Source organism: Humulus lupulus, chromosome 9 (genome assembly GCF_963169125.1).
Source record: "Humulus lupulus chromosome 9, drHumLupu1.1, whole genome shotgun sequence".
Classification (NCBI taxonomy): Eukaryota; Viridiplantae; Streptophyta; class Magnoliopsida; order Rosales; family Cannabaceae; genus Humulus; species Humulus lupulus.
In genome coordinates, this window is record NC_084801.1 from 176402859 (window position 1) to 176474947 (window position 72089).

A 72089-nucleotide genomic window follows, 5' to 3' on the forward strand; every position below is an offset into this window, starting at 1 on the left:
CAAAGTTCAACGGGGATGGAGACCCATCTGACCACTTAGGGATGTTCAACACCCTAATGATGGCTCATAACATCGGGCCAGAGCTTCGTTGCTTGATCTTTCCTTCCACCCTAACTGGACCTGCCAGGCAGTGGTTCAAACAAAGTAAAAGGCAGTCAATCAGCTCCTGGAAGACCTTTTCGGCTGACTTCAAGAGGGCATTCCGCGCCTCTCAGGCCGCCAGGGTCCAGGCCGACTCCCTAGCTAACGTGAGACAGCAACCTGGAGAAACGCTAAAAGCCTACTTGAGCAGATTTGCAAATGTCGCTGCTCGAGCCAGAGACGCCGACGACAGCTCCAAACTCATGGCTATGAGGACCGGGATCCTAGATGGCGGAGATCTGTGGAAGGATATTCAAAGGAGGGGGGTCAGCTCAGTTAGTGAATTCCTTAACAGAGCCCAAGAATGGATAAACTTGGAGGAAGCTGAAGCTTCAGCCACGGGGACCAGCCAGGCCCTCGAGAAGCCCGCTGGGGCGGGAACAGAGATCGTAGTAGCGACTCCCGACGTCACGCAGAGCAACCAGCCCGGTGGCGGCAAAAGAAAAGGAAATGGTGAAAACGTCTAGCACGGGCAAAAGAAGAATAAATCCGTGGATAAATTCAAGCCCGTGTTCACAACGTATACCGAGCTCACCCAAACCAGAGAGAATTTTTTCTTGGCCAACGCTACGCAAGTCCCCTGGAAAACACCGGAGCCAATAAAGCACCCTAAGGGAAAGAGAGACGCTTCCAAATTCTGCCGTTTTCATAACGACGTCGGGCACAATACCGACGACTGCAGGCACCTCAAAGATGAAATCGAGACTCTCATCCGAGCAGGTCCGTTGGTGCAATACTCGCGGAACAGGGTCCCGACAGGTCGACCCGCTCCGGAGATCCCAGCCAGTCAACCTGGACCTCGAGTAGATCAGGACGTCCCTCCCCCCGTGGTCGAGGGAGAGATTTCCACCATCTCTGGAGGGCCACACATGGCTGGCACGAGCAGAGGCGCCCAGAAGAGGTACATAAATGAGTTGAAGGCCCACAATGGAGGGGAGTTCGTCCCGGAACAGCGTCAATCAAAACAACAAAGATTAGAGAAACAACCAGTCACTTTCACGGAGGAGGACGCGGGCCATGTCCAATTCCCTCATAACGATCCCTTGGTCATAGCAGTCCAGCTCGCCAACCGGAGAGTAAGGAGGGTGTTAGTGGACAATGGGAGCTCGGTGAATCTCCTATTCCGTTCAACCTTAGAAAAAATGGGTCTGGCCGTCTCCGAGCTAAAGGCAACCTCGATGATGCTATATGGTTTTTCAGGCGAAGGGTCAGCAGCGATAGGAACGATCGAGCTGGTGATCACCCTAGGCGACGAGTCCCGAACAGTGTCCAAACTGCTCGAATTCGTATTCATTGACTGCTCCGCTGCCTACAATGCAATTTTGGGCCGACCAACGCTCGTTGCTTTCGAAGCTATCACATCCGTCCGGCACCTCGCCATGAAGTTCCCTACTTCGACAGGGGTCTGCACTATCAAGGGCGATCAGCTCGCTGCCAGGGAATGCTACAGCATTTCCATGAAGGGAAAATCTAAACCCGGGCAGGTGGCGATGGCCATTCAGGATGAAGAGGAATCGCAGGGACCCAAGGCGGCCCCTGAGATTGAAAAACCTCGGGTTTCCGAAGACGAAAAGCTCGCCTTAAGCGAGGACATTGACCCCCGAGTAGGCGAGGACAGGTCCGAGCTCCAAGCTATTGAAGATCTCGAGGAGGTAGGCATCGATGAACAAAATCCTTCACGGACGGTGAAGCTCGGAAAGAACCTCTGCGATAGAAGAAAGGCGGATCTGACTGCGTTTCTGAAAAAGAACCTAGACGTATTCGCATGGTCGCACGAGGACATGATAGGGATCAGTCCGAGCGTAATCATGCACACGCTCCACCTAGACAAAAGCGTCCCTGCAAAGTCTCAAAAGCAGAGGCGTTTAGGGACAACCCGAGCCGAGGCCCTTGAAGAAGAAGTGGCCCGGCTCAAAAAATATGGCTTTATCCGCGAAGCCAGATTTCCCATTTGGGTTGCCAATCCCGTGTTGGTTCCAAAGCCCAATGGCAAGTGGCGGACCTGTATCGATTTTTCCGACCTGAATAAAGCCTGCCCCAAGGATTGCTTTCCGTTGCCGAGGATCGATCAACTGGTGGATGCCACGGCGGGGCACGAGCTCATGTCCTTCATGGACGCGTACTCGGGCTACAATCAGATCGCGATGAATCCAGCAGACCAGGATCATACCAGCTTTATGACCCCGACTAATGTCTATTGTTATAAAGTCATGCCGTTCGATCTTAAGAATGCCGGGGCAACCTACCAAAGGCTGGTAAATAGAATGTTCGCGGATCAGATCGGGAAAAACATGGAAGTGTACGTCGATGATATGCTTGTCAAGTCAAAGACTGCCACCAACCACGTCGCCGACCTGGAAGAATGTTTTAACATACTGCGAGAATATGGCATGAGGCTCAATCCTCAGAAATGCACTTTCGGTGTCGCATCGGGGAAGTTCTTGGGTTTCATAGTCAATACCCGAGGAATCGAGGCAAATCCCGACAAGATCAGGTCACTGCTCGAGCTTCCATCCCCCAGGTCGCGGAAAGATGTCCAAGGCCTCACAGGAAGGGTGGCAGCACTGAACCGGTTCATTTCCAAATCAACCGACAAGTGCCTGCCTTTCTACAACCTGCTCCGCGGAAACAAGAAGTTCGAATGGACAGTGGAATGCGAGGGCGCATTCCTCGACCTCAAAACGCACCTAGCTGAGCCACCTGTGCTATCAAAGCCCAGGGTAGGAGAACCTCTTTTCCTCTACATGGCCGTGACTGAGGACGTAGCTAGTGCCGTTCTGGTGCGAGAAGAGGACCAGGCTCAAAAACCAGTTTATTACATCAGCAAGAGACTCCTCGGAGCTGAGTCAAGGTACCCGTTGATGGAAAAGCTGGCGTTCTGCCTAATCACGGCCTCGCGAAAACTCAGGCCATACTTCCAGTCCCACTCTGTACACGTCATGACCGATCAGCCTCTAAGGCAGGTTTTGCAAAAGCCTGAAGCCTCGGGACGCTTGCTAAAGTGGGCGGTCGAACTCAGTCAGTTCGAGATTTTCTATACTCCCCGAACTACCATCAAAAGTCAAGCCTTGGCCGACTTCGTGGCAGAATGCGCGGGATTCCATGAGATCCCATCGGAAGACTCACATCAGCTCACCTCCTCAGGTTCATCGTGGAGGATCTTCGTTGATGGCTCATCTAACGAGAACGGCTCCGGGGCCGGAATCATTCTGATATCCCCAGAGGGACATAGATTCCATTCGGCGCTGAGGTTCGGGTTCAAGGCGTCCAACAACGAGGCAGAGTACGAGGCCTTGTTAGCCGGACTTAGGATAGCTAGCGAGCTAAAGGCAAGCTCTGTCCAATGCTTCAGCGACTCCCAGCTCGTGGTGAATCAGGTCTTAGGCGAGTATCAGGCGCGGGGTCCCAAGATGGCCTCTTATTTGGCTAAGGTAAAATCCGAATTGTCTACGTTTGGGCAAGGGTCGATCGAGCAGATACCTCGGGAGCAGAACGCCAATGCAGATGCTCTCGCCAAGCTCGCCACCTCGGGGGAGGCAGAAACCCTGGGGTTGGTGCCAATTGAGTTCTTGGACAAACCAAGCATAGACGGAGATCGAGCAGATATTGAGATGATTGACATCATGCCGACCTGGATGACTCCCATTGTTGAGTACCTCGTCGAGGGCAAGTTACCCGAAGGGCGCAACGACGTACGGCGAGTCCTTTATCAAGCTCCGAGATATACGCTAGTCGAGGGGGTGTTGTACCGACGTGGGCATTCATTACCTCTCCTCCGATGTGTTCTTCCAAGTGAAGCGAAGGCCATCCTGCAGGAAGTTCATGACGGATTCTGCGGAGATCACACTGGGGGGCAAAGCCTGGCCTTGAAGATCCTTCGGCATGGTTTTTACTGGCCGACTCTGTCCAAAGACTCGATCTCATATGTAAAAAAGTGTGACAAATGTCAGCGGTTCGCCGCGGTTGCACGAGCACCCCCGACCGAGCTAAAAATGATATCGTCTCCCTGGCCCTTCGCCATTTGGGGCATAGATCTAATAGGCGCCCTGCCCACCGGAAAGGGCGGGGTCCGTTACGCCGTGGTAGCCATTGACTACTTCACAAAATGGGCCGAAGCAGAGCCGTTGGCGACAATAACATCGAAAAAGGTGCTAGACTTCGTGGTTAAAAGCATCGTTTGTCGATTCGGCCTACCCAAAAAGATCGTTTCCGACAATGGCACTCAATTTGACAGCGACCTGTTCACCGAATTTTGCGAAAAGAACGGAATTGTGAAAAGTTTCTCATCCGTGGCCTATCCCCAGGCGAACGGCCAGGTCGAAGCTGTCAATAAAACTCTGAAGGCAAGCCTCAAGAAGAGGTTAGATGAGGCAAAGGGGATCTGGCCAGAACAGCTCCCCCAAGTTCTGTGGGCCTATAGGACCTCACATCGGACTCCCACGGGTCACACTCCTTTCTCCCTAACCTTTGGAAGTGAAGCGGTCCTCCCCGTGGAGGTGAGGGTCCTGTCGCACAGGGTCTGGTCCTACGAACAAGACAAGAACCACGAGCTCCTATGCCACTCCTTAGACTTGATGGATGAGAGGCGAGAGGATTCACAACTCCAGCTCGCCCATTATCAACAGAAAATCACTCGCTACTTCAACACTAAGGTCAAAAGACGTGCCTTTAGCATCGGCGATTTGGTCTTGAGGAGAGTTTTCCTGGCCGGGAAAGATCCCAAAGATGGGGTTTTGGGACCAAGCTGGGAAGGACCATACCAGGTCATCGAAGTCATCAAAGAAGGGACGTATAAATTAGCTCGACTTGGTGGAGGGGCGGTCCCGCGGACTTGGAATATAATCCACCTAAAGAAATATTATCAATAAACATTTGTAAGACCTAGAAGGTCACCTTCCATGTATAAATAAAAATCAAATGTTTCTCGTTATTTGCAAGTGTAATTTTAAAGTAACAACGAAAGGCCCTTTCCCAGTTACTTGGGGGGCATATGGTACCTGGATATATCCAGGTCTCCTTAACGACTTAGGTGTTAATTTTTATCTACGGATAAGAGTCATCACAAACTAAGTCCTATCCTGGTCTTAACCGGGTCATCAAACTTAGAAGTTAACAAAAATTTGTTGACCGTGGTTCTTCTTTAAAGAGCCCGGGATACGGATAAAAGTTAACGCGATCTAAGTTTTTTCGAAATAAGTTCCTGGTCTTAACCGGGTCATAAAACTTAGAAGTTAACAAAAATTTGTTGATCGTGGTTCTTCTTTAAAGAGCCCGGGATACGGATAAAAGTTAACGCGATCTAAGTTTTTTCGAAATAAGTTCCTGGTCTTAACCGGGTCATAAAACTTAGAAGTTAACAAAAATTTGTTGACCGTGGTTCTTCTTTAAAGAGCCCGGGATACGGATAAAAGTTAACGCGATCTAAGTTTTTTCGAAATAAGTTCCTGGTCTTAACCGGGTCATAAAACTTAGAAGTTAACAAAAATTTGTTGACCGTGGTTCTTCTTTAAAGAGCCCGGGATACGGATAAAAGTTAACGCGATCTAAGTTTTTTCGAAATAAGTTCCTGGTCTTAACCGGGTCATAAAACTTAGAAGTTAACAAAAATTTGTTGACCGTGGTTCTTCTTTAAAGAGCCCGGGATACGGATAAAAGTTAACGCGATCTAAGTTTTTTCAAAATAAGTTCCTGGTCTTAACCAGGTCATAAAACTTAGAAGTTAGCTAAAATTTGTTGACCGTGGTTCTTCTTTTAAGAGCCCGGGATACGGATAAAAGTTAACGCGATCTAAGTTTTTTCAAAATAAGTTCCTGGTCTTAACCAGGTCGGAAAACTTAGAAGTTAGCTAAAATTTGTTGAACGCGGATCTTCTTTAGAGAGCCCGGGACACAAATAATGTTAACTTGAACTAAGTCATAAAAATAAAAAGATAAATTGTGACCAAATGCATACAAGTATATATATAAAACTGGCTGAGCAAGATGTCTCGAGGCGGAAACGCCCCACACAAAAAGAGAATTACAATAAAAAAAAAATGCTCAAAGTGCGTAAACGAGGAGCATCCTAAGCCCCATCAGCTGGCCCTTTGGAGGTCGCGGTCTCGCCCTGTTCCGCCGCGGCAGAAGCCTGTCCAGTCTCCGAAGGAGGAGCCTCCTTATTCAGGCGGGCTTGAAGCCGCGGCAACAGGAATGCCCAGAGGTCCGGCGGCATGAAGGAGAAGTCCGCGTCCGGATTGTGGGACCAGCAGTGATAGAATAGGTCCTGTAAGGACTGCTCCGACACGACCCGCTCGTCTTTCAGGGCGGCCTGGGAGGTCTGGACTTCGGCCTTTGCCACCTCAAGGTCTGCCCGCGATGCGGCCATGGAGTTTTTAAGCTTTAGGTTCTCGGAGCGAAGCTTCTCTAGCTCGGATGCGGCCAGGGAGCGTTTAAGCTCTTGGTTCTCCGAGCGGACCTTCTCTAGCTCAGCTTTGGAGGCCGCCAGGGCGTCTCTCGCCTCCTGAGACTCCTGGAGGGCAATCTGGTGATCTGCTTCCAAACCCTCGAGCTGGGCCTTGGTCCTAACGATGCCTCTATAGGCGGCAGCCATGCCCTGCAAGAAAAGAATGATAAATTAGCAAACTGGAAGGAGAAAGGCGGCGTGTGAGTGTCAAAGCCTTAGAAGAAGGGGGCACTTTACCGTTAAAGTCATGTCCATAGCAGATTCTATAACTCGGACCGGGCTCGTTGTTTCGATGGCCCGGAGCTCCTTCTCCCTGATATTGTAATAGTGGCTGACGGCGTAGCTGGCCGACTCGTACACCGTACCCCGGAATGCTTCGGGCATCTTCTCCAGAGCCCGGGGGTCGACCGGGATACGCACGTCCGGGGCTGCCGCGGCCAGATTCCCGACCTCTATTACCCCGTCCTGGGCGGCCAGTGGAGATCGTTGGGGTGGCGGATGCATGAGTCCTGTCCTGGCGACAGAGAGGTTCGCCCCCGCGACCTGGGATGGCGGGTCTCCCTCCTTCTCCGTAGCTGGGGATTTGGTGGAGACCCCGGTCAAGCTCTTGGACTCGCGAAGCCTCTTTAACCTCGGCCCCGCTGGGGGATTCCCACCGAACACAACGCCCCGCAGACTATTCCCGGGCTGAGACATCTCTTCTGCCAAAGAGCAAAAAACACGGTTATCAGCAATCATACAGAAATAAAGGCAATAAGAAAGCAAATAATAAGGGAGCCCTACCCCCCGAGCTGGAAGAGCCTAGGACGATTATCTCACGAACTGGCGAAGGTTCTAGGTCCGGTTCTGAATCGGGGCTGGACTCTTCTACGTACTGCCTAATCCCCGGAGCGTAGACGCCCCTCTGAAGCGCAGGCCACGTGCGTAAATTGGTCCCGTACTCCTCAAAAATGGCTGACCTAAAGGCTAGGGTATTATCTACTACTACGGTACCCTTGGGCCGACTCTCTTGGTTGTCCAGCACGAGCTGGTCAACGCAGTGGAGCAGAAGCGTGTCCAGGTTCGGATTCCTTGGGTGACGATGGACGAGCTGCCTAGGGTTGAACCTAACCAACCGGGGGTCTGCAGTGGCCCTATCTACGTTCTTAAATAAGTAAGAGTTACCTTGACCGGAAGGACCCGCGGCTGCTCCGGATTGGGCCCTCTCCTCGCTCATCCCCTAGGCGACCTCCAAGCTCCTCTTCCTGTTCCTCACCAGAGGAACTTCCTCATCTTCTTCCTCGCCTTCGTCATCTGCGACCTCCTCCGCGACGATCGGCCTGTTGTCGCGGCTGGGGGAGGACCCCGGGGCCTTTTCAAATTCAAAGTCTGATTTGGGAAAATCAGCTTGCAGAATACCATCGCCTCGTCCGTCACGAGCACGCGGTAGTCTTTCTCACTGGGGGGCAGGTTCGCCAGTGTATCGTATTGACCCCCGAGGGTCACGGACTTTTCGGTCCTCGAGTAGATGGCTGCAAGGTTGGTTGAAATCAGAATTGGAATAAGGGACGAGCTAAAATAAGATAACCGTTAAAAGGCGAGCTAAATGAAGGATTACTTACGAGGGCGGTTGAAATAATGATGATCGCAGTTTCGGAACCCAGTAGACATAAAAAACTGGTCTTTGAAGTCGTTTGGATGGCTCGGCAGCTCGATCACTGCTGCTGTGTTAGGGAAGCGGGTTAAGTAATAGAACCCGTCGCCTCGCCCCCGCTGGTCCGGGCTGGCTTTGAGGCAGAAGAAATATAAGATATCAGCAGGAGTGGGGACCTCCCACTCATGCTTTTGGAACAAATACCTCAGTCCCGCCAGCAGATGGTAGGAATTGGGGGGGAGCTGAAATGGGGCCAACCCCACATAGTTCAGAAAATCAGCAAAATACTGATCCAGGGGGAGGAAGGCCCCTGCCTTGAAGTGTTCCCCGCTCCAGGCCGCGAACGACTCGTCGAGCGGCGTGCAGCTCCTCTCCCCATCCGCAGTAGGTCGAGCGATCACGGAGGTCTTCCCCAGAGGAATGTTGTGGTTAAGGAAGATTTTGGTGATCTTTGCCTGGCTGGTTATCTTCGAGATGATTCTCTCCGCCTCGAAAAACGCGTCAGGAGCCACCTCGGCCTGCTTCTCCACCGCCGGCCCAAAGTGAGGAATTGGCGAGCTGGTCACCACCGCCTTTCCTTAATCCTTCTGGGAGGCCGAACTTCCCACATTCTTCTGTGGCAGATTTCTCTTTGGAGCCATCTGGTCGCCTATCGAACAAAAGAAAACACTTTAGAAAAGGCGACCCAAGCAGGAGAGTGAAGCAAGTATTAAGTACACGAGCTGGGGTAAGCCCAGCCCGTGGAGAGTGGTGCCACGCGTTCCAAGGAACACGCGCCTATGCCCTCAACAGATCCCAGATTACTCAGAATTCGTGTGTCAGATGGCTCAGAGTAAAAAAATTTCCTTGGGGGGGAAGTTTCAACAGGCAAGGCGTGGAAAAACCGCTTTTAAGGCGTATTCCCTAAGCTACCCGGTTTTTGCACCCAAAGTTCCTAAGGATCCTACCCAGAAATTGTTCCTAAGAGAGAATCATGGAACCCATGTTCTAAGGCGATGTCCCATGGCAAGTGTGCCCTAATCTAAGAAGGGCCATCACCCTCCATATCCGCGCGACCCAGAAAACCTCTGCATGTGGCTACAGTAAAAAATTTTACCTAGGCTACAGTGGCATGCTTTCAAAAATAAACAGGGACAGAAGACTTACAGTATAGGGTTGGATGGTGAGCGAGGTTGCTGCGCTGGTAGGAGCTTCGTTGGCACAGTAGTCTCCAAGGCCTTGAAGGAACTCGCACCCTTAAGCTTCGTGAACGGAGAAGATGAGAGCAATGGAAATGAGGGTTTTGTTCTTCGGAAGGTCAGAGAGAAAAGAAGGAAATTTGAGAGGTTCTGAATGGTAAGGTGGCCCGTGCGTGGGATGACCACCCCCTTTTTATAAAAGGGAGGATCACGTGTAAAAGGCTCCTGGGAGACCCTCCACTCGAAATGTGAAACGACGGCTGGACAGTAGGCTAGGCCATTTAATGCGGTTCTCGTAGAGTGTACCGTCGCCACCCACGGCGTTCCACGTATCAGACGCATGCGAAAAGCATGGAATGCGAAGGGTTGTGGGAGAAGTCTAAAAGCTCCTACTGTGGTCTCCCATATCTGACGTCATGGACCACGAGCAGGAGCTTGGGGGGCAGATGTACGCCCTGGCTTTCCCACGGGCTGTTTAGCAGGACGATCCTCAGACTAAACATGATTTAGCCCGAGGCTCCCACAGGCCAGAGGCTTTATCTTCAGGACGGGCCCTTTCTAGCTCGAGGGGATGGAGTTTCCTGCTCCCTCTTGTTGTTCCAGGAGCTGGGAACAACATCCGGCGACCACTGACGGATCAGCTCGGGTTATGGATTGTTCCGGCAGCGAGCTTCTCAGGAAGCTCTGACCCTATGGGAAGTCAACACGCAAGTTAAACGTGCATAATCCTGCCATCACGTGTCCGATATCCCCCTGACTTCTCGGACACGCAGCAGGAACGTGCGTATTCAGACACCCACGGACGGGTTGGGCCGTGCGGCCCATTGTTTCCTTCCATACTGATTAGACCGCACTTGTGTGTCAGGTTTAGGAATTAATCATGAATATCACAGACTTGATATGACAAATGGAAAGGTCACGGGATGACCTCCCTACCAATTTCCAGGTGCCTTCTCTTATAAATATGGAGACCCTGGGAATTGATAGGGGTTGGAAAAAATAGTCTCGTAAGAACTATATATTTTGTAAACCAATTACCCAGAAAAGATCAATAATATTGACTAGTGGAGTAGAAGGATTTTAACCTTCGAACCACTTAAAAACGTGTTTAAGGTCACCTAGTTCTTTTTCACAAAGATTTCATATCTGCGGCGGTTCTACTTTTAAGTACTAATCTCTTTCTCTTCTTCTCTTAATTACCTGTTGCCGAAGAACCGCGTCAACAGGTTTGCATGGGATGAGAATTCGTGGTGGATACAGAATTTGGTGCTGTAAGTGTGGTTATTTGCGGTTGCGGAGGTTGAATGTGTGATTAAGTGGAGGGTAATATAGATTGTTGGGGATTTGTGGGACATATGGGCAATACTGGAAAGGAAGTGGTGTGAGGCACAAACCTGGAACATGAGCCAACATCTGAGATGCTTAGATTAGAAGAGGCAGTGGCAACTGACACAATACGTGAAGCATCTGATATTGGTGGTTCTGGAGCAACAGTCATTGAGAGAGTGGCAGCTCCTGTGTGGTCTTGATTTAAGATCTCTGGTACAAGTTGGGCCGCACCAATAGATGTATTTGGTACCTCAGTAGCACGTGGCTCAACATTAGTATATATTGGTGGAGTAACAAAGGTAGTTGAAGGAATTGGGAAGAAGTCAGATTTAGGTACCTGCGTAGGAGATTCTGAGGAAAGAGCAGGGAATTCTTCTTCATTAAAAGCCACATTCCTTGCAATGTACACCCTGCCTTCTTTATTTTCACATAAGTAGCCTTTGTGACTCATAGAGTATCCAACAAAGAGGCATTTTTGAGACCTGAAAGTGAGCTTGTGAGTATTGTAAGGCCTGAGATGAGGGAAGCAGGCACACCCAAATGGCTTGAGAAAGTCATATTCTGCAACTTTATGAAACAGACATTCATATGGAGAAATGTCCCCAATGACAGGTGTAGGCAATCTGTTAATGAGATATACTGCATTTTGAAATGCAAGCCACCAATAAGACATATCCAGTCTAGCTTGAGCAAGTAAGGTTAACCCAGTCTCAGTTATATGTCTGTGCTTCCTCTCTGCACGACCATTTTGCTCATGATCATGTGGACAAGGATGCTGAAAGTGAATCCCATGTTGGTTTAAAAATGGAGCCAGAGACCTATACTCCCCTCCCCAATCCAACTGGACACTCTTAATAGGAAAATTGAATTGTTTTTCAGCAAGTAATTTAAATTGCAGAAATGTAGGATAAGCTTGAGATTTGAGTGTGAGAGGAAAAATCCAAGTATACCTGCTAAAATCATCTAAGAAATGAATGTAATATCTATATCCTTCCTTAGAGGGGGTGTGAGAGGGACCCCACAGATCAGTGTGAACCAATTGAAGAGGCTGAAAAGCTCTAGACTCAGAAAGAGAATAAGGTAATTTATGACTTTTTCCCTGTTTACATGCCTCACAGAATTTCAAAGCCTTTAAATTGGTTGGAATATTCAGATGTGATAAAATATTTGCAAGGATGTTGGGAGCTGGATGACCGAGTTTAACATGCCACAAGTTAACATCAGATTTTTGAACAGTGAAAACTTCAGGGGAAACAAGAAAATCAGACTCAGAAATAGATTCTTTATTTATTGAAAAATCATTACAATGATTAATAGCTGAAGTATCAGCAACAGAATTACAATCAATGTTTATTGCTGAACTAGAGTCAGATAAAGAAGCTATGGCTGAACTAGGAACTGATGTGGCAACATGACACTGAAGTTGAACATTTGGAGTGGAAAAAGAACGATGAGACAGTGTATACAATCCATTTTTAACTCTCCCCTTGAGCAAAACAGTCCCTGTGGCCTTGTCCTTGACAAAACAACAAGTGGAATGAAATTCCAAAAAGACATTATTATCATTTGTGAGCTGTAAGACACTAACAAGATTCTTAGTTATACCAGGGACTTTTAAGATTGTATTTAATTTTAAAGGAGTTGGAGAGGAGGGTAGAGAGGCATTACCAACATGGGTGATTGGGAGCTTCTTGCCATTGCCAACTGCTAGAGATTCAAAGCCAGAATAAGGAATCTCATATTCAAGATGTTCCATCCCTTGAGCAGCGTGGTTTGTAGCCCCTGTGTCTGCATAACAGTCATGGTCATCTGAAAATTCTGGAATCGAACTGGATGAGTATAGCTGAGGGGAATCTTGGTCATGGACTTCAGTGAGAAAGGCTTTCGAATCACCAACGCTGGGGGTGACAAAGGTTTTATCAAACCTGTAATGACACACAGCAGCAGTATGACCAGATTTATGACAAACTTGGCATAACAACCGAGGAATGGAGGGAGGACCACGATTAGGAAATCTGCCAGAAGATCGATTATTGTAACCATAAGAACCTCTATTCTGTTGTCCATAGAATCTGTTGGGAACACCAGAACCAATTCTTGATGTATTGATGCTGAGATTGGCAGAGATCTTGGAGCCAAGATCATTAACATTGTAATGTCGTTCGATCCTGCTTTCATGAGTTAGTAACAACAATTGAATAGATTCTAAAGAGAGATCATCAACAAGACTAGTTACATGAACAACAACAGGATCATATTCAGGACCCAATCCATTCAGTAAATGCATGATCAAGTCACTTTCTTCCATCGGATGACCAGCAGTGGAAAGAGAGTCAGCTAACATCTTTACCTTATCATAGTAATCAGAAATTGAGAGATTACCCTTCTGAATGGTTGAAAGCTGTGATTTGATTTGAAGTAGGCGAGCTTTGGACTGACTGGAAAATCTTTGTTCAAGAGCGCGCTAAGCATCAAAGGATGAATTGTGATGAGCCAGTGAACCAAGAACAGTCTCTGTCATTGACGAGCGGAGCCAACTGAGGAGCAATTGGTCTTTCCTTTTCCATGTAGTGAATTCAGGGTTGAGTTCTCCAGTGACAAGTCGCTGAACAGGGGCAATACCAGTGAGAAGAATATCATCAAGGCCATGACCAATGACAGTGGGAATCACTTGGGATTTCCACGCAAGATAGTTCGTGCGATCAAGACGAACTGTGAGAGAAGAATTCAGAGAATTTTGAAACGGATTCCATTGCTGCATCGGAGCAATCGGAGCAAGCGGTGGTGTGTGAGTAGCCGTGGTGTGTTCTGGGTGTCTAGGATCCATAGTCGACGTGAGTCAGAGGCTCGGATACCATAAAAAAAAAGCTTATCAATACAAATCTTATCTGGATCAATTTCTTGAACTGAATCTCAAAGAACTGTAAAAGCATTACAGATTCTTGAGCTGAGCTTTTATTTATATATGAAGGAGATACAAAGAGGAGCTGTTGAAAAAACAGCTTGAACAAACTAACTAACTCTGTCAAAGCAGAGGAGACGTGGCAAGAAAACTAACAGTAAAACAAAAACTAACTAAACTGAATTAGCTACAGTATATTGTTTATCAGAGAGGGAAGTATTCTTATATCGCAAATGACATTAGTATTATTATTATTATTATTTGCGAGTTTTAGTTAATCAAGTTATTGAAAGTAAAAATTACTATTGCAAGAAATAGTCATTAATTTTTATATTAATAAATGACATTCTATACTGTTTTCTTTTTTCTTTTTACTAACAATGGTCTCTCAACGAGCCAATCAAAGTTTTAAATACAATTTTTTCATTCCATTGCACAAATTAATCAAGCAACAACTCCAAAAATTACTTGGTGGTATTCTTCTAATACTACCGAGGTATTCTCCTGATTATGATCGTTGTCACCCTTTTCTTATCTTCTTCTTTACTTTATTATTATTATAACATCATTTAGTCTATATCTTTTCTTTTTATGTTTTTTATTGGTCTCATTTTTTCAATATTCAAACAAGAGTAGCAACTACCAAGTAGGTAGTGTTATATATTATTTATGTTGAAGAAAAAGGAAAAATAAAATAAACAGAAATGTACTTGACGTTGTTCTCTACGTAATGCATGACATTTATTCATTCCATTGCACATATCAATCGAGTGACAAATCCAAAAATGACTTGGTATATCCATCTTCTTCACTATCACAAGGGTAGCAAGTAGGAAGAATCACTACTCAAAAAGAGGGCCAGTAAGCTGAATGATTTTTATTCATTGGATTTTGCAAATAAAAATTTGGTTAATTTAATATCAATCACAAATGAAAAAATGCCTTTAATTAAAAACACTAAAACAAGTGAAAAAAATGCCACATTAGAGTATCTCTAATATAAAAAAAGTGATACACTTTAATGGTATTCTAAAAAATGTGTCAAATTTGAAACATTTAGGTATACTTTTTAAGTAGATAAAAAAAATTATTTAAATGGAATACTTTTTTTTTCCTTGATGGACTACATTATGATTCATTTCAATAAATTTTTTGTTGCTACAAAAAAAAAAGTACATTCGTCACGATGGTTACAGATCAATCACCAAGAATTGCAGAAAATTATTTAGTGGCTCACAATTATTGAAAAATGTTTGTCTACAAGTGAAATTCTCAATAATCGTTCGGAAACCACTAAGAAAAATCACAAAATCTGACTCGTTCAAAACTATGACTAATGTATCTTAAATAGACTTTGATTTTTCTTGTCGTCCACTGTCTCCTCATAAATTTGTGACATTTTTGTTTTCGTCTTTGATTTTAGATCTCAGAATTTTGTGAAGTTTTTCATGTGTTAAGTATTAGTGTATTACCATACTTAATTATTATTTTTCCCCTTTGTCTCACTCTCAAGTTTTTTTGTTTTTATTGATTTATCATTTTATATGTTTTTCTTTTGAGTTGCTAAAGATTGATATATGATCCATTCTCATATGTGTTTTTAGTTTGGCAAACAAAATCAATAAAAGACAAAAGATACACTAACTTATTTCATAATTGGGTACTTTTAATACAATTAGTTAATAACAAAAACAATAAAAGAGTTTAACACAATAAAATTTCATATTTTTTTAATCTCTAATTGGATATAATATATTTTCACACAATTTGAAAAAAAGAAAGCTCAACTAGAGTTTGACTTCATTTGTTATTAAGTGTGGGATAAGAATCAACACATGCATTAATTAACAATACTAAGATTTTTATTTGGTTGGGAGTAATATGAATATTTTTTTTTATCTTATATTGGAATAGTCTTTCTTTTTATTTTAAAATGGAATAGTCATTCTACTAATATAGTAAAAAACAACATCATTCCAATGCTCTAATATATAACCAAACAAAAGAATAAAATAAAAATTGATTCTTTTCAATTTCATTCTATTACTTCCAACCAAATATCCTAAACAATATCACTGCAAGTTGATTGCACTAATAAAAGAATGGTTTTTTTTTTTTCAGCTGTTGTCTCCATTCTTTACACTTTGTAATACTTAGCTCCTAAAAGTTGATTTTGTATCAGTTGAGTTGCCAATATTTTCAAATCATATAATTTCGGTCCCTAAATGCTATTTTTATTTCTTTTTTCTTTTAAAATATATGAAAAAATATAAAATAAATGGTTAATCATTATTAAATTATTTTGACATTTAATTTATGTCAATAACAAACGTGACATGAAAAAAATATATTTTCACGACATTTTTTAAAATTTTAAAAATTAAATTAATGTTTCATTAAAAATATATTATTACCTACATTATTATTTTATAGTTAATATAAATAACTATGTTATCTCGATTATCTTGATATTATCAATTTTTATAGTGTTTATTTTATATATTATTTTTTAAATTAATAGTGTATATAAAGTTATTTATGTGCATTTATATATATGATTAGTTATAGATTGTATTATAGAAAAAAATTATAAAGTAAAAATAAATATATACATGATAAATATTGATAATTTCTTGATATTTCACTTACAAATATTTTAAAATTATATAGCTACGAATTTTTTTTCAATGAATAAATAATTTATTTTGTAAAACTATTATAATTTTTTTAAAATATCGTAAAAATATATATTTTTCAATGTCTTGTTAGGTATTGACATAAATTTTGTGGTCTAATTTTTTTAAGATTCATTCATCATTTTTTATATTTTATTTATGTATTTTGAAAGAAAAAAAGAAATACAAATAGCATTTAGAGACCTAAATGATACTATTTAAAAAAGTTAAGACCTAACTTATATAAAATCAATTTTGAGGAACTAATAGTGTTACAAAATGTAAAGATGGAGAGTGTATCTTAATAAAACCCAAAAAAAAAAAAAAAAAAAAAACGTTTTATTTACTGTTATTTTAAAAAAATTATCTTTCAACAATTTCATATTTAGACTAATAATCATCCTATTGATAATTGAAAATTTTATTTATCTTATCAAAAGTAGAAATTTGGAATACATTGACTGTTTAATCATAAAAAAACTAGAAATTTTTTAGTTCGTTTCATCAAAATTATAAATATAAAATCTACAATAACATCAATATATATTATTCTAACAAAATTTATTCATTATTTATTATGTTATAACCAAACTAAATCATTTTCACTTGGTGATGTTAAAACGAGGCTTGAAGATTGCAATGAGTTCTTCTTTAGAGGGAGATACTTCCTTGACCACAGGATGAGTAGCAAAATCATGGCTCCATTTACAGAGCTTGGGAAACTTAGAGGGTGTTTGGTACCTTAACTAAAAAATTATTTTTTGTTTTTAAAAGCTAAAAACTATTTTTTGAAAACAAGTTAGGGTGTTTGACGTTGTTTTCAGAAAACAATTTTTAAAAACAAAGTTACAAAAAATAGAAAATTTTGAGAACAACAAAAAATTGTTTTATGTTGTTCTCAAATTTTTTTTGTCTATCTTTTTTTTTCTCAGATCATTTATTTATTTATTATTATCTAACATCATTTATTGTCACATAATTTTCCCTCTCATTAGTTTCTCTCTCTTCAGTTTCTCTCACATCACTTTCTCTCTCATCACTTAATATATCTTCATTTTCTCTCTCATTATTTTTTCTCTCTCGTCATTTCTTCTCTCATCACTTTTTCTCTACTCACTTCTCTCTCTTCACTTTCTTTCTTATTACATTCTCTCTCATTTTTTCTTGGATCAATTTCTCTCTTCTTAATTTCTATTTCTTCAAATTTTCTCTCCTTACTTTCTTACTTCTTATTTTTCATCATTTTTTTTCAAATTATTTTATCTCATTATTTATTACAAACTTTTAAAATATTTTTCTCTTTATAAATATATTTGTTAATATTTTATTTAAGATTTGAAAAAAATAAAACTAAAAAATTGTTCTTAGAAAACATTAACCAAACACTTCTTGTTTTTTGAAAACTACAAAAACAGTTTTCTGTTCTCATTTCTGAGAACACAACTTTGAAAACAAAAAATAGAAAACAATGCCAAACAAGCTCTTAGCCTCCGTCAATATCTCTACTCCCTTGAGCTCTTCATAAATTGGTAACCATAGTGCTAAAGTATTTCCTGCTATGTCCGCTGCTCCAATGATTTCTCCTCCAAAGTACTTTCCTTTGAGCTCTTTCTCTAGAAATTCTAAATACCCATTTGCTTCTTCTGCTTCCTTTTTCTTATATTCATTGATCCAGGCTTCCCTCAACGTTGGCATGAGCTGAGAAAATCATATTCACCACCCAATTATGACATTGAAATATGCACAAAAGGTGTTCGATGAAAGTTCTAGACACACACGAGAATCATCCAAAGTAGATTTATCTTACAAATTTGTGATGATTGGAAAAAAAAAACTAAGATAATGAGAAAATCATATTTACCATCAACATCATTACTTTACAAACAATACTCGAATAAGTTCTAGCTCAAAAATAGAGGGATTATTTTGAAAGAAATGTTACCTTCTCATCAATGAAACGAGCCAAAAAACGGGCTTGAGCTCTTTCGTAGGGGTCTTGAGGGAAGATGGGATTAGCCTTCCATGTCTCATCGATGTATTCAAGGATGACAAGTGACTCAGCTAAGGGTTTTTCATTGTGAACAAAGGCAGGGACCTTCTTGTGAATTGGGTTGTATTTGAGAAGTGAATCACTCTTGTTGCTCAAATCTTCTTCATAGTATTTATATTCAACACCTTTAAGTTTCACAGCTATGCTTAGTCTGCAACTAAAAGGGCTTCCTCTAACACCATAAAGCTTCACTTCTTCTCCCATAATCCTAATTTGTTACTACCTAAAAATACTTATTTTGAGTCTCTAGTTATATTTGATTAGACTCTATATATGTTTGAGTCTCTATATTTGCAAAAAAAAAAAAAAAATCTAATGAAGATAAAGAAAAATTCAAGGAGAGTGCCAAGCTCAATTACCAATAATCCGAACAACTTGAGCTCGATCTGATTGCGAGCAAACAGGAGACAGAGGAGTTGGAAAGACGCGTGAAGGAGCTCGAGGAAACTAAAGCCAAAAACTTGGAGAAGTACAAGGAAGCCACCCACATTTGCTTCTACGAGTTTTTGAAGCGTAACTGGAAGGCCAACTTCAGCTACCTGTCTGAGCGCTTGAGACGGACTCTAATGTCTCAGTGCGCCATTCGCCTGGAGGAAGAAGAAAGAGCTAGAATTCCTTCTTCCCCAGAGATTTCCCTGGCAACAGGGATAGATGGCGCAGACAATGAAGCTGGCGCTGCTGTCGACCAAGACGCTCCTCATGACCCTCCAACCTCGTAGTCTTTTTCTTTTTTTCTTTCAATCTTTTGACTACACGACCTACGGGTCGTGATGTAAAGACAATTACTTTTTTAATTCTAAAATTTGATTGCTGCATGGGAAGCTTTTACTTTTAACAAACAATTACATCCGAGCAGCGACTGCTCACGACGTAAAGGAATTCCTCTAGATATTATAATATTTGCATTTTATCATAACATCTGTTCATATGACCGAACCTAGCATAGTACTTTGGTTTGATTTAACAAAATACAAAATTTTGAAAAATACTCTAAGTACCTTTGCATGCTTTCCCTTATTTTGCTCATGTGTTTACATACCTTTCGATATGCTTTGCCTTATATGCCCCCAAGTGATTAAGGAGCTTTAGGTCCTTGGTCACTTGCCTTGACCATAACCTGTTTGAACAATACTGTTCGGATCAAAGGAATTTAAACGATAATATAGCAAAACAGCACACGTAATGAGCAAATACTTGTAATAAATACAATAATTGGCAAGAATGACTAGCTGCGCACATTCTCTTATATTTCTCGTAACAAATGGACAAAACGTGTCTGAACGAGTGATCAATAAAATCTTACACTTATAAGCGATTAGTCACATAAAATGACCAGCCCTTTTTCACAACTTGTAAAAAATAAAATTAATACAAGCCAATTCTTTAAGAAGAATTGTTTATTGATAGTACTTGCGCAGGTGTTCTCCATTCCAATAGCGAGGAATGAGATCTCCATTTAAGCGAGCAAGTTTGTAGGTGCATGGATGGAGGATTTCTTCAATCTGGTACAGTCCTTCCCAATCAGGTCCAAGTACTCCAGTAGCCTGGTCGCGGGTGTTTAAGAAAAATCTTCACAGTACTAGATCTCCGACATTGAATTTCCTGTCACGCATTTTAGAATTGAAATACTGTGCGACTTTTTGCTGGTAAGCAGCTACTCGAAGTTGGGCTTACTCACGCTTCTCATCGATTAAGTCCAGGGATTCCATCAATAGTTGGCTATTAGAGCCTTGATCGTACGTTATTCTGCGATGCGAAGGAAAATCTAGCTCAATAGGCAACATAGCCTGATACCCATAAGCCAAGGAAAATGGGGTATTGCCTTTTGCTGTTCGGTGGGAAGTTCTGTACGGCCAAAGGACTTCAGGAAATTGTTCTGGACATGCCCCCTTAGCTTCTTCAACTATTTTCTTCAGAGTATCCTTTAGCGTTTTATTGATTGCTTCAACTTATCCATTTGCTTGGGGATGTGCGACTGAGGAAAAGCTCTTGATAATTCCATGTCGTTTGCAAAAATTCGTGAATAGATCACTATCAAACTGCGTGCCGTTATCTGAGACGATTTTCCTCGGCAATCCATAGCAACATATGATGTTTTTTATCACAAAATCCAGCACTTTCTTGGTCGTTATGGTTGCGAGTGGCTCGATTTCGGCCCATTTAGTGAAGTAATCGATAGCAACCACAGCATACTTGATGCCGCCCTTTCCTGTGGGTAGAGATCCAATCAAGTCTATACCCCAGATTGCAAACGGCCATAGACTTTGCATCTTTTTCAGCTCATTAGGGAGGATTTTGGAGAACCTTTGGCACTTGTCGCACCTCCGCACAAATTCCATCGAGTCTTCATTCATTGTTGGCCAGAAGTACCCTTGCCTCAGGATATTTTTGATAAGCTTTGCCCCCCAGCGTGGTCCCCACAAAAGCCTTCGTGTACCTCTTTCATCAATTCTCTGGCCTTCATTTTCGAAATACATCTGAGGAGTGACATTGAGTATCTATTTCGGTACAAGATTCCATCGACCAGGATATACCTAGCAGCCTGCCGTTGAAGGGTCCTGACTTTGTTTTTGTCCGTTGGTAACACGCCCTGTGTCAGATACTCTATGTACGATGCCATCCATGTATCCGCCATCTGGATCACCAAATTAGTCTTCTCTGTTTGGATGCTTGGCATAGACTGCCGTTCAACTGGCACTATGTTTAGAGTATCAACATCCTTTGCACTTGCTACTTTGGCCAAAGCATCAACATTTGAATTTTGGTCGCGAGATACTCGCTGAAGGGTGCACTTGTCAAACTGTGCTAATAGATCCTTTGTTTTGTTTAAGTAAGCAACCATCTTTAAACCTCGGGCCCGATATTCTCCCATGATCTGATTTACTACCAGCTGAGAGTCACTGTAGATGTCAAGTGCCTTTATGTTCATTTCCCTGGCAAATCGTAACCCAGCAAGCAATGCTTCATACTGAGCTTCGTTGTTAGCAACAGTAAAGTCAAACCTGATTGCGCAGTGAAATCGATGCCCTTCAGGCATTATCAAAATCACTCCTGCTCCTGCGTGGCACTCGTTAGAAGAACCATCTGTAAATAAATTCCACGAGGGAGCTCGATTTTGAGGCTCAGACTCTTCAGGTGTTTCTGACTGCTCGTTATCTGGGAGCCCAATGAACTCTGCGATGAAGTCAGCTAGGGCTTGCCCTTTTATTGCTGCTCGTGGAAAGTAAGAGATATCGAACTGCCCAAGTTCGACCGCCCATTATAATAATCTTCCTGCGACTTCTGGCTTTTGAAGAACTTGCTGTAGAGGCTGGTCGGTCAGAACCGTGATTGGGTGAGCTTGAAAGTAAGGCTGCAACTTCCTAGAGGCTAAAATTAAGCAATAGGCTAACTTTTCAATAGGTGGATACCGCAGCTCTGCTCCAATTAGCCGTTTTCTTACATAATAAACAGCTTTCTGCATGCCTTCTTCTTCTCTTACTAAGACAGCACTAGCAGCGTATTCTGTGATCGCCAAGTAGACGAACAAAGTTTCCTTTTCGACCGACTTCGATAGAATGGGTGGTTGCGCCATGTGAGTCTTCAATGCTTGGAAAGCGTGCTCGCACTCCTCCGTCCATTCGAATTTCTTGTTGCCTCTAAGTAGATTAAAAAATGGGACAAACTTGTCCGTTGATTTGGAAATAAATCTACTCAGAGTAGTAATTCTTCCGGTCAAACTTTGCACATCCTTGATCTTTGCTGGCAATTTCATATCGACCAGGGCTTTGATCTTCTCGGGATTGGCCTCAATTCCTATTAATCCCAAGAACTTCCCTGATCCTACCCCGAAGAAGCACTTGAGGGGATTCAACTCCATCTGATATTTGTTCAAGACGTTGAAGCACTCTTCCAAATCCTCTATATTCCCTTCTTCCTTCTTCAACTTAACTAGCATGTCGTCGACATAGACCTCCATGTTTGTGCCGATTAGCCCCCTAAACATGTGGTTGACCAGTCACTGGTAAGTCGCACCAACGTTTTTCAAACCGAAGGGCATTACTTTGTAATAGTAAAGCCCTGTGTCAGTCTGAAAGCTAGTGTGATCCTCATTAGGAGGATGCATACTAATTTGATTATACTCGGAGTATGCATCCATGAATGAGAGAATCTCGTGCCTTGCAGTGGCATCGACCACTTAGTTGATCCTGGGGAGTGGGAAACAATCCTTAGAGCAGGCTTTATTAAGGTCTGTGAAATCCACGCATGTTCGCCATTTGCCATTTGGCTTGGGAACTAGCACGAGATTAGAGACCCATGATGGATAAAATGCTACCTTGATGAATCCTTTCTCCTTAAGCTTCTCGACTTCTTCTTTCAAGACCTTTGATCTATCTTTGTCGAGCAGCCTCCTTTTTTGTTGTACCGGTGGAAAACTTTTGTCTATATTAAGGACATGGCTAATGACTGTAGGGTCTATTCCAACCATGTCTTTATGCGACCAGGCAAAGACCTCCTGGTTTTCCTTCAAAAATTCCACCAGTGCTTGTTTTGTTGTTGTCTCTAAGTTTTTACCGACTTTCACAACCCTAGTCGGATTTTCTTCATCGAGTTTGACCTTTTCAAGGTCCTCAATGGGTCCTATCTCTTCCTCAAAATCCCCAAAGCGAGGATCTAAGTCTCTGTCCTCACTTTGGGCAACGCCATATTTGGTGACATTATCACCTGATTGGGGTTGTACATCAATTTCCATTTGCAACTCTTTTCTGGGAACCTCCCTCGATACACCTTTCTTTGCCTTAGTTATCAAGGTGTTATAGTACTCCCTTGCTTCCCGCTGATTTCCCAACACGCATCCTACCCCTGCTTCTGTTGGGAATTTCATGGCAAGGTTCCATATTGAAGTGACGGCTCGCAGGTCGACCAGAATTAGCCTCCCAATTACAACATTATATGCTGAAGGACAATCAACTACTATGAAAGTAGTGAGTAACGTCCTGTTAGCAGGCGCAGTTCCTGCGATAAATGGAAGCCTAATCGACCTAGTTGGGATGAGCCCTTCGCCGGAAAACCATAGATGGTTTGGTTGCATGGCTCAAGGTCCTTAACGGACAGTTTCATTCTCTCCAGTGAAGACTTGTATAGGATGTTGACCGAGCTTCCTGTGTCAACCAACACCCTCTTCACCATCATGTTGGCAATTTGCACGTCCACGACCAGCTGATCGGAGTGTGGGAATCGTACGTGCTGGGCATCGTCTTCAGAGAAGGTTATTAATTCCTCCTCTGTTTGAGCCTTCTTTGGTGCTCAATCCTCCACACTCATCATCTCAATGTCCTAGTCGTGGCGTAGGGTTCGAGCGTATCGTTCCCTTGCCTTCCCACTGACCTCTGCAAGGTGTCGGTCGCCGTAGATGGTGAATAAAGTGCCTGCCACAGGAGCTGGCTATAAAGGTGGCGAGTGCTGGTATGCAGGCGCCTCCTCGGTGCCACTTTGAGCCTATCGCTGAGACCCTCTTATGGCTCGCACATATATCCTTAGATGTCTCTGCCTAATCAGGAACTCAATTTCGTCTTTCAACTAGTTGCATTCGTTAGTGTCGTGCCCGTAGTCGTTGTGAAAATGACAGAATTTCGTCGTATCTCTCTTAGAGATATCCTTCCTTATAGGCGCGGGTCGCTTATAAGGCACGTTAGAGCTGGTCGCCTGGTAGACTTCTGCTCAACTTTCGACAAGGGCCGTGTAGTTGGTGAATCTCAGCTCATATCAATTGCCTTTGGGACGCTTATTGTCAGAGGTCGACAGCTCATTGTTCGTCCATCTCCCACCATTCCTACGATTGCCATTCCCGTTGCCCTTGCCGTTGCCATTGAGTTTCTCTAACTCATTGGCGGCCTTGGTGGGTTCTTCCTTTGTCCCCTTGTCCTTCGTTGGTGATTTCCCCTCATTGGTAATCACATCCTCGAGCTTGATATATCGATAAGCTCGATCCAAAAACTCCTGGGTACTTCTTACCCCATTCTTTCTTAGGCTACTCCAGAGGGGGGAGTGGCGCCTAATCCCACCAGTTAGGGCCATCATCTTGCCTTCGTCACCCACTTTCTTGGCTCCAGCCACTGCTCGCATAAAGCGCTGGACATACTCCTTCAAAGGCTCTCCCTCCTTCTGGCGTATCTTGACCAGCTGGTTGGCCTCTGTGGGGAGTATGCAACCCGCATAGAATTGTCCGTAAAATTTCTTCACAAACATCTCCTATGATACTATACTAGTAGGAGAGAACTTAGAGAACCACTCCTAGGCAGTGTTAGATAGTGTCGCGGGGAAGATCCTGCAGCGTGCATCTTCTGACACTTTCTGTATATCCATTTGTATCTCAAATTTGTTGACGTGAGATACTGGTTCTCCATACCCATCAAAGTTTGGCAATGTCGGTATCTTAAATATACTGGGGGTTTCAGCCACAACAATCCTTTGCACAAACGGAGTGCCCCTCCTCCGATTGTACTCTATGTGGGATGTTCGTCCCCCGACCAGCTGTTGTACTGCCTGGTTCAGAGCATCAATCTGAGCTTGAACCACTTCCGGGATCGCTGGGGTGACCGATGCCGGGGGAGTGTACTCATCGTGCCTCTCACGACGGTAGTTGAGTACGTCTCTTAAATCATCATCCCTGCATCTCTGCTTGCTAACCCCTAGCTGATCAAAGACGTTATGCTGCCTGGGTTGCCCCCCAGCATTATGGATAGCTGGCCTATTCTCTCTAGGTGGGGGGCTTCTGCCTCCACCTCTTTCCTCATTCCCCCGACCAGCATTCCCTATGCCAGAATCAGCTTCATTATAATCGTAGTCATCTCAAAACTGGGGTCGACTACGATGTGGCTGGTTGTTCATGTTATTTCCTCCTTGGGCTAGAATTTCCCGAGCGTCAGGGGGAGGCCAGCGTTGGTCGTTGGGTCCCCGTGCATTATTATTCCATGGGGGGCCCCTAACTGCAGAGCCTGATTCATTGTTCCTTCTGTTGGCAGAAGGACGCTGTCTCCTGCTCGGTGGATTTTTCTCTTCGTCCCCTGGGCGTCTAGGGCTGTGGGGTGGTTGCCCGGCCCTATTCTGTCTTTGGCGCTGGGGATTGCCTCGACTAGCTTGAGATGGAGGTTGCTGCTCAGGATTCCGAATTGGGACATCATCTTGAGCCACAGGTGGCTGCTCCGGCCTTTGGGGGTTTACTGGTTGCAGCGGAGGACATGAATTGGAAGCTCGCTGCAGTGGCGCGCTCGGTGGCTAATTCGGCTGAGAGGCCGGCGTAGCTTGTCCTCGAGCCAATTGAATGGCTGCTTTGAGAGCGGCCATGGCATCCCTCTGCTGACGGTCCATGTCTGCTTGTCGCTCACTCAGCTCCTGGCGCTGACGTTCAATTTCTCTTTGTTGTAGCGCCATTGTCTTCGCTGCGTTCTCCTAATTGGCCCTCAGATTGGCCAACTCATCCTACAATACCCTTAGTGTTGCTCTCAGTGTTCCCGTATCCAACTCTTCCTCTTCAAACTCTAAATGTGGTTCATTCTCCGCCACATTTGGAGGAGGAGGTTGAGATGATGCAGCGCCAGCGGCCGGTCCACCTTTCTTAGATGTCTTTGCCATTAGATTTTCTTACAGCTTCTTGATCAATCTCTCAATGAAAGTACCAGAATGTTGACCCTCAATTTGGCCAACGACACAGAGTCAAGAATACGACAAGAAATGAGATAATAACCAAGAGTTTAATATAATGGTAAAGAATAGACACAAGCAATTTATAGTGGTTCGGCCCCAATTAATGGTAATGACCTACGTCCACTTAGTGCTATTATTAATATTGAACCCCAATGCCATGATCAAAGAACTAGGATTCTTGAGTTTCACAAACCTTGGGAGAATTCCAACAAGACGATGGATAATCGCACTATATGCTCTCTCTCTCAATATTCAGGAAAAAGAATAAAAGGTCAAAAGTCCCTTCCTTGAGCTCTTTCATCCATATTTATAGGCTCAAGGGGGGTTATATGGGCCAATGGGCCTTAACTATCATTAATATCCGTGTATCAAGGAAATAAAGAGGAAATAATCAAAGTAGTTATTACAAGATTACAATCTTTTAAGGAAATAAACCAAATCATACGACCAGACTAGTCATATCTAATCGTGAGGTTTGACGAAGCAATGTGTAGCTTGTCGATAATCGAATAGCATCTCCATATTTCAACTCTGCCACGTGTCAACCACGTGTGAGAAATCCTTGCCACGTCATCAGCAGCCATTTTTGGGTAAACAGGTAGTATTGCTTCTGGCAGGGTTAGTAATTTCTTTCTCACCTGCATTTTGATTAGTAGAAGAGAGACATGGAAAAATATCTTCTAATGAAAGTCTTAAAACCACCTTTTTCTTTAACCCATAACCTATAAGCTTTGGCTCCTTCGGGATAACCTAGAAACACACACTTTAAAGCTCTAGGTTCTAGTTTTCCCACACTTTGGTGTGCATAAGCTGCACAACCAAAGACTCCCAAGTTTGACAGATCTGGTGGTTTAGCAGTCCACCTCTCCTCAGGTGTTTTAAACTCAGTAGTACTAGAGGGACACCTATTAATAAGATAGGCAGCTATTAGTACAACCTCTCCCCAAAACCCATGAGCTAATCCAGCATTAAACAACCTGCATCTTGCCTTATTCAACAATGTTCTATTCATTCTCTTGGCTACCCCATTTTGTTGGGGTGTCAATCTCACGGTTCTATGCCTTTGGATACCATTATCTTTGCAGTACGTGTCAAACTCATTACTACAAAACTCTAGGTCATTATCGGTTCTAAGGGTTTTTATCCTCTTATTAGTTAGGTTTTCTATCAAAGTCTCCATTGTATAACTTTTTTGAAAGCCTCATTCTTATGTTTAAGCAAGAAAACCCAAACCTTCCTAGAATAGTCATCCACTATAGACAAAAAATAGAAATTCCCATCATGGGTGCTTACTTTTTCTGGACCCCATAAATCTGAATGAATATATTCTATTATGTGTCTAGTTTTAAACTTAAGCCTATGGTGTTTGCCAAGAACACAATATTCACAAAAATCAACTTTGCTTATTTTATCCTTACCAAATTATTTCTAATCACTCATTATCTGAAGCCTTTTCTCTTTTATGTGTCCAAACCTCATGTGCCATAAGATTGCCTTTGTATCTTTAGGGGCAGCAGCTACTGTGTTGTTACATTTTGCTATTGGCTCTTCAATTAAGTAGTATAAGCCATCTTTCTTTGTTCCTTTCATGATCACCATACACCCTTTGCATAGCTTCATTTACCCTCATTTTATCTTACTTTCTACATTCAAATCATCCAAAATACTTAGTGAAATTAAGTTTCTGGATAGGTTAGGCACATACTTTACCCATGTTAGGGTTCTAGTAATGCCATCAAACATGTTAAAGCTGACTGTTCCACAACCTTCTATTGCGCAACTTTGATAATTTCCAAGTATCAATTTGCCTCCCTTTGATTCCCTAAAATCAGACAACAAATCACAATTATTAGTTATATGAAATGTACATCCCGAGTCTAGAATCCAGTCACCCTTAAAGAATGTAGCAGCTACAAACACTTCTCCACTATCATTACCATCAGTTAGGTTTGCATTTTGATAGTCTCCCTTGTGTTTGTTTGATTGGTGATCTGAATTGCTTGAGGCTTCTTGTCCATCTGTCTTGTTCTTTCCTATTTTCCAAAAATAACAATCTCTTCTGTAGTGCCCAAGTTTTCCACAATATAAACAACCTTTTTGATCATTTGGCCTTTTTGACTGAGATCTTCCTCTGTCATAATGATTGCCTTTGTAATGGCCTCGACTCTTGCTTCTTCCTTTGTTGTGCCATGTTTTTTTATGAGTAGGTCTTCCTCTGCTGAGATTCAGCTCTCCATTTCCTAGCTTTTTATTCTTCATCTCAAGATCCTTTAATCTTAAAGTTGAAATGACTTCTTCTATAGTGATTTCAGTTCTACCATACTTAATGGCAATCTTGACTTCCCCATAAGATTCTGGCAGTGAGTTAAGTATGATTATGGTTTGGTTTTCATCACTTAATGTCTCATTCTCTCCTGAATTAGCCAATTCTATATGCATTCTTAAGAACTCATCTATAATATATTAAAGTGTTTTAGCATGATTCTTCTTGAAACCAAATATTCTTTCTTTCAAGAATATTTTATTTGTAAGAGACTTTTGCTAGAATTGTTCTTTAAGCTTTCTCCATATTTTGGCAGGTGTCTCTTCTTTATCCACTAATCTGATTATTGAATCAGATAGATTGAATATGATGATTCCTGTTGCCGGTTCAAGCAGTTCCTCTTGTTGAAATTTTGTAGTATTTTCTGGCCATTCAATAGGTTCTTTAAGAACCCTTAACAATTTATGTTGAGCCAACAAAGCTCTAATATTTTTCCTCCAAATATTGTAATTACGAGTCCCATCAAGTTTGTTAATATCTACTTTAAACTTACTCATGTTAGGAATGAAAGTAAATAGATCAGATAAAGTTTGAAGTTCTTCACTAGGGATATCCAATAAAGGTATATCCATGAATTCTTCATGTGCTTCTAGTTCTTGAGGGAAATCTTCCTCTATTCTTGCTGATTGTTCTCTTCAATGTGTTTTCCAGATTTGAGTTGAATCTTCCAGCTTTCAACCTGGTTTTGATACCACTGTTGGGATTTTACTAACCTATCCCTACACTAACTCAACTTAAACACATTAATTCACAAGGTCAATCTTGACCTTTACACCAATACGTGTATAGCTAACAAATTGCCACGAACTAATTCAATCAAATACAATAAATCAACTTTAATTGATTAACCCTATTACTTTACTTTTCTTGCAGAGATGAACACGGTCTTCGAGAGCTCTGCCAAGAAATTCAATCCAAGGCTACCAAACAATCACAACACATTATCAAGCACATAACAATGAATAAAAACAAGGAAATCAATAGCAGAAATTAAGAGAGTAAGGGAAAGAGGTACTAGACACGCAAAAATTATAGAGGTTCACCCCAAATTGGGGCTAATCATCTTCGAGCTCGCCTCAAAGTTCAAAAGGGCTTGTTCATGCACTATACAATCAGATCCAATTACAGCCTTAAAGATCAGAGATTCCTGTCACACCTTGAAAGATAATCTCCTTCACTTGATCATCTCATTCTCTTAAATTTCTCTCTCGAGCAGATGCACTTCTCTCCTCCTCACAACTTCTCTCTTATTTTCTCTCATATTATAGGACTCTCAAAAGTTCTCTCTCTAAGCTCTGGCTTTTTTCTAATACATATAAGTCTTATATACTAAGAACATTAGCCTTTTTTATTTTACAACTAAAAGACAAGAATGTAACTAAAAGTTTGTTAGAGATTTTGTTGACTTGTAGTATTTCTGAACTGTAAATGCTGGTAGATACGATCTTGAATCTTGGTCTGTTGTAACTGATTTTAGGTGCAATTATTTGTATAACTCTATTTGGGGACTTGTATTTTAACACTTCTTGAGACAGAAAGAAGGAGAATACTTTAGTTTTATTCAAACACACATTATAGGATAATCTATAAAATATATAATAATATTTCAGTGTAAATTTGTGAAAATACACTTTTTCTTTAAATACATTAATTATACACTCTTATATATAGTGGTAACTAAACCACCAGTTTTTTTCATGGTGTCCAAACGAGGGATAAAGAAAGCAATAATGTCTTCTTTAGGAGGAAGAATTTTTATCACAACATCATGAGTCACAAAGTCATGGCTCCATTTACAAAGCTTGGGAAATTTGGTCTCTGTCAATATCTCTATTCCCACAAGCTGTTGAAAAACTGGTACCCAATGGGCTATGAAAATTGCTACTATGTCCAAAAGCCCAATACTTTCTCCCCCAAAGTATTTGTCTTTGAGCTCTTTCTCTAGAAACTCTAGATACCCAATCACTTCTTCTAATGCCTTTTCCTGCTCCTCCTTGACCCAGAGGGCTTTCCATAATGTTGGAATGACCTAAAGAAAATAAGATTCACCATCAAATTGTTACCTTGCCATACATGCTTAAAGTGTTCGACGAAAGTTCTAGCTCAGAAAATGAATGAGATTAAATGATACATCATGACTTTTATAAAAAAAATGATTACTTATACAAATAATCCATGATTGGCAAAACTGTTATCTTCAAATGATGAGAATGTCTAAATAAAATTAATGTGGATTTTAGAATTATTTTTACCTTGTCATCGATGAAGCGAGCCCAAAAACGAACACAAGCTCTTTGGTAGGGGTCTTGGGGCAAAATAGGGTGACTTTTCCAAGTATCATCGATGTATTCAAGAATAACAAGTGACTCGGCTAAGGGTTTTTCATTGTGGACAAAGGTAGGGACCTTCTTGTGAATTGGGTTGTATTTGAGAAGTGAAGCACTCTTGTTAATCAAATCTTCTTCATAGTATTTGTACTCAACACCTTTGAGTTTCAGTGCTATATCAACTCTGCGACTAAAAGGGCTTCCCCAAAGACCATATACCTTCACTTCTTCACCCATAATCTTATGTTATTACTAGCTAAAAACACTTGTGTTTTGAATCTATCAATGCCTCTTGTGGATCTCTAGTTGGAATTTTAGGCCTCTTTATATACTGTTTTATGCAAAGTCATACGCCAGACACTACTACTATCAGTTACCAAAACCATTTTCTCACCGAATCATTACTTGCATTGCAAGGCTTAAATGTTTTAGAAGGACCAAGTCATCTTCACCTAATATACTTTCTTTATTATATATAGACTTTTATGGTCAGACTTTACTATATAAACTTGATTTTAAAATTGACATACTTAAACAAATGGAAAAGACTTTATATGAACGAGAGGGAAGTATTCTTTTATCTCAAATGATATTATTATTATTATTATTATTATTATTTGCGAGTTTTTAGTTAATCAAATTATTGAAAGTAAAAATTGCGACTTTTACTATTGCAACTCCAAAAATTACTTGGTGGTACTCTTCTAATACTACCGAGGTATTCTCCTGATTATGATCGTTGTCACCCTTTTCTTATCTTCTTCTTTACTTTATTATTATTATAACATCATTTAGTCTATATCTTTTCTTTTTATGTTTTTTATTGGTCTCATTTTTTCAATATTCAAACAAGAGTAGCAACTACCAAGTAGGTAGTGTTATATATTATTTATGTTGAAGAAAAAGGGGAAAAAAAAAACAGAAATGTACTTGACGTTGTTCTCTACGTAATGCATGACATTTTTGGACAAGCAAAAATTAGTAGTACAAGCATAAATTAGTAGTACAAGATTTGTTTTTCTGTCTTTTATTATATTTCTATTTTTTTTTAATATTAGTTTTTATCATATAGTTACTATATATATATAAGTCAAGTTTTTTTTTTTTTTTACATCAGCTAGATTATCAATTCTTGCACCTTTAGGCAAGGTATCAGCTAATTCATTGTTCATCCAATTTATATAATCAAAATGACATAACATAAACTTATTATCTATTAAATTAAGAACATGGATATATAACGACCATAATTTCCAGTTTGGTATGGTTGTTGCTTCAACTTAAAGGCCTTTTACTACTAATCTACTAGTACAAGATAACAAGGGCTCTCAACGAGTCATTCAAAGTTGATTTTGAAAACAATTTATTCATTCCATTGCACATATTAATCGAGTGACACATCCAAAATTCACTTGGTATATCCATCTTCTTCACTATCACAAGGGTAGCAAGTAGGAAGAATCTGTTGGGCCCACAATATTCGGCCCAAAATCCTTTCTTCATTTACCGAACATTCAAAACAGATCGTTTTGATCTGCAGAAGCTCCGAAGGCAGAAGCCACGGGTCAGAGGCGGTCTGCGCCTCTGACCTCTGAACGCATAATTTAAAATTAGCATGTTTTGGAGGAAAATTCGGTTATCTTTTCTCCACCAATCCAGAGTTTGCTTGAACTAACTAACCACTTTACATATTTTGTCCTATAAATACGAGATTCATAGAAAAACAAAGGCATCGAACTTTTACTAACTTAAGCATCAGAGTGTCTTTCTTGCAGGTAACCCAGACGAGTCAAAGGCAAACTTCATCACCGGAATAGTGACAAAGCATCATCCACCGTTGGATTATACCTCCAGATATAGAAAGACAAATTGTTGCTTCAACAATTGGCGCCGTCTGTGGGAAACGACAAACATTTCGGCCTTAGCCACATCGCCGAATCAAGAAATCAAGAACCTTCTTTTTTGCAACCAAGATCATCTCAAACCTTGGAGCCATGCCGCCAAAAGGCAACAGAGTGTCGGGTCCAGTCACACAGGTCGTCCCTCCAGCGGACGTGAGCGACCAGATCGACAGGATGTGTCGCCTGCTGGAAGCTAGCCAGTAGAGATCCGACGAAGCAATCAAAATGTTGACCGAAGCTCAGGCTAGGCTCGAAGCTGAGATCGCTGAGCTGCGCAGATCCGTTGACGCCACACGCAGCACCCAAGCCAACAACAATCTCGACTCTGGTAGACCCGAAGTTCCAATCAGCCGCATCAGTTCCCCTCAGCAAAACACGAACCTCGGTAGCGAAGGATCCCAGGGTCTCCCACCGCCCTCCCCAACCCATCCTCGTCTTGGGGCCGAAGAGCGACGAGCCCCACTCTGTGACACACATGTGCGAACAGAAGCAGAGCCCATCCGGTCAGCTCAGCCAACCGCCGAAGTCAGACCAACAAATCACACAGCAAGCCACGCATGACTCACCCTCTGAGGACCGTGCTCCCTCGATCCAGTTCTTAGACAGTTGGAAAGAAGAGATGATGAGAGAAATGATGCAAAAGTTATCAGACGGGCGATCCATTTATGCAACCGAGCACATGGATCTAGTGTCAAGAACCACTGAGAAGTCTCCTTTCTCAGAGTGGATTCATAATGAGCCTAAGCCCAGAGTTTTCGTCATCCCTTCCCTGCCCGCGTTTAATGGAAAGGGAGATCCGTTAAACCACCTGTTCCAATTTCAACAGAAAATGGCGCTAGAGGCTAACAACAAAGCCATTCAATGTAAGGTCTTTTCAACGACCTTCTCCGGGCCAGCTTTGTTGTGGTTTCTACAGTTAAAGCCCGGATCCGTCAACAGTTTTAGTGACCTCCGACGAACTTTTCTACAACAATATAGCGCGAACCGTGAGGCACCAAGAACAATGGCTGACCTCTACCGGATTGAGCAAGGGGATAATGAACATCCGAAGGCATATTTACAGCGTTTCATTGACCTCGTGCATCAAATCCATGACATCGACCCGATTACCGTAGCCAATCTATTCATCAAAAGCTTGCAGGTGGGATCTCTCTTACATGAAAATCTCACCATGACACCACCTTATGACATGGCAGAGGTTCAGACTCGAGCCGAGGGCGTCTTCAGGGTCTTGAAGTTTCGAGAGCGTGCATAGAAGAAATCTGCACTTATCTCCGCTCCACCAGCAAATAACCCTCCGCCACCTGCTAGAGATGACAAGAGGAAGCAGAATCGGACAGATCACGCAAAGGAAGGGAAGAGGCCAAGACAGGACCAACAGTCACCACGATACCCTTCCTTTGAATACACTGTCCCGCAAGAAGTCATTTACGAAGAAAATAAAGAAAGACCTATCTGGCATGAGCCGTATAAGATCACCACTCCTCCTGACAGGAGGGATAAAAACAGATACTGCCTCTTCCATAAAGATCACGGTCATACGATCGCTGAATGGCATAACCTGAACCATCAGATCCAAGCCCACATGAGGAGTGGGAGGCTTACCCAATACATTAAGGAGTCAGGCAGACCCGTCACCTCGCGGCATAATCCTGCTTCTGCCCCAGTACCGCAAGCTTCAGACCCCGTGCGCACAGCCTCTGCAAGCCCACAAGAGCCTCTTAAGCAAGTCCCCATGATACATGGGATCGTAGAGCTCACTGAAAACCAAGAGCATGCCACCAAAGTACATAAAAGGATGGAGGAGCAGGTGAAGCGATACAGATCGTTAGGCCACACGGTCAATCTTGTCACTTCAGAAGACAGAAGTTATCCAGCCTCTGCAATTGCCTTTACTGACGTTGACTTGCAAGGAGTGCACCTACCCCATGATGATCATCTCATCATTTTGCTACAGGTCGACCATTGCCAGTTAGGTAGAGTTCTAGTCGACGGGGGTAGTGGGGTTGATATCCTCTTCTGGGAAGCCTTCTAGAAGATGGGGCTAGAGGAGAATCAGATCCGACCCTCTACTACCCCCATCTTGGGATTTAACAGCCAGAGAGTATACCTGAAAGGCGTCGTGCGATTAAACGTGGTGGCCGCGGAGCGTACCTTGCAAGTAGATTTCCTCATTATAGATTCAATCACAAGCTACAACGCCATCATGGGGAGAAATTGGATGCAAGGGGTCGTTTCGACTTTGCATCAGGTGATGCGATGCCTCTCGACCAACGGGAGCTACACCATCGACATCAAGGGATGCCAGAAGCAGACCAAAAAGTGTTTCCTTACCTTGAAAGAAATAAACAGTTCTGGCACTGCCTCCCATAATGACAATCCTGACAAATAGCAATTACAGCACGACCTACCAGCATGCCTCAAAGGAATCGATCTAGAAGAAGACCAAGAAAAACCCCAAGTCACACTCGATGACCTAGAGAAAATATGTCTAGACGACACTGACCCATCTAAAATAGTGCTAGTAAGTACCAAGCTCTCTGAAAACGAAAAACAGACCCTAGTCCAATTTCTCAAGACTAGAATGGGAACTTTCGCCTGGTCTCCACACGACATACCCAGAATAGACTCCTCCATCATGAGTCACAGCCTTAATATATCAAACAGCTTCCCACCCGTCAAGCAGAAGCACAGGAGGTTCGCTCCCGAAGTAAACCAGGTCATCCAAGAGGAGGTGCAACGACTCTTGAGCACAGGGGAAATCGAAGAATGCCTATATCCCAGTTGGCTTGCCAACCCTGTCGTGGTCCCGAAGAAGAATGGAAAAAAGAGAGTATGCATAGATTACACCAACCTAAATAAAGCATGTCCAAAGGATAGCTACCCTCTACCGAAAATCGATCAGATGATAGACGCCACAGCAGGGTATGAAAGAATGAGCTTCCTCGACGCCTACTCTGGATACAATCAGATCCCAATGAAATCAGAAGATCGGATTCACACAGCTTTCATAACCAAAGGTGGATTATATTGCTACAAAGTTATGCCCTTCGGACTAAAGAATGCAGGCGCAACATACCAAAGGTTGATGCACAAATTTTTTTCCTCATTGCTTGGAAGAAACATGGAGGTCTATATTGACGATATGGTCATCAAGTCTAAACAAAGCTCTTCACATATAGGCGATTTGACCGAGTGCTTCAACATTCTCGACAATTACAAAATGAAATTGAACCCATCTAAATGCGCCTTTGGGGTGTCCTCTGGACAGTTCTTAAGGTACGTGGTCAGTCAGAGGAGCATCGAGGCCAATCCAACACAGATTGCGTCCCTCTCAGAAGTCAAAGAACCCAAAACCATCCGAGACATACAGGCTCTGACAAGCAAAATCGTAGCATTAAGCTGGTTCATATTGCGCATGTCCGACCGTTTCCAGCCCTTCTTGCAATGCATAAAGAAATCCACCAATACCACCTGGGGAGCAGAACAAAGTAGAGCATTGGAAGAGTTGAAAGCTTATTTGAGTTCCCCTCCTATATTGAGCTCCCCCATCGCCAACGAAGATCTATTCTTGTATCTGTCTGTCTCACACTTCGCTGTGAGTTCCGTTCTCTTTCGGGAAGAGGCTAGTTGTTAGAGGCCAGCGTTTTATTGCAGCAAGATGCTTCTGGACGCTGAAACTCGCTACAGTATGATGGAAAAATTGGCACTCACACTCATCACAACAAAGAAGAAGATGCGACAATATTTTGAAAGTCACACCATCATTGTATATATGGACTATCCATTGAAACAAGTATTGAGTAAACCCGATCTCTCTGGAAGGTTATCTAAATGGGAAATTGATCTAGGGACGTATGATATAAAATTCTTGCCACGAAAAGCAAAAAAAGGACAAGTACTTCCTGACTTCCTGGTCGAAATTCAATCCTTCACCCCAGACGCCCTGCCTGAATTGTTATAATCAGAAGATGAATGGGTGTGGACGATGCATACGGATGGGGCATCCAATTCCCAAGGAGCCGGTATTGGCGTCGTGCTAGAGGCTCCCTCAGGCCTCAAAATCGAGGAAGCCATTCGTTTAGAACAGTCCACGACGAATAATGAAGCGAAAAATGAGGCTCTGATCTATGGTTTAGAACTAGCACGAGACATGGGCATTAAACGCCTGAATGTCAGAGGAGATTCACAGCTTATGATAGAACAAGTGGCTGGGAATTTCGATACCAAAGCACCCCATCTGGCTAGCCTACTACAGAAGGTAACTGACTTGCGATCACATTTTCACCAGTTTGAACTCGTCCAAGTACCGAGGGAACAAAATCAGAAGGCCGACGCCCTTGCCAAATTAGCCTCTGTAGGAGACTGTACACGCCAATCCTCCATATCTATAAGCCGATCAATCAAAGCTATGGAAGTCTACTCAACCTCATCAGTCGCTGAGTGCTGGATGGACCCAATCATTCGATACTTGTCCACCTCTGAACTCCCCCCTCATCCAAAAGATGCAAAGCTTCTGCGCCTTCAAGCACAACGTTTGTAACGCCCTGGATAGCCAAGACCGTTACACTGTGTGTTTACAAAGTGCCAGACTTGCTAACCAAGTCATTTGATTCAAAATCGTGTTACAGAAGCTGTAAAGGAACTAGGGTTTAGAACATTTTGGTCTTAAAAGCCACATTTTCATTAAGAAACGTTATTTGTTTACACGGGATCCCAAAAAAATACAAGTTTAAGGACTGTCTACAAAAGTTATAAGACTCGGATACAACAACCAGCCATACTAAGGCAAAACAAGCAATTAGGAGATCCCTGTCCTGGTCCACTCCTCGATCGTGGTGATCGAACAACTGGCTATGTACATTTCACTTCGGAGCTCTCCACCTCAGGCTTGGTCCAACTTGCCCTTGCCTTTACCTGCACCATGTAGCACCCGTGAGCCAAGGCCCAGCAAGAAAACACAACATCAACAGAGCATAAGCAATTAGCAGGCAAGTCAATATCTCATATTGCATTACATAGCCTCAATCATATAATCAATCAGTACAATCAAGTATTCCACATACTAGGCATATCAATTCATAACATGTACAGTTCACAAAGGATAACCAGGGCTAGCGCTCTCAGGCTGCTCCCTCCATTATCCTGTTATCCTTGGCTACCAGTGGCCGATCCGCGCCCTGTGCGCTAATACCATGTACGACACTCTTAGGCCGCTCTTACATGTCCCATGGCGTAAAACCAACATTGACACGACACAACTCTCGGGAGCACTTAGTCCCATCACAAGCATTTAACCGGGTGCAGTTTTCTTACCTCTCAATTCAATAGCTTTGATCCCTCGACTCCTTGAGCACAATCCCCCTCGAGCCCTAGCGCTCACCTAAACACAATCGTGAGCCAAGGTCATTATCAATCCCCAAGTTCAAAACCTAGCCCCGGGGCCAATCCCGAGCCCCCGGGAAGTCCTAGTTCCACCAAACAAGGTGGTGGAACCAAACCCCAAACCCTAGGTCAAAAACCCTTGCAAACAACCCTAAAATCCCCTTCAGGAAGTAGGGTAGCGCTACAGCGCTCTTGGGAGAGCGCTACAGCGCTACAAACAGAAGCCAAATTCCCCTCAGCATTATGGCCTAGCGCTACAGCGCCCAAAGGCTAGCGCTGTAGCGCTAGTCACAGACAGCCCAGCACCAAAATTTCTCTTCTGCGATTTTCTTGAACCAACCTCAACCAAACCTATTCCAACTCTTACCTAAACTTAAAAACAACCTCATGACCACATTCCACTCATCCCAAGCACCCCAAACATCTAAAACCCAAGCACATGCAATCACAAACTTAGAATTCACCATAGTCACTTCTAAACTCTAAAACCCAATAGAAACCAACTGAACATCAGAGTTAGAGCTTAGAGTTCATACCTTTGATAGGATTTCGCCCACAAGCTATCCCTAGACCTTCTTGACTTGCTTTCCTTTGATCTTTGCCCTGAATTTCCCCAGAGTTCCCCATCAAACTCAGCTTATACATCAAAGTTCAGAAACTAAACCAGCAGTTGAAGAATTACAGAACCTTACCTCAAGTGCTGATGAAACCTTGCTAAACCTTTGCTAATTCCCACACTTAACTTAGACCCCTTGATGCTTAGCTTATCCCAGCTCCCCTCTGAGCTTTACTCCAGAAATCCTCAAGAAATTGGTGAAGAAAGCTTGAACTGACTTAAAGAATTCTCTCTGTTTCCTCTCCTTTCTTTTCCCTTCCTTTTCCTTCCTTTTTCAGACTTCTACCCTTCTCTACACTTCCCACTAGTATAAAGCCTTAGTATAACTTAACTTTTGTAAAGCAAATGACCATCATGCCCTCCCTATAAATTCTAATCCTTTAGTCCACCTTAAGGGCATTTTAGTCATTTTACCCAATTCCCGCTAACTCCTCGAGTGTCTCTAATATTTCCCGCTTAACTTCCGATACCTAATTAATCACCAATAATATTCCTCAATGTCAAAATAGACTCCAGTATATCTGCTAAATTCCCACTTATACCCCTAAGCTCACCCCGAGCCGGGTATAAATCCCCGCTATGACTTTTCCGCTACTTTGCTCTTTAGGATCGTCTCGAGTCACAGATCACAGATATATCCACATAATAATGCCGTCTTGACAATTATCACATATATCAAAGCAGTTATGCCCATAATGGCCAAAATTACGATTATGCCCTTCTAACCTAATCAGGGCCTATATGCTTACTAATACACATAGTCACGCATCTCAAATATTCAAGTAATCATATAACATGCTTTAAATCATAATCATGCATCTAAATCATTAAAACCACACACATAATTCCCATTATGCCCTCCAGGCACACTAATCAAGGCCCTTAAGCCTTATTAGCGAATTCGGGTCGTTACAACGTTATTCCATAATCCATGGAACTCTATACCGCAAGTCCTTCGGTGGCCCCTACCTACGGTGTTTACGTCCATCAGAAGCTAAAAAACTATTGGAAGAGATACACGAGGGAGCATGCGGGAATCACACAGGGGGTCGGAGTCTGGCACACAAGGCACTTACAGCGGGGTATTGCTGGCCGTACATGATGACAGAAGCACGTGACTATGCCAAAAAATGTGACAAGTGCCAACGATTTGCACCCACAATCCATCAACCTACTCAAACTTTACACTCAATCGTTGCACCTTGGACTTTCGTAAAATGGGGTATGGACATGATAAGTGAACTACCTAAGGCTGCTGGAGGAAGACGGTATGCTCTGGTAGCCACTGATTACTTCTCTAAGTGGGTTGTGGCAGAAGCATACGTCACAGTCAGCAAAACAGACACTATGACCTTCATATGGAAGCACATCATCTGTCAATTTGGGATACCATGGGAGATAGTCGTTGACAACGGAACCCCGTTCCAAAATGCCAAAGTACAAGAACTATGTGACACATACAAGATCAAGTTGAGTTTTGCCTCTATCACTTACCCGCAAGGCAATGGTCAAGCAGAAGCTTCCAATAAAGTCATTTTTGCCAACATTAAGAAGAACCTGGAAGATAAAAAAGGAGCATGGGCAGAGGAACTACCGAAGGTGTTATGGGTATATAGGACAACAAAAAGGTCCTCTACGGGTGAATTTCCCTACGTCATGGTATATGGAACAGAAGCTATTATCCCGACAGAAGTGGGCCTACCTACACTTCGAATAGAGATCGCCTCTGATCAAACCACAAACAACATTCAACTAATGCACAACCTAGACCTTCTGGAAGAAGTACGTATGCTAGCATAATTACGACGAGAAAATTATCAAAAGGCTGCAGAACGCTACTACAACAAAAGAGTCCACTCGCGCAAATTTCAGAAAGGTGATTGGGTTCTGCGCAAGGTCACCGGCAACAAAAAGAAGCTATAACCAAATTGGGGAGGGCCTTTTGAAATCTTAGAAGTGTTAGGCAGAGGGTCTTACACCCTTAAGAATGTATGTAGTGGGAAGATCGTACCTCGTACTTGGAAGTCAATGTCTTTGAAACAATATTATTGTTAATAGTTGTACTGTACAATTCAAAAGTAATACAACAACTTTCCCTTTTTTCACATTATTTTAAATTTATCTTGTACATTCGATTTTTTGACATTATTTTCCATAAGGATTCCTCACTATGACATCACACCATGCAAGACATGTGACAACTGACACTTCACTCGAAAGGTGCTATCAAATATATCCCCACCTACCCTTATTAAAAACAACATTATTCACGTGCACTTAAAACTACCTACCACTCTGACTATAAATAAGTAACTATCTGAGTGCTTGTAGTTATCAGTTTCCCATAACAATACACCATAAGCCTTTGGTCTCAATACAGACATCCCCCATGGCTAGAACGAAAAATAATTCATGGTGAGATGCAGCATCTCGCCCCACACGTTGGCACAAGGCAGAACCTCAATGGATCAAGGCAGCACGACCACTACACACAATCTGCATACGCAATCATGTTGCCTCTGCCATTTCAATCGATATTGTGCAGCATTCTAATCTGACTTGACTAAGCTTACAGGGAGCTAAGGCCAGCCATTTTGCAATCTAATCTGCCCTGACTATGTCGATTTGTCCGTCCAACTAGGGTGCACTACCTACCCTGCCCTCTTACTCGAATAAGAGGAGCTCCCCCTGCAGTTTACTCTGCCCTGACTACCACAGCAGAACCATCAACTGCCACACTTTGGATCCATCACCAGTATACATTAACTGGTTTGGCAATCCAAGCCTAGGAGGAACTTTTCCCGCAGCCGCACCCATATGCTACACAACGTGTGCCTCTGTCAGAATACAAGACTACCCTAGCAAGCCTTCACACATACTACACGGTATGGGTGCATTGGAAAGACATCTGCCTCATGGCCTTAACCTCTTTGTCTCTGCCCCGATGCCCAAACTCCGCGTTTTGTTCCTTGCATCCGGCCTGAACCACATTAACCCCTCTGGCAAATGGTAGAGCATCAACCATGCTCTTTCATACATCCTAAAGGCCGAACCCGCTCCAATCAGGCATCTACACGACTCTCCAAGCGTGAGAAAATTTACCACTTAACAATAACGACGGCTTCGCAAAAGTACAAAACTCTTAGCACTATAACCCAATTCGACAGATGTCAAGCACGGGCACGCATACTTACTCAATTCTTTTTTAATACATAAAAATGACGAAAGATTTGTAGTTCACACAGTCAGAAGGCCACGTATAATAAAAAATGGCAATTAATCAGAAGTTGTTATTTATAAATTATGTTACATTAATGACAATATTAGTCTCTTGTTCCATAATTGATTTGTCTACTATATACAAATATTCTTTTGGCCATGTTTAGTCCCATTCAATATGACGCATGTACTCTGCCATCGCACTCTCTAGCTTCGGATGGCCTAACCAATAGCATTCACACGATATGTAGTACGAAATGCCGCTTCTGATTAGTTCCTCCATCGCCCACGTTGAGTAAAGCCATTGTGGGTTATCGAAGATTCACCTCAAAAAGGGCACCTTCATCCACTCACGATGCTGACCTGCAACAACAATATCGTCAGCCCCAACCAATCACTATAACACTAAGGCGAATTGCTCACACAACCCTTAACTGGGCATTCTCTCCCACCATTTGTACGGTTTTTTACTGTATCTCACACGCAATGGCCTAAAGGGTCTATGAAGCTTCTGATCCGAATAAACCATCTGACTCTCACCTGTCGTAATGCCTTCAATTAAGTACCCAACGGAGAATAACACATCCAATAACACACCAGACAACCAACATGAAACAAAACTCAACTTGTATTGATAATTTGTGCTATTACATATACAATTGTCTACATACTAACGACCAAAAAGACCAAAGAATGCATATACTGGAATCAATACAAAACAAAACATAAAAAAAAATTAAGCAAAAGTGATAGTGTGTCATTTATTCTACGACACCTCTTTCACCATCTGGCCTAGCTTCTGCAACTGGAACGGGTTCTGTCACCTTCTGTTCAGAAGCCTCAACGACATCACCTTCTTCTGCAGCTTCCCCGTTGGCATTATAAATCGACCCTAGCACGTCGCCTCTCAACTTCAGCTTCTCCAGATGATGCGCCGGATAGGAGATCTGCAGATCCCCGACTTCATTCAGATACTCGTCAACATTATACTCTCCTATTTTCACATCGACGCTTTTACAATACATCTCGAGTTTCGCCCATTTCTCCTCTAGGCTCTGCTTCTTATTGCGCAGCGCCAGATCAAGGTACTTCGCAGTATCTACCTCAGCCATCCTCAAAAATTTATGTTCAGTGATCTCACGATCTCGGATGCGCTGTCTCGTGGCTTCGATCGCCGCCTCTTCTGCCCTCTGCAAGAGTAAAGACATTATGTAATCAACACAAGTGCCGTATAGACCCACTATCTTCCCAATACATTAATAACTACAGAAATAACACATACCTCAGCCATCTCCCCCAGCTGCTTCTTGGCTTCGGTGACCGACTCTTCTTTTTCCTTCAGCTTCTTCCCTAACTGAAGTTCCATCTCCAGCTTCTGCTTCTTGGCATCCGCTACGCTCAACTCCAGCACCTCTGACTTTCGTTGCAGTTCTTTCTTTTCTTTCTGTAAAATCTCTTTATCTGTCTGCAACGACACTATATCCTCATCAAGGTCGTTTATCATGCTGTCGAGCTTCCCCATGCGGGCTTCATGTTGTGCGCAGACTTGGTTTCTCTCCATCCACTTATTGGTCATTGCCACCAGATCAGCTTTAAGTTTATCTTGCTCTACCTTGAGTCCGACAGTGCCTACTAGCTTCTCCTCTGTGGCGGCCACCTTCTTTTTCGCTTCTGCTAGCTCTGTTTCTAACTTCTTGATGGCTTCCACAAGCACATCTCGATTTGCTTCGGCCATCATCCTCCCCGCCCGCTCCTCTTCCAACTTCACCGCCTGCTCCACCAGTTTAGAGTTATTCTGTACAGCCGCCGCATACTCTCGCCTTGCAGCAGAAACACATACATAACTCTGTGACACATCAATTACACACATCAAAAATCACATTATGCACATATCACAAGATACTCGCTCTATCCTATAATAATAAAAGGTCCTAGATTTTAAGAAACTTATCATCCAAATGTGGTCCGATACTTGTTGCAGCAAGTCACCTTGCCCACTCAACGATCCAACGGCTTCCGTAGGAAGATGGGGTCTGCTTATGCGTAGCATCTCCTCCATCACCTCCGTAGACGCAGAAGGACCACATTCCGACATGACCCCCGCTCTGTCATTTGCTTCTCCCCCTGCTAATGCAGGAGCAGAAGCAACAGGGACAGCTAGCTTCCCACCTTCTGCTAACGTCGACACCATAACACTGTCAGACGTCAGCGCAATTGTTCCCACTCCAGAAAAAATATGTCTTGGAAGGACATACAAGTAAACTATCGTCTTCAACCAAGTCGCTTGGAAGGTACACCGGCGAATGCACGGCAGAAGACGTTAGCTGCTCCAAGAATGTTTTTTTTTTTAATTTTATGCTTTTTTCGGAAAAAAAAAATCTAGAAAATAAAATTCTAAACCTAGAAGGAAAATAAATAAAATAAAATAAAAATAAATAAATAAATAAAATAAAAGAGAAATAAAAAAAATTAGACTACTTTTTTTTTGTTTTTTTTTTAATAAACAAAAAATTAATTTACTATGCAAACCTTTAATTGTAGAATTACCTCCCCGGCAACGGCGCCAAAAATTGATATCGCCCAATAAATTCCTAAGCGGTCGCAGTAATAATCGGGCTATGTCGTATCCACAGAGAGGTAAACACAACTAAATATTTGATTAGTAAATAAAAGATGAAAATAAAGTAGAATTGAAGAAATGGATTTTGAAAAAGTAAAATGATAGAATAGGAAAAATGATCAGATAAAGTGCATGGCAAGGTAGAAATGTAGTGCAGTAAAACTTATTATAATATTGATATTAATTCAAAACACAGTTGTAATTCTACACCATTAATTGCAACTGTAAGATGTATATGTTAAAAGCACAAATTAAATAATCTAGATTAAATTGAATCTAACTCCTAATTTCATAGCATATCATATTATATATCCAAGAGCGACAAAATACCACTGGCAGAATGCAGTAAAAGACATACAATATAATAAATATACTAAAATAAATTAACAATCTAAGTTAAATAAGAAAAGCATGACTAAACTTATGTAAAAGATGCTAAATAATTTTAGAACAGAAATTAGAAGATGAGAAACAAAATAATTAATAAGATATGGAAATGAAGCATAAGAAGAATCAATATCAATATTGAGAATGAAAAGTACAACAACTACACTCTAACCTCACCAATATTTCTAAAACAATTCACTCATTTTTGTCACCTAAAACAAGCAAAATTAAACTAGAAATATGAAAAGAAACAAACAATAAAGTTTCTTTTTCCCACTCTACAATCTGATGATTTACACTGGCTTTGGTTTCTCTATTTATAAAGAAAATATGACCTAAAACCTGTAAAATCATGTACAAAATAGTGGGGGAAATGGCTACAAAAACTTATGGAAGTGGAGAAAATGGTGTTGGGTCGTGGGGGACAAGGAGCAAGCGAGTGGGACAGGTGGCAAGCTTTCGTTGGTTCGGCAGGTGTGTGCGTCAGGCGCGGCAGCAGCGTGGCAGGCATCTGTCAGATCGTGGCGTCAGGAGGCGTCAGGCGTGTGAGAGAACGTGGGGCAGCTGTCAGCTTGTGTCAGGCGCGTCAAGCGGCTGTCAGACTGATGGGACCGTGGCGTCAGGGGCACGGCTCGGCTGGCTCAGGTGGACGAATGGCAAGCTGTCATGTGGCAGCGTAGGCGGAACAGCCATAGGCTGTTTGGCTGGCGGCTGGGCTCCTTTTTGGGCCTAGTTTTGGGCCATTCCATCTTCAAAAATGCCATTTTCTTCATGATTTCTTCAATTTTAATTCTTTCTTTCTTCTTTCTTTTTCTTTGTGTCAAAATACATTTTATTTCCTGAAAATTAAACACAAATGAAATTAAAATTAATATTTTCAAATATAAAATATATGACAATAAATCCATGAAAATATTAATTAAAACTTAATTAATTTTACACTTTAAGACTAATAAAATGATATTTTTGAGCACTAATCACACACATATCCACTCGGTCACTCGGACGTGCCCCCAAGCTGCTCGACTGCGCTCCTGGCTACTCGGATGCACCCCCATCTACTCGAACGCACGCCTATCCGCTCGGGCGCATGTATCTCAGTCATTCGGATCAGCGCCCAACCACTCGGTCGCGCGCCTGGCTGCTCAGACGCATCCCTATCCGCTCAGACACCAGAGCCTAACTGCTCAGTTTTGTATGCTCTTTAGTCCTCGGGCTTGTAAAATATGGTTCATGCATTTTAGGCACAAAATTGTTGCTCTCATAAATTTTTATCTAGGCAGTAAAATATTTTTACTACTTAGATAAAATATTTTACTGGGTAGTAAATATTTTTCTTTGCATTCATTTGTTCATGTTTGTTTGGTTCCAGGAACTCATCACTGTTAGTCATGCTCAACGCCGAGTAGTAGACTATAAGGAGCTGGTCAAGGTCTTGAATGATCAATTGGTGGAAGCCCAGGCCAAGATTGAAAGTCTAACTAAGTCTGAGAAAAATCTCCAAGGAAAGACTGAGCACGCTGAGAAAACAATTGCTGACTGAGATAGATCGTTGAAGGAGTTTGTTGGCACGGTTTTTCACCAACAGTGAATTATATGAATAACTAGGATGGATTAGTGCTTAATGGTAAACCGTAATAAGAAAATGATAATACTCAAGGATGTTGGCAATCAACTATCAAGAGAAGAACAATGATCACTCCTTTTTACGTGGTTCGGAGGTTAAAATCCCCCTAGTCCACGAGTCAATATTATTATTGTTTCTCTCTCTTGCTATTCTTACAGAGTATTTACCTTACAAGAAGAATCCAACCACCTGCACTACCCAGGGTTTTGGTATTTATAGGAGAATGATCTCTGAGTAGGTATTGGGGTCATCCCGTGATCTCTTCATCCTTCACGTCATCTCTGTGACACTGATGATTAATATCTAAACCTTGCATTGAAGTGTGGTCTAATCACTTGGTAAAAATGGATAATGGGCCGCATGGCCTAAATCAAGTGTGGGATGTCTGATCACGCACGTTTATATTGCGTATTCGGGAATAAAACAAACATGTGATGTCTGTTATATGCACATTTATATTGCGTGGTCAACTTTACAAAGACCATGGGGTATGTCAGGCTTCTATGGTACCACAAGCTTAATGTAAGTCTAGCTCGTGTCTTTTGGTGCCATATTTATACAATGGTTCCAGGTGATAAACTGCTAAATGATTCATCAGTTCGAGCTATTCGTCTAGGGGATCGTTCCAGGTTTCCCCAAATGAATGGTGAACACGTGGCGTATTGCTTATGGCTTTTTATTAGTTCACTTCTCCCCAGCTGCCTCAACAAAGTACGTGCTGATACTTAGGGCGTACAAAGTTGGTTGATGAGAACAACAAGCAATTCCAAGCCAATAAGACATTGACTGACCAGCAGATATGGAAGCTGAACAATCCCCTCAACCTCGATTTTCTCTCAGAAGTGGCAAGGGCAGAAGAGCTTGCCAAATGCAAGGCAAAGGCCACCGAGGAGGCAGCTAATCCAGCTGACACTGTGCCTGCCTCTCCTGCTCTATCATTCCGACCAGAGAAGGTTCTGGATGCTGGCGATGGTGTTGAACAGCCAGGGACTAGTTTACCCGACCAGTAGACACTCTTAGCCAACCTGAAAGCTTCCTATCCATCAACAAAGTTTCCTACTCAACCAGTGAAACATGCTCAGCCAACCAAGGAAGTTGTATCTACTCTCCCAACCAGGCAAACTTTACACCTGACCAGCTGAACTTTGTATCTGGCTAGTAGTGTACTCTTTGTTCTTATACTTTTGTGAATACAACTGCTACTTAGCAGCTTTGATATTTTTCTTGTAAGGCCGAGCCGCTGGCAGTTATACTTTACTTTTCTTTGCTAACTTGAAACATTCTAAGTCTTTTTAGACTTAAAAAGTTATAAGTTTTTTGTGAATATTACAGTCACTCTGATATATGCCTTATATTTTCGCATGAGTTCTTAGTTTTCTAAGTTAGAAATTCTAGACATTTCATAAGTCCCTACTAAGTATACTTTCTCACACTCTTATTGCTCTAACATTTTATGAGCACAATGTTTATTGTCACACGAATATTTGCTTCTAACTTGAAAGTTTGAAAAATTCCAAGTTACTTAAGCTTTGTCAAACAAGTTAGCTTAATGGCCTTTTTTAACTTCGAAAATTTACAAGTCAGCCTAAACATAGATTTCTTAACTCGTGCTCTTAGTGCCTAAGTTAAATTATATACCAGTATACCCCATGTGCCCCCCAAGTGATCGAGGGTTGAAAGATCCTTGGTCACTTGCTACTTGACCGAATCTGTTCAAGCAGTTAATTACTCGTGAAACACATAGAATATATGGAAAATATTCGAGCAGTTGAACACTGGTTGAACGTACCGAGCAGTTGAACACTATTCAAAAAATTAACACACATGCATATTTGTAGCAAGAATCAACCATGCTGCGCGTAGTCTCTTTTATTACTCATAAATTAAAAAAGGACAAAACGTGTCTAATAACGAGTCTTAAACAACAAAAATTGTTCAAAAAATAAATGACTGGTCAGCAAATAAGTAGCTCATAAACCAAACTTAAATGACAAGTTAAACAACTTGATATTAAGCTACCACTCTGAAAGCGGTATTTAGTGATAATATATCATTAGATGCTCGCCATTCCAGTGGTTTCTGATCGCGCTCCACTCACCTAATCTGATCCTAGCACTCCAGCTCATGTCGAAGTGTTCGGGCATACCTCTCCCTTTGTGCGTGGACCTCCACATATAGTGTCTAAGGTAAAGTCCACAGGCCCGGGTTGCAAGGGTGGAGATCTCTGTCGTTTGAACCCAGGATTGTTGCTGCCTCCTTCTCCTTGGGGTGTCTCTGCCCAGTACTTTTTCAACTGGCCTGACCGGAGAAGAAATTCTATCTCGTCTTTGAGGTGATTACATTCATTTGTGTCATGACCATAATCTCCATGGAAACAACAAAACTTATTCATGTCTCTCTTACTCATCTCTTTCCTGATGGGTGGAGGTTTCTTGTAGGGAACCTCTTCATGACTAGAAAGATATATTTCCGCCCGGCTAGTCGAGAGAGTGGTGTAATTAGTGAACTAAGGCTCATACTTGGTTGGCTTTTTCGTTTGAACTCGACTTAGCCTTTTTTTTCTTCATGGCAGTCAGACTCGTTATTCCCACGTTTCTTTCCACCATTCTTAGGAGGGTCAGCGGATCTGTCCGGATTATTTATGCCATTCTCCTCTTTCTCGATTGCATCATCCAATTTCATATACTTGTCTGCTCGGCAAGAAATTGTTGAATTGTTGAAATTGGACTCCACAAAGGGCTCCGGTAAGTGATTCTAGAGGATATGGCAACCATCTTCCCCTCGTCTCCTACAGCAGTTGCTCTATTGGCTTCTCTCATGAATCTCTGTATATAATTCTTTAGAGACTCATCCTTTCCTTGTTTGATATCTGCCAAGTGGCTGGCATAAACTGGTGGAGTTCGAGCAGCGCTGAACTGTCTACAGAACTCTTTCCTGAATGTTTCCCAAGAGGTAATGGAATTTGACTTAAACATCCATTACCATTCCTGGGCAGTATCTGACAATGTAGTTAGGAAAATTGTACACTGATAATCATCACTGTAACGCCCTGGTTACCCCAGAACAGTTACGGTGAACAGTGAACCAGAAATTTGACTCGCTACCCGAGTCCTTTGGTTAAAAACGTGATCTAAGTGTTATTATTAAGTTAAGGTGAAAAACCAGTAAAAAGGAAATGATACATTTCATTAAGTAAATAAACTGCTCATGAGCCTTTCAAAATGTTTACAAGTAGTTCGTAATACAAAAGGGTCGCTACAGCTTTAAATTTACAATCCCCGCCGGCCAAAGCGGCAAAAATAGGGTAAACCCCTAGTCCCTCTGAGAACTCCTTGACTGTGGTGGTCAAGCGGCCTGGTATGTACACAACATCGCCCAAGCTCTCCAATCAGGGTTGGGTGAGCTTCTCCTTTCCTTTACCTGCACCACACAGCACCCATGAGCCAAGGCCCAGCAAGAAAACACAATAAAGCATGATATAACATCAACAACGATCATAATAACCATTCAGGACTAACAGTCCAAACAAATAGGTGACAATAGCCAAAAGTCACAATAATGAGCATAGCTTCCTCTAGCCATGTGACGATAGGGTCAGTAGGGCTCAACTAATAAGTGGTTCTTTCATAAGTTTGTTCAAGATAGGTGCATGGTGATTAGTCACCAACATAACCTTCCTCTGGACTCTAGAGTCGTAACTATGGACAGCGTCCCCTAGCCATGTTACAAACGGTCACCAGGGTCATATACCTTGGCTATAAACATCTGTTCATAGACCAGGCAAGCGCTTATAAGTTCTTCGACCTTAGGGTCGGTCCCGCATTAATGCCATAGAGCCATTCAATGCGTGATCATCGACTTTAGGGTCGGTCCCTGACTAGTCAGTGCCATAAACAGGTAATCAGCGTTCACTAGCATTTAATATGCAATCCATGTCCACATATATCAACCAACATGCTTCAACAACAAACCATGCATGTCATATACCTATACAGGGTGCAACTATATTCATACACTATTTTCTTACCTCAGGTTCGAGCGAGAAGTATGATAAAGACGACCCCTGAGAACGATCGATCCTTTAGTTCCTTAGCGGCTACCTAACCACAACCAATTATAACCTCCATTAATGAGAATCCACAATAATAGGGTCTTAACCTAAGCACCACCCTCGGGATCTCGAAACATGCCCACACGGTGAGTAGATTCGATCCCGGGCCTTAAGGATTGAAACCCCAAGTCAAAAACCCTTAAAAACACTCAAAACGGGACTTAGAAGGAACAGGGTAGCGCTATAGCGCTCAACCCCTAGCGCCCCAGCGCTATACTCAGAACCACCCAAGTGCCAGAAAGCCTCCTGAGGAGCGCTGTAGCGCCCTAAGGTGGGCGCTATAGCGCTACCTCCAGACCCAAACTCCCCTGAACCGACCTTCTTCAACTCCTTCGATTCTAACTCGATCTCCAAGCTTCCAAATCCTATTATTGATGCCAAATGAACCCAAAAACCAATCTAACACACCCCAAACATCACAAGCATGGGAACCCTAGCCAAAACTCCCAACAAAATCATGAATTCACCCTAGAAGTCTCAGCTGCAAAACAGAACCAGAACAGGGCAAACCAGAGAAAACCATGGTCAAAAACTTACCCAACGCTTGGCTTATGATGCTCTTCAATGGTGGAACACACTTCCAAACTCCCAAGGCTTGCTTCCCAAGCTTGAATCCTCAAAATTGGTTCAAAAACTACAAAGAAAAGTGAAGAGAAGAAGGTACGGGAGAACACTTTTGCATACTCTGTTTTTCCACTTTCTTCTTCAGGTGTCAAAGGGTATATCTATCCTAGGGGTGAAATGTCCATTTTACCCCTAGGTCAATTAATACTTCCTAAAGGCTCCCAAGGGCATATTTGGTACTTCCCTCCTATCTCGTTAACCATAATTAACGCTCTCCAATTCCCGTTATTCTCAATGTTCTCAAATACCAATAATTCACATCTTGTTACCCTATATCTCCCGGTAATGCTCTAATCATCAAAATCACCCCGAGACTCAACCCAAGTCCCGACACTTAAACCAGTTGTGACTAAACCGCTAATCAATATTCTACGACCATCTCACGCCGAATAGCTCGAACAAACCCACATCATAATGTGATCTCAACACATATCATCGACATGCATACAATTAACATTATATTATATTATAATTCTCATAAACATGCAAAAACACATTTAATGGCATAATTAAACAATTATGGCCCTCCCAGCCCACTAATCCAGCCATTAAACCTCATTAGGGAATCTGGGGCATTACAATCACTTACCCCGACTAGCTCCATCTGGTCCTCAAATTTCCCAACATGTCTGATGGGATCCGCCTTTTCTGTATATACCGGTAGCATCGGTGCTTTATATTTTGCCAGCGGCTGGGCTGCTCTAATCCGGGCACAAAATGGACTACCACTCCTGTGGTCTACAACATCCATTCTGAAAAGGTCGTTTTGACAAACCTTGAACTGGAGCCGCTAGCGCATCAAGCTAGGCTTGGATGGATGGAGCAATCGACGATGTTCCAAGGTTTTGACCTCCTGGTCGGGCATTTCCATTTGGAGCACTGTCGTCAAGTATTTCTATTTGACTGGCAGGGCGGGTCAAATCTTGCCCTTCGACCGGGACGGTCTTCCTCTTGTTGGTGACAATGTCATCCTTCTGGGAAGTGCGTCCTCCTAACCGATCAAACATTGTGCTCCTAGATTTCTTAGAAGGCTTACCACGTGGGACCTGCTCTCTCCCACTGCGCTATTGGCTGGGATGTAGTGGTGGCTTTTCGGTACGGCTCGGGCAGTCTTTTCCTCCTTGCTGGTCAATGCCTTCCCTTTATTTTTCTTTTGACCGGTCGGTCTGATGACTATCCCCCTCATCTCGACCATGTCCATATTTGTAGCTAGGAGTTTTTTTATCTCGAGGAGCTTTGGTTTGGTTGTTTCCGGGCGGAGTGTGCTTACTATCCGATTGGTAACTCTCTAATCAGGAGGTTTCTGACTGGTGACTTCTGGAAGGGGTTTTAGAGTTCTCCCTTTGTGTTGATGTAGTTCTAGAGCGGACTCCGTCATCTGCCCAACCAGTTTGATTGCTTCGACTCCGGTCTGGTCCCCGAGAGTCCGTCCTTCCAGTAGGGGACTTCCGACTAGCGTTGTCCTTTCGTGTTCCTTGGGTCGTTGTTCGTGCCGTAGCTTGAGCATTGGCTTGGGCCAATTGGGTAGTTGCTTCTAGAGCAAGTGCTGCTTCACGATGTCTCTGGTCAACTTCCTCTTGCCGTTGTCTGATCTCTTCACTTCTGGCCTCCATATCACGCCTTTGCTATTCTAACGCAGCTCTCTGCCTATCCATCTCTTCAACGAAAGACTCCTGCCGAGCATTAAATTGCATCATCTCCTCTTGGAAACTCCCCATGGCCTCCTGGAGTTGTTTGACATCTAGAGTTGTCTCCTCGAGAAAGACCCTAGGCTTAGTCTCAGGGTTCTGAGGTCCAGGACCTTCTGTTCTAGCAGACTCTTTTGACGTACTTGGCTTTTTAGAGGCCATACTAGTATTCTTGGGAGCCATATTGGTAGGGCAGTGTATTTCTTCTATTCAGGCTCTCAACGAGAGCACCAAAAATGTTGACCACAATTTTGGCCAACGACGAGTAGACGTCAAAACTACAGTAAGCCTTGAATAGAAAATAATGACACCAATAATTTTATAATGGTTCAGCCCCAATTTTTTGGTAATAGCCTAATCCTCTTGGATTTGTGATATATGTGGCCTACACTTAAGATCAGATGGACCTGAGCCAACTGAGTTTCTTAAGTGTAAGTAGACAGAGTTTCTTTCTCTAAAGAATACAAGCTTTCTCCCTCTAAGCTCTCTTAGAAAATGCCCCAAGAATGCCCCAAGTAACAATCCCAAGTTCTCAAAACCAGAGAGTCCCTTTTTCTTTCAAAAGACCAGCCCCTTAAAATGATGCCATGAACTCTTTATTTATAGGCTCATGGATCGTACATGAAAAATATCCTGTTTTGACGGGGTCCTTGGTTGTTTCAACCAACTTTAATTAATAAAATAATAAATAAATCCAAATTACAATAATATAGCTATTACTTCGGGATATCTGAGAGATTCGCGCGATAGTTACGAGTGATTCGGGTTGAAGTTGTTACTGAGATTCTATAAAGAAGTCACTGGGCAGTTAACTCCTTAGATTCTGACACATCCAGTCGGCTACTCCTTCAATTTGACATAGCTGGTCGGATGAAACCCACCTATGAGATGACTGGTCGGCTATATCACATTACTGAAGTGACTGGTTGGCCAAAACACTTTACTGGGAAAATACTATTTTCTGAAGTGACTGGTTGGACATAATTTTTTATTGGTCGATCAAGAACCTTACTGGTCGGACAAAAACCTTACCTGGTCGGTCAAATTACTTCCTGACTAGATAAATCAATTTCATGACCAGTAATATCACAACTCCAAAGATTAATTTCCAACCTTTTCACTTCTTTAGTGAACACATTTATTGACTATTACTGTGTCATTTACTGACCATGCATTGCCACTTGTCCCATCCTATTGCCACGTCATCGAACGAAATTTTGGGATAACATAATGTAATATGGTTGTTGGATATATGATTTTAACTCCTATTATGTGTATGGAGATTACAAAATCAAGTGGAAAGGACTTTGAAACTTTTTGGAAATTTGTGAGAATTTGGGAGGCTGAAAAAGAACTGTGGTCGCGACCTGGGGGACAGCGGCCAGGCTTGTTGACATCCAAATTCCAATTCTCATTTTCATTTTTGAACGTTTCTAGCACCCCAAGTAACTCCCAAATCTTCATTTTAATTCTACAAACACCCAATTAAACATTGGCAACAGCCAAAGAGGTTGGTAGAATTTGAAATTCAAAGGGTGTCTCAAAACTCTATAAATGGGAGCCTAATGCTCACTTGTAAGGCACACAATTTCTATCCAGTAGAGCACTTTGCTAGAAATACACCAAAAAACTTGTTTATTCCCACGGGATATTTTCATTTGTGAGAGTTCCCTTAGTGCTTGAGATAGAAAGAAATAAGTTTTTGGACAAAGGTTGTAAACCTTGCTCAAGTTGGTGATCCCCATTGCTCTTCACTTTGGTTATGTGAGTAAGTATAGCTTTTCTACTTTGTTCTTATCATTGTCTTATTTCTTCTATTACTTTTGTTACATCTTTCTTCTTTTTCTTTTTATATTTAATTGTATCTTTTGCTATAAAATTGTATTTCCATTTACATCTCTTAGTCTACATGTTCTAGTTTATTTGTATATTTTGTTATATAGTTGTTGTTTCTAGTATTCTATTCATCCTCTATTTACTTGTATTTTTGCAATAGAATTATAATTTTATTTAATCACTCATCTTGTGAGCTGGATTTTTTATTTGTTTTGCCTAGAATTGTACTTTGTTTTTACGATTTCTATTGGAAATATTACCAGCTCTAACTGTGTTTTATTCCCCAGTGACACCAAAGACCAGCACTTACAACGGTGAACTAAGGTAATAGTCATATACTTATTTTTTGTAATTAAAAGACTTTTTTTTTAAAAATATATATATATTATTTCACAAAACATATTTAAAAATCACGGCCATAATTATTCTAAATTTAATTGAGGATAATTGACAAAAAAAAAACGAATATTCTCTCAAAATAGCTTAAACATAACATAATAAATTATTGTTGCACCAGATAAACACAAAACAAGCATACTAATACTTTATACTTGAGTTATTTAAGATCGGGTTTATTTCAGCACATATTCTGAATCTTTATGAAAAATATTATTTAGGTCCCCAAATTTTATTTTGCATCAATTTTGTCCTAATACTTACTAAATGTGTATCATATAAATCTTTTTTGTTGGAATTTTATTTTCAGAATACACATTAAAAAACGATTTAGTACTATTAATAGACACGTCTACAGAGAGTAACTCCATCCCCAATAGAAACAAGAGACGATTCAATTCGAGGATCATTGGCTATGAAGGTATTGAAATCTTGTGTATCATTTCTTGCTTTGATTAGCATATCACGACTGGGATGATCATTAAGATTTTGGTGCAATTCCTCCAATGTTTGTGCCACTGTTCCAGACCATAAGGTGTTGTCATATGCTATTACTCCACCAATTTTAACCAACTTTAGAAGTTGCTCATGATATTTCTTGAAATCCACCTTCATAGCATCCACAAATGCAAAATCAAACGTACCTATTTCCTTTTCCTGCATTAATTAGGTTTTCATTATTTATCTACATGCATGAAATGATTTAACTTGACTTAGTGTTTATATACCAAGAATGTCTTGTAAAATGTGTATAAATATTTTTTTTTAAATGTTAATTTACAAAATGATTTATAAAAAACAAACTGTGCAAAATAGTTTTCTTTGTGTATTTTATACTCTCAAATTAACTTAGGTGTCCTGCTTGAATAATCATTTTACAAAAAGTAAAATAAATAAATAAATAATGTAGAACCATTTTACAAAAAGTAAAAAAAATATATTATTTTTCTAAATACATTAAAAAAAATATATGAGAACTGCTAAGGGACACTAGTAGTGAAAATAGTTTACTCGATGCATTTCATACTCTCGAATTAACTTAGGTACCATGCTTAAAGAACCATTTTACAAAAAGTAAAAATAAAATAATGTTATTTTTCTAAAAAACATTAAAAAAAAATGAGAATTGTTAAGAGATACTGGTGTTGCTTAACACCACCTAACACTATAAACTACTATTAGTATAAGTGTTGTTGAACTGATGTATCTTAACAATAGTTTTTTTTTTCCCTATGTATATAAATATAGATGTTTTTAAGGAGGAAATATTGATATATAAAAATAAATTCTAATAAAAATATAGTAAAAATAAAAATAATTGGTGAAAAAATAATGTAATAATGTATCATCTTAGCAAAATAACATATGTTATTTTTTTTTTAAATATGGACATACTTATCATCTTATTATGCATTCATGTACAGTCAATATTCTAGGAATTTTACAATAAATTTATTGACATAAACTATTTTACAAAACAATTTTTTTAGGATTAATTTGCAAAGGAATAAGGATGAGTGTACTTACGTTGTTAATGAGATCATTAAGAACAGAGTAAGCATCAGAGTTAATGAAGTTAATTTTGTTATCAACCCCTGCCTTTTTAATAAACTCCAATCCAAAATCAAAGGCTTCTCTATTTGTATCAATGGCTACTATCTACAAAAGCCACCCAAAACACATTATAATACTCACAAAACAGCTATAATAATATTTTAATATATATAGATAAATTATGACATAATAAAGAGTAATTGGTGAAAATATACTCTCTATTCTAATGTCACTTTGCAAAATGGTTCTTTTATAACTTTTTTTTAAAAATAAATAACTTTCAAACAAAATATTGAATTATTTTTTAAAAAAAAGTGTTGATTGTGTTCGACAGAGTATTCAATGTGTTTGAAAAACTGTTTCTGCAAAAAAAAAAATTATTGAACACAATTATATGCTTGAGAAAATAATTTTTTAGTTATTTTCTTTTGATAATTCTTAATAAATAGGAAAAGCATTTTAGGGGAGAGTCTATTAAAAAAATTAATTTAGAATCTTTTCACTATTTACTCGTATGTGTGTATATATATATATATAGAAGAAATATATATTGAATTTACATGTCCATCAGCAGGCAGAGCAAGAGCAGTAGTAAGAAGAGAATAGCCAGTAAAGACTCCAACTTCAATAGTCCTCTTTGCATTCATCACTTTCAATAACATTGACAAAAGCTGTCCTTCATCCACTGGCACACCCATCACGCTATAACACCATTTTTATATAATTAAGTTTTTTTTTCTATATATAATTTGGTTATAATTAATTAGCACATAAATATATATATATATATATTTTAAAAAACCTGCTTTGATTATAGTTCTTGACAGTCGCTTCTCTCAGCTCTTTCAATTGCTCATGTTCTCTTCGATAAGAGTTTGTTTGAAAGATGTACTGATCAATATAAAAAAAATATTAATAATTAATTGATGCATATGTATGTATTTGGGTTTGTTATTCGTACAAAGAAAAGTAAAATAAAATTTAAAAATGATTACCTCTAGAAGGGCTGGGGTTTTGAGGATGTTCTTCTCCGGTTCGCCTGCCATCTTTTAAGGTCAATGATAAGAATTTTTTTTTTTTTTTTTAATAATGAATGATAAGAAGTTAGGCAAGCTTGGGTTCTTCTACATCCACTTCTCTAGTGCTATATATATTCTCCAATCTACTTTTTTTTCTTTTTTTTTCTTAATCATTTTGATAGTGACGTGACATCTTTTTTTTTAAGAAAATAATAATAAATAAGGGATTAGTTTGAATGAATATAAAAATTAGTCCTTGCCAATTTACTCATTTGGTGGTATGGATTGTTTTTGGAAAATATTATTTGGGTACTTTTTTTAATAATGTTAATATGTTATTTTGTATTTTAAAATTATATATTTGGTAATTAAATTCATATTTGATGAATAAAACTTTATCAATATGACTAAATTGTAATTAAATAATTAAATTTAAATTTAGAATTCATATAATTGAGAATAATTTAATTAAATTGATAAAATTTTATTAATTAAATTTGAGTTTAGGGTATCAAATATGTACAATTTTAAAATACAAAATATTAAATTAGCATTATTGTAAACACAAAATAACAAAACGATATTTTATACTTATGTTGTGGACCACGACAAGAGCTTAAGATATAACTTCTTGAATTAGAATCCTACCTAATTTATGGGTGGTCTTCAACCACTTTTCTTTTTTAATTGAATCGCCTTAAAATTGAATAAATATTTGAGTATATATTTATTTATATGAGAATATATTTATTTGTTATCTCTGTTTTTAGGAAATACAGACTTTATTATCTTATTAAAATATACCCTATATTTTTAATAATATTATTTTGGTATTTTATAATTTAAAATTGTATATATGTGATGGTACATTAGACTCAAATTTGATCAATTAATTTTTTATTAATACAATCAAACTGCTCTCAATTATATGAGTTTTGAGATGTTCTTCTTCAGTTGACGTGCCCGACGTGCCCTACTCATAAGGTAAAAATATGTACCTTACTCTAACTCACTCAAAATTCAAATATGATATATTAAAAGAAAAAAAAAACTTCAATTGTTATTTTCTTCTTCTCTTCATTGTTCTTGAATTGTATGGAGGCCAAAGGTTAGGCCAAGATCAAATGAAATGGTTTATTTGGTTTTTTATGATTTTTATAAATGTTTATTTAGTTTAGTTTTCTTTTAGAGTAAATGGTGGCTAAAATATTCAATATTTTAAAAATGTTGTATATTTATACTAATACTTTTTTATAGTAAAAGAGAAAAATGTCAGTTTGGCCCCTGTGTTTTGTCCGAATACTTGATCGACCCTTATGTTTTATTAAGAAAAAATACTTAAAGTTTCTAAGCATTTAAATACCCAAAATTTTAAAAAATCACATAACTAAAAAACTTTAAAATAGAAAAACATGATTAAATAAAATTATTTTTTAACTGTTAATAAGAACTAAGCATCTAGAACAAAAGATAACGAATCTTTAATATTAAACCAAAGGAAACCTCGCTGGCAACAAATAAAATGATGAGAAAAGACATTGTTAGTAACAACTTCTGTATCCTTATGACCTAAATTATTGTTAAATAATGGAACATTAAAGGAAAAAAAATTAGGATAACAACTTCTGTATCACTTTTGGGCACTTGCCTTTTCCCCCAGAAAAGTTATCAGTTCTGGATTGCTCTTTCATTCCGTAATAATCAATCTTCCAGGATTGTCAAACGAAGAATTATTCATTCTTTGTGATGTGGTGGTATATCCCAAGTCCGGGGATGGCTGACGTAGGAATGTATTCATGTTGTGGCACTTTCTTAGTTGTTCTTTGGCAAAATGCCCCATTTCGGGACCTAGTTAGTTGCACATTCATTTCTAGAATAAGAAGGGCTTTCAAAAGAGAAGACAACCTGGATATGGAAAATAGACCCTTCTAAACAATTGTTGGATCTTAACCTTTTGCAAATTGCTCCTAAATTTAAGAACAAATTTTATAATAACTTAAGTAATTTTATTAAAATATGTTCTAAAAAAAAGTAATATTATTTAAATATACATTAGTTTAGTAGCTAGCCGAACATAAAAAGGACATTATTAATGTTGAAGCTAACAATAGCTTAAGATATCGATTTTTAAATAGAATTCAATTCAATTTAACATAGAAAATCAATAAGGATAGGATAGGTTACTATTAGGATTTATGTGATGCAAATTTAAAAAAATTATCTTATCCTATCTAACCCATTTAAAATCAATAAAAAAGAATTAAAACATAGAAAATCCCAAGTTTAAAGAAAGCACATGATAAGTACTTTTAGCATGAATAAATAGATTGTATAGTATTGTATGGGTAATTAGGTAGAAGAGAACTACATATGAAACATGTATCGCGTGCCATCATCAATATGTGGAGCCAAGCCAAGCCAATCAGTAACCTTTTATTTTGATTTGAAAATTTGGTTATGCTCTTTATGTTTAATTGTTATTATCTTATTAGGGAGAGTTAATATTTTATTTGGAGTTCAAAGCCAATGATTTAATCTTTAAATTTTATATAAATAGATTTGTACAAAAGAAATACAATAAAGATAAATCGTCGAAATATCACACATAATATGTGAAGTGATGCAATTTGAGATTACTAATTGAAACTAAGCACTTGGAAAAATGACTCAAATCGTATGTGTTGTGATTTATAAAAAATAATGAGTATGTGCTTAACAATCTTTCATAAACACTTGAGAATTAACTGAGTATGAGACATGTTATTAGATAGTTCTGATACAAGCTTCCTGCCACGTCATTGTAACGTCTTTTTAATCGAGTACCGTTACACTATGTACTTAAAATTGTGTCAGACCTGTTAATCACGTCATTTGGTTTAAAATGTGCAACTAAGGTTAGTAACAATGGTTAGAGTTAAAAAATTTGGTTAAAGAACCGTTAACTTTTATTTAAAAAGTTTCATATAAACATGGGATCTCAAAATATTACAACTAAACTGTCAAAAAGGTATGTATACATCAAAATTACATTTAGCCGGCCTAAGCGGCCAAATAGGGCTTCAACCCTAGTTCCTCTAAGATAAACCTGGCCGTGGTAGTCGAGCAGCCACATGTGTACATGCCGCCACCGAAGCTCTCCAACTCATGGATGGTCAAGCTTTGCCTTTCCCTTACCAGCACCACAAAGCACCCGTGAGTCGAGGCACAACAAGAAAACTCAACATATGCATGAATAAAGAATATAAACCTTGAAATACCCATTCAACATAATCAGTAATATCAACTCATAAATACTGTCATTTAGGTTCAAGCAAATGATCATTGGATCAACCTGGGGCCACTGCCCTAATCAATTGACCTTAGAGCCAATTCTCGGGGCCTATGCCCTAGCTACGTGACCGTAGAGTCACCTGGGGCCCTTGCCCTTAGCTCTGTCTCACTATCCATGGAGCTAGCCCAACCCCCTTGGTTCACCATCGACCTTAAAGTCGACCAACGTAATAGTACGTTACTGGGTTAGGCCTAAGCCTTTCGACCAGCGCGCAGTGCGCTATTGTCGTCCTTGACTAATAATCAAGCCCTGATCCAGGATTTCAGCCCTTTCAGCACTGAAAATAGATTTTGATAAGCATATCCCAACAAAATACACACATATACATGTTAATCACATAACACCATCGAATACTCATTTTCACAGTGCTAACATACCTATCGATCGGGGCCTCAAGCCCTAATAATAAAGTTCATTCAACAATTATAAAGCACTTAAGCAGTATCAACCAATATGTGAAGCAATAGCCTAAACACAAATAACCTCAGGGCCCAAGCCCTAGTCACACCAAATGACAACAGTCGGGTCAAGCCCTAATCACATATAACACGTATTGGGTGTAGTTTTCTTACCTCAGGTCCAAGTAAGCATAAATAAGAACAACCCTCGAGCACGCTCCTGGTTCTGAGCCCCTAGCAATACCCTAGTCACAACCAATAAAATAAGATTTTATTAACAACGAGCGAATAAAGGCTTCCAGACGGAGTCCTAGCCTCCGGGACCTCGAGTTCTACTAAACCGGGCAGTGGAATCAATCATGAGCCCTAAGGAAAAGGTTTCCATTCAAATCAAACCCCCAAGGAAAAAATGCCCAGGCGGGCTGCGACATGCCCTAACAGGTCGCGACGCACCCCTCCAAACAGAGAGCCTCCTTGCCTCTATCCAGAGGCACAGACTGCGACTTGCCTTAATAGGTCGCGGCGCACCCCCCAGGCAGAGACCTCCCAAGGCGCCTGGCTCAGATTGAGTCGCGACTTATCAAGAACAAAGTCGCGACTTGGCCCCATTAACTCAGAAATTTCTCCATTTTCAGCAGCCAAATCCACACCAAACTAACTCAAAATCACCCCAAAACATAATTCAATTATCACAATCACTCTAACACATTCCCAGCAACAAAACCCAACAAAATTTAATCTTAAAAATCCTCAAAACCACACTTTCAATCTTTGAGCTTAAAGGTTCAAGACTATTCAAATCAGCCAAGAAAATACAGAATTTAAATACCAAAACCATAATTCAAAGCTTACCTCTACTAAAGATTGAACCCACAAGCTGAAATTGAACTAATGCCCGATTTTAGAGCTCCAATTCACTGATTTCCAGCCCAAAATCCCTTAGTTCTTCAATAGATAGCTCAAAGGAAGCTTAGAGAAGAAGAGAGAGAGAGAGAGAAAGAGTCGGTCTAGGCAAAAAGCTCTATGTGTTTCTTTCATTTTGTCTTTTCTAACTTAACTAACTTAAGTTAATCCTGAGGCTCAGGGTACCAAAAATATCCCCGAGGGCAAAACGGTCAAATTCCCTCCTAAACTCACTAACTTCGAATATATCTCCAATTATTTATTTCCATAACCCGATTAAATGTCTAATACCCAAAATACCCATTGCTCACCTCGAGTCGGGTATTGGGTCCTGTTGTGACTTTCCTGCTAACTTGCTCCCTAGGATCGCCTCATCCCAAGTAACTCAAATAAACTCACATAATAATGTGGTCTCTCACATATATCACATATATGCACATAAATATACAATTATGCCCGAAACGACCCAAATTACCAAAATCTCCCTTCTAATCAGAAACGGGCCCACATGCATATTTTATACCCCTAAATATGCATAACTAGTCATATTATCACATAATTCACATAATTACAATCAATATATCCATTAAGCACATAATTCCACATATGTAACGCCCTGGTTACCCCAGAACAGTTATGGTGATCGGTGAACCGTAAATTTGACCCGCTACCCGAGTCCTTTGGTTAAAAACGTGTTCTAAGTGTCATTAACAGGTTAAGGTGAAAAACAATAAAGAGGAAAGGATATATTTTATTAAGTATATAAACTGCTCATGAGCTATTCAAAACATTTACAAGTTGTTCATTATACAAAATGGCCTTTGCTATTTCAAGATTTACAACCCCGCTGACCTAAGCGGAAAAAATAGGGTAAACCCCTTAGTTCCTCTGAGAACTCCTCGGCCGTGGTGGTCAAGCGGCCGCATATGTACACATCACCACCTAAGCTCTCCACTCAAGTCTGGGTGAGCTTTTCTTTCCCTTTACCTGCACCACATAGCACCCATGAGCCAAGGCCCAGCAAGAAAACACAATAAAGAATGATATAATATCAACAATGATCATAATAATCATTCAGGACCATCAGTCCAAAAAAAATAGGTGACAGTCGCAAAAGTCACTAAATTGGGAATAACTCCCTTCAGCCTTGTGACGTTAGGGTCATCGGGGCTCAACAGGTAAGTAAACCTTTCATTAGCTTAAACGGGATAGGTGCATGGTGACTGGTCACCAACATAACCTTCCTCATGACCATAGAGTCATAACCCTGGAACATCGTTCCCTAGCCATGTGACAAGCAGTCACCTAGGCTTTACGCCCTGGCTCTCAATAACTAGTCTTAGACTAGCCAAGCGCTTATAAGTTCATCGACCTTAGGGTCGGTCCAGTGTTAATACCTTATAGCCATTCAACACTGATATCGATTAGATCTAATCTTTATTTGGCCCTACGTTCAGGATGCTTATGCCGTTTCTGACTCTTAGGTCAGTGTCCCTGCTAGTCAGTGCTATATACAAGTAAACAATATTCACTAGCATTTAATATGCAATCCATGTCCACATTATCAATCAACATGCCTCAATAATAATCACGCATGTCATATATACACAGGGTGCAATTTTCTTACCTCAGGTTCGAGCGAGAAATATTATAAGAACGACTCCTGAGAACGATCGATCTTTTGGTTCCTTAGCGGTTACCTAATCACAACCAATTATAACCTCCATTAATGAGAATCCACAATGAAAGGGTCTTAACCTAAGCTCCACTCTCAGGACCTCGAAACATGCCCACACAGTGAGTATATTCGATCCCGGGCCTTAAGGATTGAAACCCCAAGTCAAAAACCCTTAAAAACACTCAAAACGGGACTTTGAAGGAACATGGTAGCACTACAGAGCTGACCCCTAGCGCCCCAGCGCTAATCTCAGAACCTCCAACACGCCCAAATGCCCCCTGAGTAGCGCTGTAGCGCCCTAGGGTGGGCGCTATAGCTCTACCTCCAGACCAGGGACCTCCTGAAACGACCTTCTCCATCTCCTTCGATTCCAACCTGATTCCAAAGCTTCCAAATCCCATTTTTGATGCCAAATGAACCCAAAAACCATCTCAACATACCCCAAACATCCCAACCATAGGAACCCTAACCAAAACTCCCAACAAAACCAAGATCTCATCCTAGAAATCACAGCTGCAAAACATAACTAAAATAGGGCAAATCAGGGAATTCTATGGTTAGAAACTTACCCAAAGCTCATCTTATGATGCTCTTCAATGGAGGAACACACTCCCAAACTTCCAAGGCTTGCTTCCCAAGCTTGAATCCTCAAGAATGGTTCAAAAATCACAAAGAAAGTGAAGGAGAAAGAAGATACGGGAAGGCTTAGAAACTTACTCTGTTTTTCTACCTCCTTCTCAGCCAAAATGGTTATATCTATCCTAGGGGTGAAATGACCATTTCACCCCTAGGTCAATTTAAGGTTTCTAAAGGCTCCCAAGGGCAAAATTGGTATTTTCCTCGTATCTCGTTAATCATAATTAACGCTCTCCAATTCCCGCTATTCTCAATAATCTCAAACACCAATAATTCATATCTCGTTACCCTTTAATTCCCGGTAACGCTCTAATCATTAAAATCATCTCGAGACTCATCCCGAGCCCCACACTTAAACCTGTTGTGACTAAACCGCTAATCAATATTCCAAGATCGTCTCATGTCGAATAGCTCGAACAAACCCACATTATAATGTGGTCTCAATATATATCACCGACATGCATACAAATATACAATTATACCCTCAACGGGCCAAATTACCATCACACCCCTGTAATTAAAACGTGGACCCACATGCATGCATTTAACATCATATGATAATATAATTCACATATACATGCATAATATCATTTAATGGCATAATTAAACAAGTATGGCATTCCCGGCCTACTATTCCCGCCATTAAACCACATCGGAGAATTCAGGGCATTACAACATATTTTCACCTTGGCCCCATAATCAATGCCCTAAGCCTCATTAGGAAATTCTGGGACATTACAGTCATGCTCCTTGCCATATCATGCTCACTCAGCATTATACTTGGTTCATTTATTAAATTATATTCGAAATCCAAATAAATTAAGAAAAGCTGACAAAATTACCTAAGAATTATATAAAAGATTAATTTAGAATCTTTTCACTAATCACTGGTGTGTGGGCGTATGGAACGGGATCAAGATCCTCTGTCCAAAATTTGTGTACTATTGTGTGTCCACCAATAATTTTGTGACAAATCATTTAATGGTTTCTCCAACAAAACCTAACACTTAACTGCCGTTTGTTATCCTCGTTACTTTCCATCCCTTTTATTTTTTATTTAGTCAATTTATTCACTACTGCCAGTTGTCTTATTCTATTTTTGTTTATATGTACATATGTAATTGCCAATTGGTGAAGCTATTTCTTTTCGAGGCTTTGAAGACAACATTTTTTTTTTCTGACAGTAAGTTCTTCTCCATTTTTTTGAGTTTAAATACATGAGTCTATGTGTATATGCAATATATCCTATTTGTTTCCATAACATTTTGCATTTTCTTTTGTTTCCGTTTTATTTTAACTCAAGGATATATAAATAATATAACATAATTTATTATGAAAATTAACACAAACAATATATATTGGCCTATTTATATATATGTATAAATAATCACAACTGTCGCTTATATAGGTTTTAGTTAAGTTTTTTATTTTTGGATCTAAATGATATATATATACATATATATTATATTAGCACTTAAATCAATATAAACGGTATTTATATATGTATATATAAGCTTAATGAATACATTTTTTATTTTTTTTATTGAGAATAATACAATTTTGATACATAATCATATTACTTACAAGAATTAGCGTTGTCAAGAGACAACAATAGTTAATTGAAATAGAGTCAAATATTATTTTCATCTACCGGTACGGTTTTGCATTCTTTGTTATTTTGTTTGAATATTATTTGACTGCTTTGAGAATGTATTATTTATTTTTCAACATACTTATATTTGCATATTATTTTATTAAAGATTATGGATTGTGATAATTTAGAAGAGTATCATTCATGTCGAAAGTTAGACTTTGAAGGTGAAAAATATATTGAAGCTATGGAAAGAATAGAGATGATTCATTCTAAAATTTTAGATGAAGAAATACCAAAAATGGATATGGAATTTGGAAGTGAAGAAGAAGCATATAATTTTACAATTCCTATTCTTTTAAGGTTGGATTTAGTATTCGTAGAAGTAAAGGACAAAAATATCAAGATGATAAAATGATAGATAGAATGTTTTGTTGTTCTTATGAAGGATACCACAGAAAAGATATACAAGATATGAATGTAAAGTATCATAGAGCTGAGACAAGATTTGGGTGTTTAGCGAGAATGAAAGTTACATCTCGCCAAGCTAATAATTATCGTGTAATTGAGTTTGTTGTAGAACATACTCATGTAACATTGAGTCCTAATAAGAGTCATTTGCATAGATCACATAGAAGAGTGACTGCTGCTCAGGCAGCTGAAATCGATATTGCTGACCGTTCGGGGATCGCTCTAAAAGAAAGTTGTTAATTAATGGCAAGGAGAACTAGTGGATGAGAAAATCTTGGTATGACTCCACTTGATTATAAGAAATGTTTACGGACTAAACAGATGATCCAAATGAGATTAGGAGATACATTTGGTGTTTTAGAATATCTTCCGTGCATGCAATCAGATGATCCAAAAAAATTTTATGCTTTACAAGTTGATGTGGATAATTTGATAATCGATATTTTTTGGGCGGACGCTGCTATGATAACATCGTACTTTCATTTTGGTGATGTTATTAGTTTTGATACTACATATCGGAAAAATCAAGAAGGAAGACCTTTTGCTATGTTCTTGGAGTAAATAATCATAAACAAACAACTATTTTTGGGGCTGCACACTACACCAAAGTACCCATTTTGTGTCAATCAAACGTGTTAGTCAACGTAGTTGAATGACGCCGTTGACCGAGAATCAGCATTTGTGGCAGTTGAGCACTGCCACAAATGCAGGGGCATTTGGGAGACTCAAAAGTACTTCTACCCTTCGGAGATACAATGACAACCTCTCCTGGATGGGACTCAGAAGCTACAAGTGGTGATGCAGATACGACAACATTAAGAGTATGCACACCCGCTACTTCGGCAGCCCCCGATTCCTGACATACGGGGAGAGCCTCAGAAGTAACGGTCGTGCCTGACTCAACCGGCTGGGGAGGAGTGTTCACAGACTCAAAACCACCTCCGAAGGCGTCCTCCAGAAGCCGGTTCTTGCGAGAAGCAGAAGAAGGGCGTCTCCCCTCTAAGCCATGCTTACGACCAGCGTTAGAACCCCCAGCCAAAGCAGAAGCAGAGGGTAACGCCTCTGACGACTTCGTACAGACGCCAGGAGACTTTGCCTCGACTGGTAGGCCACCTTGTATACCATCTCCAGTCGCCGCTTCTGATGATTTAGATGGTGTAGGAGATACAACTGCAACATGAGCGGCTCCTTCTGAGCCTTCATTCAAGGAAGGCCCAATTACATGTGAGGTAGAAGTCGCAGAGCCTGCCTTCAAGGAAGGCCCAATTACATGCGAGGTAGAAGTCGCTCTAGGTAAAGATCCAGCGGGGGCAGACGCTCGAGGCTTCTTGCACAATGTTAGAGCCTGGCCTGTTGGTAACTTCCCCGGAGTAAGCTTGGGGATTGCAAGGGGAGATCCCTGAGCAGCAGAAACAGAACCCTTTGGGATCCGAAGCTTGGATGAAATACACTTCCCATCGTCCGAATCTTCACCAGAGGATTCCTCGCGCTCCTTTCTTTTCCCTAAGGCGTCCGTAGGCAGAGGCACCTATTGAAGAGGCTAAATTTGGAGAGCACCAGAAGGTGTGGGGGATCGCCCTTGAATACGGGAAGATCTGCGTGACAGAGCAGACTTACCAGGGGACGATTCTGCAGCAGAAGCTGGACCAGAGCCCTCTTTCTTTGTACTTTCTGGGACCCCTTGGCGTTTGGCACATGCGGCGTAGGTCTCAGAACACGCTCTTTCACACTCGATCTTCGACAGTGACAGAGTTGAAGAAGCAAGAGGAGACTTTTTCAAAAAAGCTCCCAGCTGCTTCGCACATGTTGTTGTAATTTTTCCGAGGGTCATGACCCTTCTGCGATCTGACCCGCATGGCACCAGGATCGACTCGATCCATAAAGCAAAGCCGAGTCATAATTTGCATACATTAGAGGTTCATCACGCCCCTGATACTAATGGCATTCTCCTTAGACTCATGCAGAAGCCCCTTCTCTGTCAGCATGCTCTGCCGTTCAGGACTCATGTTAACCTGAGGCCAAGAAAAATCTGATACAAGAGAGTAAAACAATAATACGCAGAGTCAGTTTAAGAGGCAATCATCTAGATGTGATCAACTCACACTAAAAGCAATAAGGAACAAAATGAAAATATAACTCGCCTTTTATGTGTTAGGAAAAATAATATTGCCTCAATGGAAATGGTAATATAATGTTACAACTCTATGCAAAATATTACAATGGACAAGATTGATTAAATAAAGTGTTACAACTCTATAACTTAAAATACAAATAAAACAAAGGAAATGAAGAAGATGATGAAGAAGAAGAGAATAGTAAAATACAACTCAAAACAAAAGTTACAAATAAAATAAAGTGTTTGGACCAAATGAAGAGATTACAACTCTTAAACAAAATATACAAGTAAATAAAACAAGAGAATAAGAAGAAGAACAATAGAACAAAAGGAAGAACATAAACCACAAACAAACTCTCACTTACACAACCTAAGTGAAGAGGATTGGGGATCACCAACTTGAACAAGGTTTAAAACCTTTGTCCAAAAGCTTATTTCCCCCTAACTCAAGCACTAAGGGATCTCTCTCAGATTTTGGAAATGCTTTATGGAATTATCAAGCCTCAAGGTGTTTCTAGCCAAGTGCTTTAGTGGATAGAAATGGTGTGTCTTACAAGTGAGCATTAGGCTCCTATTTATAGAGTTTAGAGACACCCTTTGAATTTCAAATTCCACCAACCCCCATGGCTGTTACCAATGATAAATTGGGTGTTTTATGGAATTAAAATAGAGATTTAGGAGTTACTTGGCTGTTGGAAACGTTCAAAATTGGATAAAAACCGACTTAGTATTAATATGTCAGCCACTAGCGCCGCGGCGCTTGTTTCAAGCGCCGCGGCCCTTGGTCAGTTTCAGCAACCAATTTTTAAGTTTTTTCCAAAACGTTCCAATTTATTCCCACTTGATTTTGTAACTTCCATACACAATATGGGAGTTAAAATCACATCTCTATCAGCCATTTCTCATATGGCTTTAAGAAATTCATCTCAATATTGTGTAACAACAAATCTATACAATAATGGGTGATATTTAGGAGTTACAAATTTGTGATGAATTTGTAACACCAAATATGTTACATGTTTGGATATTTCACATATATCCAAATAATGTAACTCTCTATTATATGTTACAATATGTGACACTCCATGTCACATTTATTTAATCTAAAACATTATATTATAAAATAATATAACATTATGAACACCCTGGACAAGGGAAAAATTTCTTGAGGCTGGAATTCAGGATACCATGCTCCTCCAACATCAAAAAAGTATTTATCCCAATTTCGATGGGAGCTGTCAAAATCGGTAAAAATTGTTCGATCCTTTTTGGGAGAAAGATAGAAGGTTTTCCAGGGTTTTCCCTCTATCGCCTTGTTTGTCGACTTGGTAAAGCATGCATAAATGTCATCTAACTAAATGTCGACATTCCTGAGACTCCCTATCATCTGAGCACCGACTATGGATTGAATAGCATTTGGAAGAAATTGAGAAATGTGAGCTCCGGAGTTCAAAATTACTTGTACCAGCAGAGCAGGAAGAGGGAAACAGAGCCATTCGATATGCCTCAGACTCATGATGATTTCGGTGGGCTTCACTACATCCTTGAATCTCCATTCCCGAAGTTCAGCATCCGAAAGCATCCACACCGTGACATTGTCAGGAATATCAAACGATTTGCGTATGCGTTCATACGCATTCTTGTATCCTTCACGATCCAAAGGTTCGGGAGATGAGCGTGAAGACATGATCGAGAAGGTTGGGATGATCGTTGTAAGATTTAACGAATGGGTATCTTTAGGGTTTTTCCTCAGAGCTTCTTTCTGAAAGGTTTAGAGTAAAGTTTGAAAATTTGAATGAGAATTATTTTGAGATAAAACTATTTAAATGAGAGGTAAAATTCGGAATCGAGTGTTTCACTCGGTAATTGTGTTTGTATTAAGTTTTAAATGTAGCTTGTCAGGAGATCAATGATCGTGTACCTACGAATCGCCTCGATCTGTGGAGAACGACGACTTTAGGCGATTTTTTTTGGCATTGAAGAGTCGGCCCAAGATTCGAGTAGTTTAGCATGCCTCGTCTGTTCGAAGCTTGGGCCAGGGGGCATCTGTTGGGCCCAAAATATTCGGCCCAAAGTCCTTTCCTCATTTACCAAGCATTCAAAACAGATCGTTTTGATCTGTAGAAGCTCCGAAGGCAGAAGCCACGGGTCAGAGGCGGTCTGCGCCTCTGACCTCTGAACGCATAATTTAAAATTAGCATGTTTTGGAGGGAAATTCGGTTATTTTTTCTCCACCAATACATGGTTTGCTTGAACTAACTAACCACTTTACATATTTTGTCCTATAAATACGAGATTCATAGAAAACAAAGGCATCGAACTTTTTACTGACTTAAGCATCAGAGTGTCTTTTTTGTAGGTAACCCCGACGAGTCAAAGAAAAACTTTATCACCGGAATAGTGACAAAGCATCATCCACCGTTGGATTATACCTCCAGATATAGGAAGATAAATTGTTACCTCAACAGAATCACTACTCAAAATGAGTGCCAGTAAGCTGAATGATTTTTATTCATTGGATTTTGCAAATAAAAATTTGGTTAATTTAATATCAATCACAAATGAAAAAATGCCTTTAATAAAATAAACAAAAACAAATGAAAAAAATGCCATATTAGAGTATCTCTAATACCAAAATAGTGATGTAGTTTAATGGTATTAAAAAATGTGTCAAATTTGAAAGATTTGTTTATACTTTTTAAGTAGATAAAAAAATTTATTTAAATGGAATACTTTTTTTTTTTCCTTGATGGACTACATTATGATTCATTTCAATAAATTTTTTGTTGCTACAAAAAAAAAGTACATTCATCACGTGATGGTTACAGATCAATCACCAAGAATTGCAGAAAGTTATTTAGTGGCTCACAATTATTGAAAAATGTTTGTCTACAAGTGAAATTCTCAATAATTGTTCAGAAACCACTACGAAAAAGCACAAAATCTGACTCGTTCAAAACGATGACTAATTTATCTTAAATAGACTTTGATTTTTCTTGTCATCCACTGTCTCCTCATAAATTTGTGACATTTTTGTTTTCGTCTTTGATTTTAGATCTTAGAATTTTGTGCATGGTGAAGTTTTTCATGTTTAAGTATTAGTGTATTACCATACATAATTATTATTTTTCCCCTTTGTCTCACTCTCAAGTTTTTTTTTTTATTGATTTATCATTTTATATGTTTTTCTTTTGAGTTGCAAAAGATTGATATATGATCCATTCTTGATAACTCTACAAAATAGAGTTATTTTATCACTTTTTATGTGCTAATTGTTGCTTAATCCTTGAGTTCTTA

The 72089-nt window shown here is 40.5% G+C and overlaps 3 protein-coding genes across 4 annotated transcripts; all 3 read right to left on the reverse strand.

Annotated features, from left to right (window-relative positions):
• Nucleotides 1–16901: 16901 nt before the first annotated feature.
• LOC133800352 (probable glutathione S-transferase) lies at nt 16902–18640 on the reverse strand. Its single transcript, XM_062238311.1, has 3 exons — nt 18242–18640; nt 17767–17997; nt 16902–17045 (listed from the first exon to the last, which is right to left on the reverse strand). Exons 1-3 carry the CDS (start codon nt 18551–18553, stop codon nt 16902–16904), a joined length of 687 nt encoding a protein of 228 aa, XP_062094295.1. The 5' UTR covers nt 18554–18640.
• An 11298-nt stretch (nt 18641–29938) lies between these two features.
• Nucleotides 29939–31041, reverse strand: LOC133801265 (probable glutathione S-transferase). Its single transcript, XM_062239440.1, has 2 exons — nt 30611–31041; nt 29939–30387 (listed from the first exon to the last, which is right to left on the reverse strand). The coding sequence occupies exons 1-2, from the start codon at nt 30920–30922 to the stop codon at nt 30010–30012; spliced, it is 690 nt and encodes a 229-aa protein (XP_062095424.1). The 5' UTR covers nt 30923–31041; the 3' UTR covers nt 29939–30009.
• Nucleotides 31042–55219: 24178 nt separating this feature from the next.
• Nucleotides 55220–57792, reverse strand: LOC133801268 (flavonoid 3',5'-methyltransferase-like). Of its 2 annotated transcripts, XM_062239442.1 has the most exons (5): nt 57645–57792; nt 57452–57540; nt 57210–57351; nt 56623–56754; nt 55220–55752 (listed from the first exon to the last, which is right to left on the reverse strand). In XM_062239442.1, exons 1-5 carry the CDS (start codon nt 57693–57695, stop codon nt 55435–55437), a joined length of 732 nt encoding a protein of 243 aa, XP_062095426.1. In that variant the 5' UTR covers nt 57696–57792; the 3' UTR covers nt 55220–55434. The 2 variants fall into 2 exon arrangements, with proteins under 2 accessions (XP_062095426.1, XP_062095427.1); XM_062239443.1 differs by lacking the exon at nt 56623–56754.
• Between the last annotated feature and the right edge of the window lie 14297 nt (nt 57793–72089).

Coding starts and splice junctions, on each gene's coding strand:
- LOC133800352 (XM_062238311.1), bottom strand. CDS start 18,553: ATGGGAGAAGAAGTGAAGCTTTATGGTGTTAGAGGAAGCCCTTTTAGT. Junction 17,998..18,241: donor CTCGTTTCATTGATGAGAAG/GTAACATTTCTT, acceptor TGATTTTCTCAG/CTCATGCCAACGTTGAGGGA. Junction 17,046..17,766: donor CTAAGAGCTTGTTTGGCATT/GTTTTCTATTTT, acceptor ATAATTTTTTAG/TTAAGGTACCAAACACCCTC.
- LOC133801268 (XM_062239442.1), bottom strand. CDS start 57,695: ATGGCAGGCGAACCGGAGAAGAACATCCTCAAAACCCCAGCCCTTCTA. Junction 57,352..57,451: donor AAGAACTATAATCAAAGCAG/GTTTTTTAAAAT, acceptor ATGGTGTTATAG/CGTGATGGGTGTGCCAGTGG. Junction 55,753..56,622: donor TTAATGATCTCATTAACAAC/GTAAGTACACTC, acceptor TAATTAATGCAG/GAAAAGGAAATAGGTACGTT.
- LOC133801265 (XM_062239440.1), bottom strand. CDS start 30,922: ATGGGTGAAGAAGTGAAGGTATATGGTCTTTGGGGAAGCCCTTTTAGT. Junction 30,388..30,610: donor CTCGCTTCATCGATGACAAG/GTAAAAATAATT, acceptor TATTTTCTTTAG/GTCATTCCAACATTATGGAA.